The sequence below is a fragment of the Leucoraja erinacea genome, chromosome 35 (assembly GCF_028641065.1).
Source record: "Leucoraja erinacea ecotype New England chromosome 35, Leri_hhj_1, whole genome shotgun sequence".
NCBI classification, from domain to species: domain Eukaryota; kingdom Metazoa; phylum Chordata; class Chondrichthyes; order Rajiformes; family Rajidae; genus Leucoraja; species Leucoraja erinaceus.
The window spans coordinates 9,261,747-9,333,835 of NC_073411.1; the positions used below are offsets into that span (position 1 = coordinate 9,261,747).

Here is a 72,089-nt window from a genome sequence, read left to right on the forward strand (position 1 = left end):
TCGAATGGCGGTGCTGGCTCGAAGGGCCGAATGGCCTACTCCTGCACCTATTTTTCTATGTTCTATGTTTCTACTCCTTACACACTAGCGGCATTTTACAGCGGTCCAATTAACCTGCAAACCTGCACGCCTTTGGGATATGGGAAAAAACCGGAGCTCCCCAAGGAAACCCAAGCGGTCACAGGGAGAACGTGCAAACTCCGCACAGAAAGCACCTGTAGTCAGGATCGAACCCTGGTCTCTGGTGCTGTAAGGCAGCAACTCTAACGCTGCACCACCCTAAAGTCCAAACCAGGCTTTGAAACACCAAATAAATTACAAACTATGTTGGTCGCAACTAAGGACTTCGATCTTCTTGCACTAATATTGACTTTTCTAAATTTATTGAACCTTTTTGTTTGTTTATTATTGTTATCTGTGAGTAAGTACTGAGTTTACAGACTAATTATACAGCTGCAAAATAAGTATCTCCTTGTTTCGTTTCCAGTCTGTGTAACAATTGAACCCTCGTGACAGTGAAGAGAAGGAGCTGGGCCACTGATAAGAGTTTGTTTGAATCAGTAGGAAGGAACTGCAGATGCTGGTTTAAACCGAAGATAGACACAAGATGCTGGAGTAACTCAGCGGGTCAAGCAGCAACTGCGGAGAGAAGGAATGGGTGATGTTTCCCTTGGTCACGACCCAAAACGTCACCCATTCCTTCTCTCCAGAGATGCTGCCTGTCCCGCTGAGTTACTCTAGCTTTTTGTGTCTATCTTTGGTTTAAACCAGGGTCTGCAGTTCCTTCCTACACACTTAATAACAAGACGGTCAGGAAAGGTAGAGAAACAGTGCAGTGATTTGAAGTGAAAGAACGGAAAAGTAAGTCAAAATAGAGTATGTCTGAATGGACACAGCATTCAAAACAAATAACTTAATATCACATCACAAATATAAATGAATGGGTATGATCCATATCTATAATAGTGGCTTGGTTGCAGCATGGTTACATTTGGGAATTATATGCTCTGATGTGTAAATTTAGAAGAGAAAGATGAAACATATATTGGTGTGGGGTAGCTCTAAGGGCAGTGAAGAGAAATAATCTTAGCTCAGAAAGTCAAGTGTTAGAATCAGTTTAGGTGCAACCAAGGTACTACGGAGGGAAGACAACTTTAACGGGAATTGATATACAGGTTTTCAAGCAGAACTGGTACCAAGGAATAGTGTGGAACAGAGGGATTTGATGCACATGAAATCAGGGTACTACACAGGGTAGCAGACACAGGAGATGTACAGATTGGGTAAACCAAGTTAGTTTACAGTAGTGTCAAAAACAAAGGCTCTCTAGATCAGTACATCGTCAAGGAACCAACAAGCAACAAGGCCATTTTAAAGTTATTATTTTGTACTGACCAAGGGTCAATTGGTGATTTTTCTCGTTTAAGGTCCTTTGGGGAACAGTGATCATAATATGAAAAAAAAGAGAAAACAATTTTGATGAATTTGAAAAGTACATTTGGACAGGTACACGCGGCTAAGAAAGGCTTAGAGGGATATGGGCCAAACGTGGGCAGGTGGGACTGGCATAGATGGGGCATCTTGGTCAGCATGGACAAGTGGGCCGAAGGGCCTGTTTCTACACAGTATGACCATGATACCACGAGTCTTAAATCTGAAAAGGCAAACCACTAAGGCATGATATAGACAAAATGTTTAAGAAGGAACTGCAGATGCTGGAAAATCAAAGGTAGACAAAAGTGCTGGAGAAACTCAGCGTCTATGGAGCGAACGAAATAGGCAACGTTTCGGGCTGAAATCCTTCTTAAACGGGCTATTGCATCTATTTAAAAGAATTAATACAGTGTTTACAAGTATAATATATTGCTTTGAAGCCCAAAACCCCAAAAGGAAGTGGTCCAGCTGTGGCTAGCAAAGAGATAAAGACAGTATTAAATCAAAGGGAAAAGCTACTGTTGCCAAAAAACAGCAATTACCCCGAGGAATGGAAACTGTTCCAAAAGAGGACAAGACATTGATAAGGAAATGGGAAAAAAAAGTGAGCAATCCAGCTAGAAAATAATTCAGTAGGTCAGGCAGCATCTCTGGACAAAAAGGAATAGGTGACGTTTCAGGTCGAGACCCTTCTTCAGACTGAGAGTCAGGGGATAGGGAAAGGAGAGATATTGATGGTGATGAAGAGAGATACTGTATAGAGTCATAGAGTGATACAGTGTGAGAGCAGGCCCTTCGGCCCAACTTGCCCACAACAGGCTACACTAGTCCCACCTGCTTGCACTTTGTCCATATCCCTCCAAACCTTTAGAACAAATTAATGAAAGATTTGCAAAAAAGTCTCTCATCATCACGGTCTACATCTCGTTTGCCACTCACCTGACTCTCAGTCTGAAGAAGGGTCTCGACCCGAAACGTCACCTGTTCCTTTTGTCCAGAGATGCTCTGCCTGACCTGCTGAGTTACTCCAGCATTCTGTGCCTATCTTGAGCATGGAAACTAGCTGTTTGGCCCACCAGGTCCACACTGACAATCAAACAACTTAACACGAGTTCTGTTACCCCATTTTCTCACCCACTTCCTACACACTAAGGGGAATTTGCAGTAGCCAAGTAACCCACAAAGTCATCTGTGTTGTCCTTCATGATAGAGGACACAATATCATTGGCAGTCACTCAAAACTAGTATGACTGTCCTCTCTCTCTCATGGATGTGCGTGGTAGACACACAAGGCTTAAGTCATCTCCAACTATCTCCAGCTTTGTGTCTATCTTCGGTTTAATCCAGCATCTGCACTTGATCCAGCGTCTGCAGTTCCTACGCACTGCAGTGCATGGTATTGGGGGTAATGTACTGGCTTGGTGAGTGGACAGAAAAGGGAAGAGCAATAAGATGGCTGGGAGGCAATGGTTAGTGGGGTGCGATCGGGTTTGGTGCTGGTGCCCCAAGTGGTTTACAATCTGTCGATGAATAGGAAGAGGCCACCTAGATGGGAAGCAGCAGGCTGAAGAGGCAGCGGGGTTTAGTTGCATTGTCAGATTGAGTGGGTGAGGGCATCATGGAAAGGAAGTACAATTTGGAAATATACGAGTCAAACCGCATAGTAAAAGAAAAGGTCAGACATGTCTTAAATGATGAAAGATTCAAGGCAGTGCAGAGGGACCTGGCATACAAATCATTGAACCATAACGTCCTGGTATAGCAAGCAATTCTACAAAAAATCTATCAAAACTGAAATCTAGAATTAATTATAGGATATATGTAGAATAAATTCTGACAGCCTCTACAGCCCACTTTTATAGAAACATAGAAAATAGGTGCAGGAGGAGGCCATTCGGCCCTTCGAGCCAGCACGGCCATTCATTGCGATCATGGCTGATTGTCCCCAATCAATAACCCGTGCCTGCCTTCTCCCCATATCCCTCGACTCCACTAGCCCCTAGAGCTCTATCTAACTCTCTCTTAAATGTAGAAAGTTCCAAAGACTCACAACCTTCTAGATTAAGACATTTCTTCTCATCTCTTCCTAAAAAGTCAATCAATGTGATTATTTGTGTTCAAGAGTAGAGATACCTGGCTGCCATTATACAAGGTCCGAGGAGTTAGATCACATCTGCAATAATGTTGCCGGGTCTAGTTCACCAGCCCAAGGAGAGGGAGTGCAGCTGTTAACCAGATCGATTTACATGATAAACACAATCCGTTGGCGTAACTCAGCGGGTCAGGCTGCATTTGTGGAGGGAAAAGGAGAGGTGTTTTGGGTCAGGACCCTTTTTCAGACCCCTCTACCCTGCCACCATCCCACATTCCGACACCGCCCCGCACATCCCTCCCCCAACGGTTTCTCCCCATGATCAGCCTCCCCTCCTCCAATTCTGCGTCTAACTCCAGCCCATCCTCTGTTGTGACTCCCCCCCCAATCTCCCACTCTCAGATGCTGAATGGTCTGTCCGAGCAAACCAAACCAATCCTTACCTTTGTAATCCAGTGCTGGCAGCTCAATGCATTCCAAAGTCACCACAAAGCAGTCCTGCTGGCCACTCTGTGCCCGTTACCTTATTAGAGCAGGAGTTGGTGAGGTTAAAGATCAGCCACTATCTTATGGAATGTCAGGACACGCCCGACAGGTCAAACGTCCTACCCCTGCTTCCACATCTTATGTTCTTATCAATATTGCTTGTTTGATGTCTGTATTCACAACCACCCTGATCACTGATGATGAACTACCCAGATAAATCCACTAGTGCTGTAGACAGTGTGTATCAATCTCTCAGTCAAAGTTACCAAATGAATCTGGTGATGCAGCAATCTTCACATTTTGTCTGAATGACACATTCTTCAGACTGAAGATGGGACTCGACCCTAAAACGCCACCCATTCCTTCTCTCCAGAGATGCTGCCTGTCCCGCTGAGTTACTCCAGCTTTTTGTGTCCCTTGTTCACATTTTGCTCTCATTGAACAAGTAAGGATTCTTCCAAGGTAGACAAAAATGCTGGAGAAACTCAGCGGGTGCAGCAGCATTGATGGAGCGAAGGAAATAGGCAACGTTTTGGGCCGAAACCCTTCCCCGGACTGAAGAAGGGTTTTGGCTCGAAACGTTGCCCATTTCCTTCGCTCCATAGATGCTGCTGCACCCGCTGAGCTTCTCCACCATTTTTGTGTACCTTCGATTTTCCAGCGTCTGCAGTTCCTTCTTGAACATGAAGGTTTCTTCTAACTGGAAACCTCAATGGGCAGTGAGAACAGTTACCAAGTTCCATGTTTAATAAGCCTATGTTTTCTGGTTGGTACAATTAGAGCATTTAGGCATCCTGTCGCCACTTATGCTCTCACATAACCTGTCCCTTATCGGGCAGAATGCACATGTTCTAAGTCTGCCGGTTTATTATTGACCTGTATTAGAGGCTTTGGCCTAGAGAAATTCCCATGTATCTTGGAGTTAAAAGCCAGCTCGAACAAAAATAAAGGAACAAGCTTAGAAAATACAAATGACCTAATTTACTTAATCCTCTCTCCAGCCGATTCAAATTAAATGATATTGTGCACAATAAGTCTTGGGCCTCATCCAGAACCTCAGTAGCAGTTGCACAGGGTAAAAGATGCTAATGCAGGGCCACGGGGCAGAGACTTGAGAAAGATTGGGGGATGAGGTGAGGGAGGAAGGGTTGGTATGAAGTCACAGACCTAATTAAAAATGTTGATAGTCACAGGTCGCTCTCTCTTCACCCAAGACAGCATCGTCTACATGGCCACAAAAAGCTGGAGTACCTCAGCCAGAACAGGCAGCGTCTCTGGAGAGAAGGAATGGGTGACGTTTCGCGTCAAGACCGTTCTTCAGACTGGTTAAGGATAAGGGAAACGAGAGATATAGACGATGAAGTAGAGAGATCGCAGGCAAGCACCGAGAAAAGGCATGTGGCTGTGGCAGCGAGTCTGGCAAGGACCGAGAAAACCCATTCTGCTCAGCAAAGCCTTTAATACCCATATTGTGCAAGGACTCAACCGAATGATACAAAGAGCATCAGACTCAATTATTAAACCCAGTGCATGACAAGAAACAGACAGTAAATTAAGACAAAGCCTACATTGCGATCTGTCAGGTTGTCAAGTGATGTTACGTGATTTACGAGGTTACGGTTTCGCTTTTAGACGGTTTTACATCACCAAGCAGCGAACATTCTTCATGGGTAATTCAGATCCATTGCAAAGTAAGGCGGAGTTCTGTGCAGTAAATACTTTTCCAAATTCCAACTACCAACTTCTCATCCTCAGTTATGTATTGTTAACACGTAATCTACTCTGACTCATCAACCATTACGCCAATATCTCAAAGTTAGCACCTACTGTAGCACCAACCCAAGACTATATCACTTTCGGTAATGGATCATTGACTCCACTAGCTTTTGATTCACAGTAATTATGGTAAAAAGGCTCCAAAGTTAGCACAAGCTCTCCTGTCCCTGTGATTTTTCTCTTGGAGCACACGGCTACACAATGCAAGCAGAATGATAGATATGCTATCTTGACAGAAAACTCAATACTAGCATTTATTTCAAGAAGGCTTGCATACAAATACAGGGTTGTAATGCTGAGGTTCTATAAAATAAGTAAGGCCGCATTTGGAATATTGTGAGCAATTTTGGACACCACATCTGAGGAACGATGCGTGCTGGTTCTGGAGAGGGTCCAGAAGAGATCTACCTGTACAAGAAATGATCCCAGGAATGAGTAGGTTAACCTATGATGAATGTTTGTTGGAACTGGGCCTGTACTCGCTGGAGTTTAGAAGATTGAGGGGGGGGGAACCTCTGAAACATACAGAATAGCGAAGGGCTTGGATAGAATGTCAAGAGTCCAGGATGGGATCATGAAATTCTTACTTGCTGCAGCTCAACAGAATAGTAGGATGACCAAACCAAACCAATACACCAAGTGGATGTGGAGAGGATGTTTCCACTACTGGGAGAGTCTATGATTAGAGGTCATAGCCTCAGAATTAAAGGATGTTCTTTTTAGGAAGGAGATGAGGAGGAATTTCTTTAGTCAGACGGTAGTGAATCTGTGGAATTCTTTGCCACAAAAAGCTGTGGAGGCCAAGTCAGTGGATATTTTTTAACGCAGAAATAGATAAGATTCTTGATTGGCACAGTTGTCTGAGGTTATGGGGAGAAGGCAGGAGAATGGGGATAGGAGGGAGAGATAGATCAGCCATGATCGAATGGCAGAGTAGACTTGATGGGACAAATAACCTAATTCTACTCCTATCACTTATAACATCCTCGGTCACCAGCCAAGTGGTCCATGTCCCTACTTCAGTAACCAGTTTCTACTACAATAGTTCGATAGAGCTTTATTTTATATTCAACTTTCTCAGTTTCAAACTTCTGGGTGTCACTTGCAAGTCCAGCATCCACTGTCCAACCCTAATGAGCCTTGAGTGGTTTGCAAGGTGATTTCAAAGAGTCACAATCATTCAGCACAGAATTAGGCCCTTTGACCCAACTTGTCCATGGCGACCAAGGTGCCCTTCCACACTAGTTCCATTTGCCCCTATTTGACCGGTATCCTGCAAAACCTATCCCCTCCTTGGGTCTTTAAATGTTGCTATAGTGATCTCAACCACTTTGGCTGGCAGCTCACTCCATATCCCACCACAACATGTTGTCCCTTGGGTTCCTATTAAATCTTTCCACTCTCACCTTGAACGCATGTCCTCTGGGTTCCCCTACCCCGGGTGAAAGACTCTGCATTCAAGTTATTACCCTCATGATGTCACACACCTCTGTAAGACCACTCCTCAGTCTACTCTGCTCCAAGGAATAAAGTCATAGCGTGTCCACCCTCTCCCTAGCGCTCGGGCCTAAAGAGTCCTGGCAACATCCACATTAATCTCATCTGCACTGTTTCCGGCTTAATGCCATCCTTCCTGTAGGGTGACCAAACCAAAACAATACTCCAAGTGTGAAGGGAACATCAGTGTCAACTGCATGAATAAATCTGGAGTCAAACCATTATCATCAGTCGAGACTCAGCTCCTCAGACTCAGTCTATGACCATCAGTTGTAGACCAGACTAAATACGATACGATAGACCTTTATTTATCCTAGGAGGGGAATTGATCTGCCAACGGTCATAAAACACAAAATACATGAACTTAAGGATTGGGAATGTGCAAAGATTTGGGGGGTGGGGGGGTTCGGGGGAATCAGTCTACCCCATGATCGAAGGGGAGGAGTTGTACAGTTTGGTAGCCTCAGGGAAGAAGGATCTCCTGTGGCGTTCTGTGCCACATCTTGGTGGGACCAGTCTGTTGCTGAAGGTGCTCCTCAGGTTAACCAGTGTGTCATGGAGGGGGTGAACAGCAAGGACCAAGATGCTCCGCAGTTTGAGAATCATCCTCCCTTCCAAGACCACCTCCCGTGAATCCAACTCTGACCCCAGGACGGAGCCAGACTTCCTGATGAGCTTGTAATAAGGGTAAAGATCACAAATTTTCGCCCCAAATGACATCAACAAACCAGGTGGATTTCTCTAACAATCCACCAGCTCAGTGATCAGCATTTCTCATTAATAGCTTTCATTTTAATTCCAGAGCATTAACAGCTACCATGTGAGATTTGTACATGGGTCTTTGGATTGGAACCAAAGGGTTTCGGGTTACTAGTCTGCAAATTTAATGTGCCACCAGTTTTTGATAGCTTCCGAATGGAGTGTACAAAACGCAAGTAGGAATCTGTAAGGGGGAGGAGAACGACAATGGAAAACAATGAAGCTCAGCACGCAACTATTCACCACTTTTGTCTGAGGGTTTAGTTAACGAGTCCATGTACAAGTACATGTAAAACAACTTTACAAGAACATCGAACAGTACAGAATAGGAACAAGCCCTTTGGCCCACGACATCTGTGCCAGACCCGCTGCAAAGTACCATATTACAAAATATAATTGTTTATAAGCAGGCAACACGGTGGCGTTGCGGTATGGATATACTGGCTTACAGCGCCAGAGACCCGGGTTCGATCCTGACTATGGGCGCAGTTTGTACATTCTCCCTGTGATCTGCATAGGTGTTTTCCGAGATCGGTTTCGTCCCACACTCCAAAGATCTTCAGGTTTGTATGGCTTGGTATAAATGTAATTGTCCCTAGTGTGTGGAGGATAGTGTTAGTGTGTGGGGATCGCTGGTCGGTACGGACTTGATGGGCTGAAGAGCCTGCACCTCCTAAACCAAAGAAGGATAAACTAATCTCAATCTGCCTGCATTTGATCCACATCCCTCCCTTCCCCACATATCCAAGATACCTATCCAAAACTGCCACTATCGTCTCTGCCTCCAGCACGACCCCTGGCTGCACCTTCCAGGCACCCCATAAAAATTGCCCCGGCACATCCCCTTTAAAATTTGTCCCACTCACCTTTTCACAGCTCAATCCAGACCGTTAGCTGAAACTACCTGGAAAGACAAAGACTGCAGGGACACGGGAATGCCACTGCTTGCAATTTGTCCTGCAAGTCACACACCACTGCAGTCTGAAAAGATATTAGCATTGCTTCATATCGATTCAGGAACTCCCCACCCAACAGCCCGGTCTGAGCAGCTTCACCGCGTTGTCCGCAGTGATACTTGCAAGGTGTCGGCTGACCACTGCCGTCTCAAAGTTATTTAAGGATGAGCAACACATGCGGGCCAAGCCCACATCCTGTGAATGTGGAAAAAAAATCTCTTGACTTCAGACTTGACTTTAGAGTTACAGCGTGGAAACAGGCCCTTTGACCAACAATCACCCCGTTACACAAGCACTATCCCACATGGTAGGGACAAATTTTACAATTTGCAGAAGCCAATTAATCTACAAAACCTGCATGTCTTTGGAGTGGGGGGGGGTGGGGGGGGGCGAGAGCCGGAGCACCCGGAGGAAAGCCCTCGCGGGTCACAAGGTGAAAGTACAAACTCCGTACAGACAGCACCCGAGGTTAGGATCTAACCCGGGTCCCTGGCGCTGTGAGGCAGCAACTCTACCGATGGGCCATTGAACTGCTCTCTAAAGAGTCGTCAAAAACACAGTTTATTCGACACGACAAGCGCTCAAGCGACTCGACCCAGACAGCCAGAGAACACTGACCTTGCACCAAAGTGGCAGTTCTATCCGAACCCAGGATTCTGCCTTCAGTTCCTCATGAACATACGTACTGTGGCTGCACCTGTTACCTGCGACCAATGTCTGATCTGTTCTGGGGAAGGGACGAGAGGATTAACCGATCAACACGGAATCAGAACTTCTCAGAAAAGACTGAACGAGTTAAGTTCTTTAGAAAAGAAGAGCAAGCGGAGAGATCTTGTCAGAGTAAAAGGAGGCATGATAATGTAGTGGGGGGGGGAAAGAGGGGTTGCAGATACAATAATAACTAATAAGCAACAGAATCTTCTGCAATGTAGACATGTTCATGTCACTGGCAATGGGAGCATTTGAGATGGAGTGTAGCGTTGATGGATTTAAGTGAGAGCTATCTTCAACGTAAAGGGTGGTCTTGGATAAATGAGGCACATGAGGTGGGCCGGATATGACTGTCACCCAACAACCACTAGCACAGGGAACACAGAGGCACAAGGAACTGATGCTGCTTTACAAAACAATGACACTAAATGCTTGAGCAACTCACCGGGTGTCAAGGGTTATGGGGAGAAGGCAGGAAAATTAGATTAGGAGGCAGAGATCAGCCATGATTGAATGGTGGAGTAGACTCGATGGGCCGAATGACCCATTTCTACTCCTATAACTTGAAATCTTGGGTCAGGCAGCATCTCTGGAGAACATGGAAGCATCCCGAACCGAAATCACCTATCCGTGTTCTCCAATGCTGCTGCCTGACTGATCGAGTTACTCCAGCACATTGTGCCGTTTAAAAAAAATATGTGAACACCTCCTGCTTCGCCTCAGCAGTGATCATGTGAGTGTGAGCGGATAAAGTCAATGATCTATTCTTGGAGCTTGCTGCAGCATTGCAGAAACGTGCCCACGATACATGCCAGGAATACTTTTTAAAGCACCTTTGAATAAGGGAGGATGTGAGCTGCCCACATCAGGACTGTGGTCTGCTCTCGAGAGCATTGCAACTCAGGATTCTGCACCTCTTTAGTTTAGTTAACTTCAGAGATATAGCGTGGAAGAAGGCCCTTGAGTTTGCGCCGATCAGCAATCCCCGTAGACTTATAGCCCCTGTCCCACGGTACGAGTTCATTCCAAGAGCTCTCCCCGAGTTTGCCCCGATTCGAAATGGGAGATTTACGGTAATGGCCACTCGTCGGTACTCTGGGCTCTCGTGGACATTTTTCAACATGTTTAAAAATCTTCACAAGTCTTCCCGAGTACCTGCCGTTAGTGTTACGAGCCGCTAAGAGACGTCCCCGAGCTCCGACGTACCCACTATGTTCATTCTCCGCGCTTACCATGAGCTTGATTTTTTTTTAAACTCGGGAGAGCTCCTGGAATGAACTCGTACCGTGGGACAGGGCTATAATGCTATTCCACACACACTTGGGACAATTTACAATTTTTCCAAGCCAATTAGCCTGCAAACCTGTACATCTCTGGAGTGTGGGAGGAAACCGGAGATCCCCGCGAAAACCCACGCAGGTCACGGGGAGAACGTAAAAACTCTGTATAGACAAGAACCGTAGTCAGGATCGAACCTGGGTCTCTGGTGCTGTAAGGCAGCAACTCTACCACTGTGTCACCACTAAAGGTAGTTCAGAACTAAAGGCATCATTACTTTTGGAACAGTTTTAAAATACGGGTGAAAAACGCACATTGCATGACCACACGCAAGCAGCTAACACATTTCTATAGTAGATATTAAAAAAAGGCTTTAATTAGAACATTTGCATTCCCCAGACGTCAGCGAGGCTGCGATTCATTATGATAGGCTATGCTGCCTGCAATACACACACTGGAGAATAGAAAGGATTCATTGTTTGTCTGTGGCGTGCCATCACTTCATTTTGAACTCTGTTTGTGGGAGAAGGTTACTAAGCACAGTGGAACAGATTCGAGGATGTGCTAAAAGCTTCTTTGAGGGGGCACATCGCCACTGCCTCTTGGGAACCTCTGGCTCATGCCAGTTCAAAGAGGGGGGGGGCAGCATTTGGGGAGGCATTGAGAATCTGTAGACTATGCATCGGTGGCACAGTGGTAGGGTTGCTGCCTTACAACGCTTGCAGCCCCATCTGGGTTTGATCCCACAGAGAGCTGTGGAGGCCAAGTCAGTGGATGTTTTTAAGGCAGAGATAGACAAATTCTTGATTAGAATGGGCGTCACGGGTTATGGGGAGAAGACGAGAAAATGGGATTAGGAGGCAGAGATTAGCCATGATTGAATGGCAGAGTAGACTTGATGGGCTGTCTGTACGTTCTCACCGCAAAACCTCATGGGTTTTCTCCGAGATCTTCGGTTTCCTTCCACACTCCAAAGACGTACAGGTTTCTGGGTTAATGGTACAAGTGTAAATTGTCCCTGGTGTGTGTGTGTGGGATCATGTTAATGTGCGGGTATAACTGGTCGGTGGGCCGAAGGGCCAGTTTCATCGCTGCATCTCTGAACTAAGCATCGGTAGCACACAGAAGCTGTGCTTAAGCAGTGGAAGGGGACTGACACCGCTGCACTATCGAGACCATCCTTACCAACTGCATCACAGTATGGTATGGCTACTGCTCTGTCTCCGACCGGAAGGCATTGCAGAGGGTGGTGAAAATTGCCCAACGCATCACCGGGTCCTCGCTCCCCTCCATTGAGTCTGTCCAAAGCAAGCGCTGTCTGCGGAGGGCGCTCAGCATCGCCAAGGACTGCTCTCACCCCAACCATGGACTGTTTACCCTCCTACCATCCGGGAGGCGCTACAGGTCTCTCCATTGCCGAACCAGCAGGTCGAGGAACAGCTTCTTTCCGGCGGCTGTCACTCTACTCAACAACGTACCTCGGTGACTGCCAATCACCAGCCCCCCCCCCCCCCCCCGGACACTTATTATTATTTATTCAAATCGTTTGCTATGTCGCTCTTCAATGGAGATGCTAAATGCATTTCGTTGTCTCTGTACTGTACACCGACAACGACAATTAAAATTGAATCTGAATCTGAATCTGACAGACAACACACACACATATATTCCCATCAGCTATCTCCTGCCCTAGAACCATGCTGCATAGAAACAGCAGCTCTGGCCCAAATCACCTATGCCCACCAAGTTGCCTAACTGAGCTAGCCCCACTTACCAGCAGCTGGCCATATCCATCCAAACCTTTCCTATCCATGTACCTGTCCAAAGTGACTTTTGAAGGTCCTAATTATATAACCACCTCCGTCACTACTTCTGGCAGCCTGTTCCACATACCCACCTGTGTGTGCAATAGTTGTCCCTCAGATCCATTTTAAATCTTTACCCTCTCAGCCAAAAACAATGCCTTCTTGTTTTACACTTCCCTTCCTCAGGAAAAAAAGACAAGTGACCACCACCACTGATCGATAGATGATTCTGTGGCCAGTGGTCACCACTGTTGATCTGCCACCACAGACCCGCAAAACTGGACTGGACGCAAGTCATCCTTAAATCTGAAAGACTGCCCAAGCGTTGGGTGATATTGGGTAAAGGATTTCTGGTTTTGAAAACAAGAAAATGTGGAGCGAACACAAAATTTAAAACTTCCCTTAACTCCCTGCATCTGGCAGCCTACTCGCATTTTAACGATTCCTCACTTGGCCATTTTGACTTTGAGGGCAACGGCATTGAGGGGATAGAGAGTGGTGGATACACGTGGTCTGATGGTCGTGCAGTTGGACAATTCCCTGTATCGTGTATCGGTACACTGTGGATTGCGCGATTGTAATCATGTATTGTCTTTCCGTCGACTGGTTGGCAGGCTACAAAACGCTTTCCACTCTACCTTGGTACACGTGACAAGAAACTAAACAAACATCAGGCGAGGAGCAGCGCTTTGAAACAGTGGTGCTATTCATGGGCAAGGAGCCACGGATGACCAGCTCTTCATGGAATGTCTTTTAAATACAAGGCATGATATCGGTGATTGTATGGAACAGCAGTGATCCACACTCGAGGGCATGGATACAGAGGCGATTGCAGAAATGGACAGACTAGAAAGGATTGGTGTTAGCCATTAAACGAGTCACGGGTCTCTGTAACGGAGCAGATAATCGGGAGAGGTTGGAGTGGGAGAATGGAACGGAGAGATAGCTCAGTCAATCCCTTTAGCAGGAAACAGCCCCCATTTCCAGGTTGTGCTATTTAATAACCTGCATCTTGAGATTGCTTTGTTTCCCGTAATCTGAAGCAGACCTACGAGAACACATGGGACATGCTGAGACTCCATTTGGCTACATTTTCAACCACCCACTCATCTGGGGAACATGATTGTGATGACTTGCACCTCTTCATTGCCCCACAGTCAATCATTCCCGCACAGAAACAGGCCCTCATAACTTGCCTATTCTGGCCAAGGTGCCTCATCTCCACTAGTCCCATCTGCCTACATTTGGCTCGTATCTTTCCAAACCTTTCGTAGCCATGTACCTGTCCAAATTATTTCAAACATTACAGTACCAAATAAACAACCTCCTCTGGCAGCTCATTCCATACACCCACCACCCTTTGTGTATCAGCTGAAGATTTCGGTAATATCCTTGTGAGTATTTGACAAGAAGAAGCTAGTGGCTTGACAGAAAATATGTTGTATGACCACTACATTGCACTAATAACGGCTCCTTTCACCTATTACTGTTTGAAAGAACAAATTTGCAGCTTGGACGCAAAGTAGTGGAATAACTCAGTGGGTCAAGCAGTATCTTTGGAGAACTAGGATAGATCAGGACAGTTCTTCAGACTGATTGTAGACTGCATCTAAAGTTCTTCGTTTTTGACAAATTTGCAGCTTGGGTCATTCACGGCCGTACATTTCATGGATAACAAGTATTTACAGTTAGATAAGACACTCTCCAGAGATGCTGTCTGTCCCGCTGTGTTATTCCAGCTTTGTGTCTATCTCCAGACACTCTCCAGCATCTGCCGTCCCTTCCTACACAAAGTGTTTAAAGTGCAGCCTCTGGAGCAATGTTGTCATGACGGGCAATGTTTGCATGCAGCACGTCCCTACAAATGGGAACTAACATTAAATTCATTTTAACCATTGCAGCAGTCAATGAATTAGTTAATTCATGATCCAGAACTCTTTCTCTTCAAAGCAACAGCTTGATCCAAGGCGGTAAGCTGGCTGGCGCAGTGGTAGAGTCTCTGCCCTACAGTGCCAGAGACCCGGGTACGATCCCGACTATGGGTGCTGTCTGTACGGAGTTTGCACCTTCTCCCTGTGACCGCGTGGGTTTTCCCCGGGTGCTCCGGTTTTCTCCCACACTCCAAAGACGTGTAGGTTTGTAGGTTAATTGGCTTCGCTAAAGATTGGAAATTGTCCATCATGTGTAAGGTAGTGCTGGTCTACAGGATGGCGCAGATTCGGTGGGCCGAATGGCCTGTTTCCTTGCTGTATCTCTAAAACTAAAACAGTACACAAAGCTTTGTTTAACACCTCTTCAGAGACCTCAATCAGCATGCAGGCACAGCAGACGGTGAAGAAAGCGAATGGCATGTTGGCCTTCATAGCAAGAAGATTTGAGTATAGGAGCAAGGAGGTCCTACTGTAGTTGTACAGGGGCCTGATGAGACCACACCTGGAGTATTGTGTGCAGTTTTGGTTTCCTAATTGGAGGAAGGACATTCTCGCTATTGAGGGAGTTCAGTGTAGGTTCATCAGGGTAATTCCCGGGATGGTGGGACTGACATATGATGAAAGAATGAATCGACTGGGCTTATATTCACTGGAATTTAGAATGATGAGAGGGGATCGTACAGAAAAATAAAATTTAAGGGGTTGGACATGCTAGATGCAAGAAAAATGTTCCCCATGTTGGGAGAGTCCAGAACCAGGGGTTACAGTTTAAGAATAAGGGGTAGACAAAAATGCTGGAGAAACTCAACAGGTGAGGAACGAAGGAATAGGTGACTTTAGGTAGAGACCCTTCTTTAGACTGATATGGGGTAGGGAGTAGGCAGTTAGGACTGAGATGAGGAAAAACTTTTCCACCCAGAGTTGTGAATCTGTGGATTTCTCTGGATGTATTCAAGAGCGAGTTAGATACAGCTCCTAGGGCTAACAGAATCAAGCAATATGGGGAGAAAAGCAGGAACGGGGTACTGATTTTGGATGATCATATTGAATGGCGGTGCTGGTGCGAAGGGCCGAATGGCCTACTCCTGCACCTATTTTCAGTGTTTCTAAAACTGTCTGTGAAGCAGCGATCAGGACGAGGGAGGCTGCACAGAATGCCAGCACAGCAAGATCCTTCAGCCAGCCAACACGCAACATTTACATTGCAGAGTTTTCCATCGCAAAATGCTCCAAGGTCCTTCAGATCATAGGCAGATGCTCAGATACACGCGCAACATATCTGCCGCCTGCCAATGCTTGGGGTGAATCATGCTCACCAAGCTTCCACTAAAAACGTTCCAAATGGTTTTCTTTATGCCAATTTAACAACTTCCATGGCTTTAATAAAATATATATATTTTAAAAACACTGCAACGTGCAAGGATTCAGAATTCCCCCATCACGAGTTGCCTTGTGGCTCCAATGTATGTGAAACCTGAACTGGCGTATCAACAGTGCTGCTTCACACGATCCTCCACTGCTCGGCTTTCCAACTCAAACTTGGTTTTGGATTGTTGGAGACTTCTGGTGCAAGTTTAATCAATTAATTTAATAACGTGATTAATCATTATGAAATCAGAGAATGTGACGTTTAATTGGAAGCCTGGTTAGTCAGCCACCATTTTACTTTTGGCTATCTATCGCACACTAAAGATTATCTATATGGAATGATGCCAGAGTGCATCTTTCACTTACCCAAGTATCTTGGTAAAATCACTGGTGCCAGTCAAAGAATGTTCTCGGAGACCCCAGGCTTTGTTACTTTTCTAGTCATCAAGCCCCTTATTTAGCCCCACCAATAAATACTACTGTCGTCTTCGGACGTACATTATCATTGGACTGATTTAGGATTCCTACTTTAATTCCAAACAAATATAATCATGGTTAGAGAATGGAGTGGTAGTGACAAAGTATAATAGTGAAAGATAGGCCACAAATAAAACCAAGTCCCAAGTGTTAAGGGAACCTAGGATACTCACCGTCCCGAAGCCAGGATTACTTTTCGTGCGCTAGGGGATCTTTGATGTGCACCAGAGAACAGACAGGGCTTTGGTTCAGAGTCTCATCCACTCTGCCAAAACGACAGCACTGCCTCAGAGCTGTGCTGGAAAGCCCAGCTTAGTTATTAGTGCTCACATATTTGGAGCGTGACTTGAATCCAAAACGTTTCTCAACTTGGAGGCAAGAATGTTGCCACTGGGCAAGGCTGGTACACAAATACTTTCAGTCTGGTGGGCCAGTGCATTTAAATCATGCTAATGTAGTCATTTAAACAAATATCTGAAATAGATCAGCGGCTTTGTTCTTCTCTGGCATCTGTTCAATTTAACCAGTTATCAAATTATACACAGCAGTAATCTGATAAAAGAATGTTTAAGAAGGAACTGCAGATGCTGGAAAATAGAAGGTAGACAAAACTGCTGGAGAAACTCAGTGGGTGAGGCAGCATCTATGGAGCGAAGGAAATAGGCAACGTTTCGGGCCTGAAGAAGGGTTTCGGCCCGAAACTTTGCCCTATTTCCTTCGCTCCATAAATGCTGCCTCACCCGCAGAGTTTCTCCAGCATTTGTCTACCATCTGATAACAGAAGTCCGGTTTCAACTTTGCATAGCTCAGAATTAAAGCAACTTAGATTAAATGCAGCAGAAAACAGTTTTGGATTTGATGGCTATGCCAGATCAGGCTCTAGAACAGTCAGTCCCATCCTCAACACTTCTCCACGACATTATTATTTCTCTTCCTTTCTCAATAGTAAAAAAATTCTGCCATCATTATAAAAAAAAAGTTCCTGTATTTAAGGCATCGAAAGCCAAAGGGCATAGGCTTCTGGTGAAATGTATAAGATTAGAAGGGAAACAAAGGTTAAAGACAGTGCAGCTTAAAATTATTGTACGTTTTTTGCAGTTCAATATCGAGAAATAAAATCATAGCACAGGCATGTTAAAATGTTAGAAATTTTCGAGTTGCACGAGTTATTCGGGGGGAGGGGGTTTAAAAGGTAGAACACAAATATGGCACTCCCAGAAAGCTGTTCCAAGTTATCAGATTTTGAAAGGAACAATTTGTACTCAAGAAACAAAGACATATCTCTTGATCATCTGCTGGGTAGACATTTGCACGGGAAATGTTGGCAGCACAGAAGATTGGGCAGCAATGATGTTGCCACGCCAGGTAGCTGCCACACCATGCCCTCGAGTGTCGTTCAATGCAGCAGCAACAATAAAAAAGACACCTTATATGGAGACTCCCATGGGCAGCTGTAAACATCAAACTGCAAGCAAGTCCCGTCAGGCAAAGGGAGTGTGGGGCGAGCCAAAAGTGACAAGACTGATTTGCAAAGTCCCTGAATATGAAAGTCACTTTCACACGTCGCACGTGGCCTCGGGTTCCTCCGAGGAAGCCAGCTGTCGTTCACCACCCAAACGGAAAACGGAGGGCCTGCCGAGACTCGATCTCTCCCTGTCGTGCAAGAAAGAACAGTCGAGTTTCCTGCCAGCAGTCCCATTCTCCTGGCATTCGCAGTAAGATTGTTCCCGGCAAAGAAAAACTGCACAAACACCAAGCCTTCGCAGCCTCTCCCCACCCAGATATCTATCGGGATGAAACATCTCCCGCAGGCTCTAGGGGCTCTGTGGCAGCAGCGGGCCAGGGCTTGCATGTGTGTGGAACTAAACACAACACATTGGCAAGTATTTCCTTAACCCAAAGTTACAAGTCAAACGTCATGCACAAATTATCGGACAACATTTAAAAGATAAGGTAAATGACAATGATAAGTTCATAGGTTTTAGGAGCAAAATTAGGCCATTTGACCCATTAGGTGCACCCCACCATTCAATCACGGCTGATCTATGTAACCCCAGTCTCCTGCCTCTGTCCAACAATCCCCGACACCCGTGCTGATCAAGAATCTAGATATCAGAATGGCGGTTAAGATGCTTTTAATTATTTCTAGCTTTCAAAAATATCTCGAAGAGAGAACATTGGGTGGACCTTAGATGGCATATCTCTTTATGCAAAGCTTTCTTCCAGAAGGAAGGCGGCAAGTCCTCATTCTCCAGGCTGGTCTTTGGGAACATCAAACCAAATCTGATTGTACGAAGAACATTGCATTACTGCCCTTCAGGGCAACCTCCCAGTTCTGCTTCTTGTCCCTTCTACGCAGCCACAGTGATGCCATCTGGTGGCCGAGCAAGGACGCAGCACAGCCAGTTGAGACGAGTGAATGTGACAAATCGCTCCCTAGAATACCAGATCGTGGCCAGAACACAGGAAACGTACCAAGATGAGTAAATCAGCCTCGAGAATCAAAGCATCTTCGACTGGACAGAATGCATTAAGACGGGACACAAATCAAAAAGACATTGCAACAGAAACATTACCAATTAGCCAACAACTTTATTGTGAAAACAATACGACTTAAAAGAACCATTTAAGAAACAAGGATTATCATACAACAGTAGAAAAGAGACATGTCCAACAGCAAGAATGAATAGTAGGATTCTGAGTGAGTCACTCGACTCCCCATGTAATCTGATCACAGGGAGCATCACGTTGAACTTGCCCTCTGCTTGGTGACGTTCCATAAAAACCTACACTTTAAATTAATCCTGCTTCTCTCTGGAGTTTCAACAGCAGTCAAATCAACTGATTGAGAGTGCGCGTGTCAAAGACAGCCACCCAATAGGTTTCATGCCAAAAAGTCATACCATGTGATCCATTGCGCCATTCACCTCTGCAGCTTCACGCACGATTAAAGCACACAAACTTGTAACGAGAGCACACACAACGGTAAACAGGCAACCCGCCGGGCTGTTCTCAGTGCACACAGCAACATTTCAGCAGCGCTGTCTACATAATCAAATACCCAAAAGGGACCTCCTGATTTATCCGTAGGTTGGTGTCCATTAATCGAGCATCAAGACTACACAATCCATTTATAATTTACGGACTAGATTGCAATGTAGGACGGCTCTAGAAATGAAATAAAGTGCAACGCCTAGCAGTAAAGTTACTGGAGACTTGTGGTGGCGGAAAGGGGATTTCTAGTTTAGGATAGCCACCGTTCAGTTTTAGCTGTGGCAAATCATTCTGTTGCTAAGGATCCAAAATAAATCCATTCATCTAGAAGAGAAAATACACCAGCTTCAGACGCCAAAGCTTCTGGGTTCAGGTCACCTGGCTAGGAATCAAACTTCAAATACATATTGTTCATGGCCTTGTTATAGATCGGATTTAAGGGATCTCTATACCAAATCACAGATTTTATCCCCAGTGTCTGACAATATCAATCTGCCAGCAAGGTGTTAGAGAGTCATTTGGAGACTCAGGCATCTGAAAGAAAGATCATGCAATACTTATAGCAGCATTTAGACTGCAGCATGTGTATCTCTTTGAGCTTCCAATGCGACATTTCTATTTAGTTTCATGGGCATTTCTTTGATTGTAAGTAACAAGAGTGCAAAAACAAAGACTTGTCAAGCTGAACGACTCAAAGTATCAACATTCAAACGGACACCAACAGTTACCGAAATAAACTGTAATGGATCACAAGGGTTTCCTTTTGGCAGATGTCCAAACAGCTCCCGTGGCCTTGGTGAACTACTTGCATGAAGGATAGTGCATGTTCAGCCCTTTTCACAGATCACTGCACCAGTAATCCCCCCCTGCACTCAATTTCTTTCCACTCCAGACTCCAGTTTGCGAGCAGTCCAGACGCACCTCTACTGACATCATTACACATTTTAACTCAAGCACACATTACGTCCTCTTGTACAAACATGGAAACTGAAAAGCAGACCGTCCGCTCCGACACCACAGTATTTACATTTCCAACGCACGCATGCCACAAAGAGTTTTTTTTTTTTTACTTTAAGTAGCAGGTTTACCCCCCCCCCCCCCCCCCCCCCATCCAAACCGAGAGTAGTCAAGAGCAGGTCTGTGAGAAAATGTAGTGTTTAGTTGTGCTATAACACCAATTCGAGGATTGTCAGCTGTGGTTACATTAAAAACACAAGTAAAAATGCAGAGTTCAACAATTTTGTCAATGGCAAACAGTACATACATTCTAGTATCTCGTTGTCCTGCCAAATTAAAAGCTACAAGCAAATCAGATTTATATTACAAAGCTAACCAAATGAGAGTATCACCCTCCCCCTTCATAACCAGTCTTAGTAAACATTCTCTTATTTCGAAGGAGGCGCAAGAATCTCTTTTGATATTCACACAAACGCAATGCCTAATCATTCACGTTTATCAATTCAATGACAAACTTTAAGTTCCCTGGTTAATGACAGCGTCGCATCTTTATTTGAGGACCAGCCTTCGCCACCGTCTTCAAAGCAGTTGACCCTAACAAGAGGCAACTTTGACAATAAACAAAACACAAGATAAGAGCTGGCAATTTCAAAAAGGTGCCAGTGATTAAAAACAGCAGCGGTGATTTTTACCCATGAAGTTTGTGCAGCTCAAGAACTCATGGCGAATGTCAAATTGTTCTTTCTGGTGCTCATAAAGTGTCAAAATTAGACTGCACCGCCTTCTTCTTGGATCCTGGTTTCACTGGTTTTATCACTGCCTAGAAACAGAGAAATTTATATTTTAGACACAAAAGCCAGAGTTCTACATTGAAACATTTGCTGCCCCCCCGCTTTGGTAATTAGGTTTGCAGGGAAACAATCCTCAGCAAAATGCATAACGAGGGAAGAATCTGAACAGGTAAATGGGCGTTTTCAACAAGAATAGCTGGACATTTGCCAGAGGGAACATATTACAAGTTACGTGCAGGAAGGAACAGCAGATGCTGGTTTAAACCGAAGATACAAAAAGATGGGAGTACTGTAACTCAGCAGGTCAGGCAGCATCTGGAGAAAAGTAATAGGTGATGTTTCAGGTCGAGACCCTTTTTCTTCACCTATTCCTTTTCTCCGGAGACCCACTGAGTTACTCCAGCTTTTTGTGTATCTTATATTAAAAGTTATTATTGAAGATAATATAACGGGATGCTAAAAAAACAGGTAGTTGCATAAAGTCAGTATAGTTCTAGAGAGAAATCAGGTTTGATCAATATAGTGGAATTTCTTAACATGAGCCGTGGATTCCAGGAAACTGGAGGATGGGTTGAATTTAGATTTCCAGAGGCATTTGATAAGATACCATGTCGACAGTTACTGTGGAAAATAACAACTCCTGGTGGGGAAAGTAGCACATAGCGGCAAATTGAAAATTGGCTGACTGACAGCAAATAAAGTAGTCACAAACGGGTCTCTTCTGAATGGCAAGAAGTAATGAGCGTTGTGCGACTGGGATTTGTGCTGATGCCTCAATGTTCGCCCAGTTACATAAATTAATTGGATGAAGGAATGGATGCTAAATTTGCTGATGAAATGCAGATGGGTTGCAGGACACCAAATCGGTACCTGGTACAGTGTACAAGAACTTACAAATGGACATGGGGGGGTGGCCAAGAACGAAGGGGGGCCTGCAGCGGGCGGCAAGCAGAAGATAGGACAGATCGGTGAACTTTGGTAACTTTGTCAGTGCCAGAAACATGGCAACACTTGTGCGAGGTGTGATGTATGATTTTACCAGGTCGTACGCAAAACAAAGCATCTCCCTTTACCTAGGTACATGCAACAATAAAGGATCATTCAATCAGTGAATCATTGACAAAGATTGAGTAAATGAGGGCCAAAGAGCTGGCAAATGATGCGTAACGTGGGGAAATGCGAAATTGACTGTTTCAGCAGGAAAAAAAATATACAGGACAGTTTAATTTATTGTCAGGTGTATAGAGGTACAGTGAAAAGCTTTGGTTGCATGTTTACCAGTCAATGGAAAGGCAATACATGATTACAATCGAGTCATTTACAGTGTATAGATGCATGGTAAGGGAATAACGTTTAGTGCAAGGTAAGGCCAGCAAATTTCGATCAAAGATAGTCCGAGAGTCCCCAATGAGGTGGATCCTCCTCAGGATTCACAAGTTGGAAATGGGGCCCTAATCAGATTCATCACACAGCATAAACTGGGTCCCTCCCCTGCAGCCAGCAAATCCACGCTGCCGCTCTGCCAAAAGCTATGTATGCCAGTTAGGCATCATAAACTAAAGGGGGGACCAGTAGTATCTAAATGAGGAGAGATTAGGGAGAATGAAGATGCAGGCAATTTGGGCGTTCAAGTAATCATTTTTAAAAGGATAGCATCCAAGTGCTGCCAGTAATTAAATAAGTTAAGTGTTACTATTGCAGGGGGAACTGAATATACAAGTAGAGGTCATGACTCAGATGTATAAGACACCGATGAGATCAATACAGGAGAATTGAATTGGTCACTTTGTAAAAAGGCATGAATACATCGGAAGCAGCTCAGGAGATTTACCGGACCAATACCCATGTTATCTTACAAGGAACAGTTGCATCTGCTGGAGTTTAGGTGAGTTAGAGTGAATTATTCAAATGCTGGGTGGCATGATAGCGCAGCGGGAGAGTTGCTGCCTTACAGCACCAGAGACCCAGGTTCGATCTTGACTACAGGTGTTGTCTGTACGGAGTTTGTTCATTCTCCCCATGGCCTATGTGGATTTTCTCTGGGTGCTCCGGTTTCCTCTCACACTCCAAAAGGTTTGTAGAATAATTGAATTGGCAACGTTGTCAATTGCCCCAGGTGTGCAGGATAATGTTCGTGTGCAGGGATCGCTGGTCGGCATGGACCCGGTGGGCCTAAAGCCCCGTTTCCGTGCTGTATCTCTAAACTAAACTTGACCCCGAATGGCTCGACTGGATGGACGTACAGAGAAGAGGCTGTTTCTTCTTGCGGGCAAATCCAGAATGACAAAAAAAAGTAAAAATAAGCTACTTCCTAAAAGGGAGCATAATAGGAAGTGGATTGCATATCTGGAACTCTTCCTCATAGGGCAGGGAAATAGAGTACAGAAAGGCACAAGAATGAAAGGCTGCCATGGATAGATACAAATACAAATGAAAACTTCAGTAGGGTTAGCTATGATCTTAAGTGGCACCCTCAGCTTCTGATAAGTATCTTTCCGTGGCAGGTACAGATTAGAATTGACTTACAACTCATGATTCAGAGCAGAGACCTTTCACCTGACGTTTATCACACAAAGTTTTTAATGCAGAACAGAGACAATTCTTGCTTCTAACCTTGTTAGCGATTTCGTTTGTAAAACTAAGTGTGTTAACTGCAGTCTAAATCACATTTGGAGATTGGTAAGATTATACCAGCGAATCTTCAAGTCAATCTCATCTAGTCTCTATAAAGGGACTGCAAACTGGGCAACGTACAGGGTCCATTTGAGGAAGATAGGATAAATCAGGGCAATAGGTAAATGGGGGAACAATTCTCTGTTGAACACGTGCTCCTTCAAAGCAAGTCCATCTTTTTGGCAATACTTTGATAGTCAAAATGGTGCACAGTGCCATTGTCACCCACTAGAGGCCCTCAAAGCATCATATATGGGAACCTGCTTGAACGGTGACATTGCAATTTTGTCAGGTTTATTGATATCTGCAAACGAACACTTCAATGAAATCCAGCCGGGCACCGCTGCTCAATACTTAAAAACGACGGAAAAAAATTACACGGGATGACAACTAAACTGACTCATCTAGGGATGCAGTTACAATACCAAGTGAATACGAGTACAGGTTTGCCAAATTTGGAATGTAAGAAATATCAATGAAACTTTATATCTAAATTAAATAAAATTAAGACAGGTATAACAGAACAGTTGACATATTGCAGCTGCAGTTTAAGGATCTTCAGCAACTATGGTTCAGAAAGTCCCAACAGCTCGAGGAACTTTGGCTCTGGGTTAGACACAAAATGCTGCAGTAACTCAGCGGGACATGCAGCATCTCTGGAGAGCAGGAATGGGTGACGTTTCGGGTCAAGACCCTTCTTCAGTCTGGGAGTCAGGGGAGGGGGAGATACAGAGATAAGGAAATGCAAGGTGCGAAAACGTGACATCAAAGGGGGAGTGGAGATCAAGGAAGAAGTAGAATAGACCATTGCTAGCTAGGAGAAGGTAACAACAAAGCAGAGATAAAATGTGAACAAGGACAGTCAGACTGGTCGGAGAACTGGGAAGGGGGAGGGATGGGGAGAGAGGGTTACTTAAGGTTAGAGAAGTTAATTTACATACCGCTGGGTTGTAAGCAACCCAAGCAAAATACGAGGTGCTGTTCCACCAATTTGCCCTGGGCCTCACTGATAATGGAGGCCCAGGACAGAAAGGTCAGTGTGGGCATGGGAGGGGGAGTTAAAGTGTTTAGTAACCAGAATGGGAGGGGGAGTTAAAGTGTTTAGCAATCGCTTTTGGCTCCGGGTTAATTAGCTGGAGACTGAAATTTGGGCACTGTGTTGAATCAGGGATTGTGAAGGGTCTTTGATCCAAGATTGTCACACCACTTAGACCAACCTGGTCAATGAGAGGTACTAGAGGGGTATAAACATGCACGAGGATGGTGCAGTCATACAGAAGGTTGGGTAGTGTGTAACAGATGACTTCCTTGATTTGCCGTGCCTTGGTTTACATTTTAAACTTTGGCAAAAGTTGAGTATTAAGACATTGATACTGAAAGGGAAAATAGGTGAGTAACCATACAAGGAACATAAAGACACAAATGATTTCACAGAGGAAGAAATATCAGAAAAACTTAGTCCCTTACAGGTTGACAAGGGAGAGATATTAGAGATATGGAAATAAAAACTATAAACAAATATTGTGTGTCTGTCATCATAAGAGACAGAAAAAACTCAAGAGTTGAAAGATACAGCATGGAGAGGCAGTTCGGCCCACCGATACTGTGCTGCTCATACGAGTCCTTGTATAGCTTGGAAATCCGTGATTCTTCCCAAATTCAGACTAATCTTCCTTTATAACTGACATTTCATTGCTTAAGACAGGCAATGGATCCAACAAGGATCGATTGCCGCACTATAACATAGCCACAGAAATCCGAGATGCTTCTGCTGTTTGAATGGCAATAGACAATAGGTGCAGGAGTAGGTCATTCGGCCCTTTGAGCCAGCACCGCCATTCAACGTGATCATGGCTGATCATCCCCAATCAGTACCCCGTTCCTGCCTTCTCCCCATACCCCCTGACTCCGCTATCTTTAAGAGCCCCGTCTAGCTCTCTCTTGAAAGTATCCAAAACTGGCCTCCACTGCCCACTGAGGCCAAGAATTCCACAGACTCACCATTCTCTGTGAGAAAAAGTGTTTCCTCGTCTCCGTTCTAAATGGCTTACTCCTTATTCTTAAACTGTGGCCCCTGGTTCTGGACTCCCCCAACATCAGGATCATGTTTCCTGCCTCTAGCATGTCCAAACCCTTAACAATCGTATATGTTTCAATAAGATCACCTCTCGTAGAAACATAGAAATTAGGTGCAGGAGTAGGCCATTTGGCCCTTCGAGCCTGCACCGCCATTTAATATGATCATGGCTGATCATCCAACTCAGTATCCCGTACCTGCCTTCTCTCCAAACCCTCTGATCCCCTTAGCCACAAGGGCCACATCCAACTCCCTCTTAAATATAGCCAATGAACTGGCCTTGACTACCCTCTGTAGCCGAGAGTTCCAGAGATTCACCACTCTGTGTGAAAAAAAGTTCTTCTCATCTCGGTTTTAAAGGATTTCCCCCTTATCCTTAAGCTGTGACCCCTTGTCCTGGACTTCCCCAACATCGGGAGCAATCTTCCTGCATCTAGCCTGTCCAACCCCTTAAGAATTTTGTAAGTTTCTATAAGATCCCCTCTCAATCTCCTAAATTCTAGAGAGTATAAACCAAGTCTATCCAGTCTTTCTTCATAAGACAGTCCTGACATCCCAGGAATCAGTCTGGTGAACCTTCTCTGCACTCCCTCATAGCAATAATGGCAATAATGTCCTTCCTCAGATTTGGAGACCAAAACTGTACGCAATACTCCAGGTGTGCTCTCATCCTTCTAAACTCCAGAGTGTACAAGCCCAGCCGCTCCATTCTCTCAGCATATGAGAGTCCCGCCAGCCCGGTAATTAACCCCTCGGCCCACCAATGCTTGTGTCCTTCAGCGGCACTCACCCCTTTGTTTTGTCCTCGCTTTCTCGAGACTTGTGCCCTTCGGATTGGTTTTGAACCCTGCGCTTCATGGCGTAATGAACTCCTTCGCCTCTCTGCCTCCCCGTCAGACTTGCACTCGTCTTGAGAGTCACTCTCTGCATACTGATGGTTCAGCGCAGTGTCTGGAGGTCTTTGGGCTGCGGGTGAAGAGATTAAATAAAAAGTTAACTCTGAACAGCAGCAATGATTTCAATTCGAAAGGAACACTTCAATACCAACAAGAAGGCATCATTGCCGTTGTTCTTCTCATGCAGCCCTTGGTGAGTGCTGGGAAATACACACACATGCATATACACAGTGAAGGAAGGGACTGCAGATGCTGGTTTACACAGAAGACGGATCCAAAATGCTGGAGTAATTCAACGGGACAGGCACCATTTCTGGAGAAAAGGAATAGGTGATGTTTCAGGGTCTGAAGCAGGGTTTTGACCTGAAATGGCACCTATTCCTTTTCTTTGGAGATGTGCTGCCTGACCCGCTGAGTTACTCCAGCATTTTGTATCTATACACACACACATACTGAATGTCCTTCAGTATCTCAGTTAAGAGGCCATTCTCCCAAACGAGGTTACTGCAACAAAGAAAGCTAATGGACTCCTCAGTTAGTACAAACATTTAGTTTCAGGTGGAGGTCACTGCATTAGACATCAAGTTTATGCATCTCTGCTTATCTCTCTTGTTAACTAAACACCAGTCAACGCAAGACTGTCGCAGCCTTGTTGCAGATAAAATCAAACTGTTTAAATACACATCAGTCAGCAACTTAGAACCTGTTTAAGAAGGAACTGCATATGCTGGAAAATCAAAGGTAGACAAAAATGCTGGAGAAACTCAGCAGGTGCAGCAGCATCTATGGAGCGAAGGAAATAGGCAATGTTTCGGGCCGAAACATTGCCTATTTCCTTCGCTCCATAGATGCTGCTGCACCCGCTGAGTTTCTCCAGCATTTTTGTCTACCAGCAGCTTAGAACCTTATGCTTTCCCCAAAAACTGTATAGTGTCTCAAGATCCTCAACTCTCAAAAGTGCCTCAATGATAGCTCTCAAACTTCAAGTTCAAGTTCAAATTTATTGTCACATGCACCAATTATGGTACAGTGATATTTGAGTTACCATACAGCCATGCTAAGTGAAAGGCAACAAGATACACAACCACATAATAAAATTTACCATAAAAACCCACCGCAGCGAAATCCACATTCCTCACTGTGATGGAAGGTAATATAGTTCAAGTCATCTTCCTCCTTGTTCACCCGTGGTTGGGGCCGTTGAACCCTCCGCAGTCGCTGCCGCTGACGGTCCGATGTTCGAAGCCCTGACCTCTAACCCCATTTGGATCCCATGCATCAACAGACAAGTTTGGCAAACGCCATCCCGTACACACTTTACAATGCCTTGCCTTCAAGTATTATGCCACTGTCAGATTTGACACAGGCTGCAGAAATACTGTGCACCAAGAACCCTGGCAACTCCATGCAAAGTTCCACAATAGTTTGCAAAATAGCACATTGACACAGATGGGTATATGTTTGAGACCTGGACAGGATCAGCATTAGTCACCCATCCTGAAATGGATTAGGTTTAAAGATAGTGTGGAAACAGGCCCTTCGGCCCACCATTGGTCACCCATGCACTAGTTCTGCCATCCCACCTCCTCATCTTACACAGTAGGGGCAACTTCCTAATCTTACACATTAGGACCCAGTTAACATACAAACCTACACCTCTTTGGAATGTCCCGAGAAGGTGGCAGGGAACAGAAGTTTAGATCCACATTTCTAAATGTATATCATTAGTACCTAAAATGTATATGCTGAAGTTTTGTCCATTTAATATTCTAGATTGTTCTGTACTCGTCTAATAACCAGAGGAGTTAATTTTAAATTAGACTGAATGCCAGTAATGTTCTGCCACCATTCAAACATGCTGGTGCTTGCACTCACTATATCAGATGAGCAGAGTATATTGGAGCACAAGAACAATGGGTTTTGGGACTGGGGAGAATCAAATCAAGGAGGTCAAGAGTCAGTCACGATCTTACTGGTGTGAAATGGGCATGGACGCTGCAGCCTTGAATCCCACGTTTATAATTTTTGTGAGTTTGTGAAATTGTGGTTGAACTTGTTCTGCATTCAACTTCATTCAAGCCTTTGGCAATGGGTTGGACAACAAAGTGGTTGACCATAATTATAGTGCAGTAGCTGTGCTTTGTTCAGCCATTACGCTTGTGAGAACCGGGTTCCGTCGATGCCCTGCTTAGTGGGAGGTCTCGGCAATAGACCAAACCCCAGAAATGGTCAACGAAGAGATTCAGAGTAGTCATCGGGTCACTAATGCTTAAAAAGAGCTTTTTCTATCAACAAAATGTCAGCCCCTCCGTGCTTCAATTCCTCAGCAAGCAGCAAGATTGAATACATAGGGATATTGAAACAATCACCTAGATGGTAGCTGTGCCTAAAATAGCAGTTGCCAGTTTGAAAAATTGTTTAAATTGTTTTTATTTCACACAAAAATTGCCTTCAGCGAATTGCCGCATCTCTCAACACTGGAATTATAGAGTACCGTATAGCAGGCTCTTTCATTATCCGATCATAAGATTCAAATCTTGTTTAACATTTAGACTGTGAATAAAGCTAACTTTGTCTTCAAAATGATCGTGCTATATTGCCAACTTCACAACATAAAAAGACTCACATTGCTCTCCTCTTGCCACAGTGATGGGATCCCTTGCCATTGGCTCGTCCTCAGGATAAAGGGGATCTGTGTAATGTGTTGGCTCGTCAACCTGAATGGTTCGTAAGTCCTGCATGCTGAAACTGATCAAGCGTCCTGCAAGAGCTCCCTGACTCTGCAATACAGGGGAAAGCAAGAGAGACATTTCATGCCCAAAGTGAAATGTAGAGACTGATGTAAGAGAAACATTAAAACGGATGCTGATGAGAATGAACAACAGGCCAACATTTTAAAATGACACCAACATCTTATGAGTGACTCACCACAATAGTGTTTGGTAACCTGGTAAGTCAACACGGTGACAAGTTGTCAGACCTGTTATGCATCTGGAGTGATGTTTACCTTTTTTATTCCATTACCATGTTTAACAATGCACTTTGTACCTTGCAGTAAAGTAACGCAAGATGCCCTAAACACTCATAACATAGATCTTATTTTAGAAAACGCACACCACCAGATTCGGGGACATTTTTTTCTTCCCAACAGCTATCAGGCAATTGAACCATCCTACCTATACACTGTAAATGGATCGATTAGAATCACGTATTGTCTTTCTGCTGACTGCTTAGCACGCAACAAAAGCTTTTCACTATACCTTAGTAAACTAAACGCGTGTCAAAAGAAATTTTGATGCATGTCTGCAGAGTTTGTGATTGACCTTCAAATGTACATTGCATAAAATAAGAGAAACGGGGGGGGGGGGGGGGGGGAAGAAGATTTAATAGGAACGTGAGGGGTAACTTTGTCACATAAAGGGTGGTGGGTGAATGGAACAAGCTGCCTGATGAGGTAGTTGAGGCAGGGACTATAATGACATTCTAAATACAATTTAACAGGCACAGGTTTAAAGGGATAGGGGCCCAGACGTGGGCAGTTGGGATTAAAGTTGGGATTTTTACTTTTTTGTATGGCTTTGTAAATATTTGATTAGTGTGTAAATGTAAATAATTTGGTGTATATAAAGCTGCTGGTGTACATAGAGCTGCTAAATTTGTATATGATAATTATAAGCAGTTGAATAAGGGGTGGGAATTAATAAGCTTTGATATTAATATTTCTTCCTGTTCCTTTTCAGACACATACGATTTCATTTATTTATAGATATTGTTTATGACACGTTATAAACATTCTTGTTTTGTTTTTTTTGTATGTTGTTTCTCACTTGCTTTTTATTCTTTTATTCTGTCCGAAATAAATAATAAAATTAAAATTAAAATAAATAAATAAAAAGTAGATGGGGCATCTTGGCAAGATTGGCCGCAGGGCCTGTTTCCTGCTGTGTGACTATGATAGAGTGGCCTAGGGTACTTAATGAATACTTTTTGCAAACAAGTTTGGTTCTCAGAATACGGATGGCGAGGCCATCTCCTAAGATTGATAATAAGTTCACACACACCTGCTGGCCCAATTGAACCAAGCGACTTCCATTAAACTTCATTTTAACTTCATTGACCCTGATGCGATTTAAAGCAGAGGAGCAGTTTGAATTCCTACCTTGGTGGCAGCATTGACTGCCACATTTGCTGCCATGTTCAGCCCCTTTTTGCCAAAATTGACCACGGTTTCATAACTACGCTCTTTGGCTTGAATGATGTAGCCATCTATTTCCTAAAGGGAGGGAAACAAGCAATGAAAAGCATGTACCTTCAACTGAAAACCAACCACATCTTTCCATCTTCTCCATGACAACAGACCCATTGTGCATCTCAGCATTGTGGATTTACTGCAGCATAGTTAACATAAAGCACTTATCCTGCATGGTGATTACACAGGTTGCACACAATGAAACCGTTTAAGCTGCTCGAGTGGCAGAAAAAGTGAAGGCCAACACTTAAAGGACGATAAATTAATTTGCTCATTGTAATGACTGCACGAGTTGATAAATTAAAAAGGGCACCAGTCACAGGCCACAATGACACGGTTAGATGCATTGAAAGAAATGACAGGAATACAAAGAACAGGCTTCATCACCCTCTAAAGTGGTTTTCAACTCATTTGTAAAGGTCAAATTTCTGAATGACAACTCGCTTCTTCGGTTCCCTTAAAAAAAAATCTTCCCTACTTCGCTGCAGTGGAAATGAATCAGGTTCAAGCAAAGCAATTGCAAGCAAAATCACGCAAAGCAATTTTGCTAGCATCTCCAAGTTCAGCTGGTAAACTTATCGGAGAGTCTGGATTGCGATTTAAAGCAGCAATGCAGGATAGCACTGAAGGAGGATTGCAGAATTATTGATTGGATGATACAGCATGGAAACAGGCCCTTTGGCCACTGAGTCCACGCTGACCACTGAACACTAATTCTAGGTAATCCCACTTTCTCATCCACTCCTTGCACACTGGGGTGAATTTACAGAGGGCCACTAGCATACAAAACCATAGGTTTTTGGGATGTTGAAGGAAACCGGAGCACCTGGAGGAAACCCTCATGGTCCCATGGAGGCAGTGTAAATGCCACACAGAGAGCCAGAGATCAGGATCGGACCTGGGACCCAGTGTATTGAAGCAGCAGCTCTACCAGCTATGCCACTGTGCTACCCGCAGAAAGTCGACTACTGCCCCACGACTTCAATAAAAATCTAGATTATCTTCCATGGTGGTCCAAATGTGGAAAACATCAAGATTCAAATCACAGAATTACCTGTAGAGATCCAAGGCTCAGGAACACACACACACTTGATTTCCCACTTTACTATTGTAAATTGTAAAACAAGGCTACAAACCATTTACTATAGTCCTTCAATCACACCAAGTTTGTGGGACTACATGCCTGCTGGTAAACATATTGCACAAACAGCAGGCAAGGTTAGGATTGTGCTGCGTTTCGGTTGAAGAGATAGGTACACTAAGGATTTTAAGTGAAGTGGATCACCCGCAGATGGAAGAATACACTAGCAAGGAAACAAAGAATACAAAACCCAACCAATAAAGAAATTGTCCAAGCTTGACGTCCAACTAAGATGGAACATTTTAATCACAGTAAGATGGATTGCATGATGAGGTAAAGAACCACTAATGGTTTTTTAAAGGGAAGTCGTATTTCAACACATCTTGTTAGTTCAAGTTTCCACCTCATCATGAAACAGGCCAATCTTAAAACTAGCTAGTTTGTTTTGTGACTGTTCATAAAAAGTCACATTTAAATGTAAATTTAAAATGTATTAAAATAGCTACTAGAATTCATCAATATCGACGTGGTCATATCAGCTTTCATAAAACAGGAAAATGTTTTATATGTTCATACATGGACAATTTCAGCAACAAAATACTCTTATTTCCTAATGCAAAATAACGTGTAAGATATTCACTTTGGCACTGTAAAATTCAGCATTATTTAATAGTCAAAAGGAAACAACAGATTCATAAGGCACCAAAATCACAAGTCTGTGCTGATCAAAGCACATTTGGTTTAATTGCTGTGATTTTGCTCGGCTAAACAAAGGAATGATACTACTTCAGTTTTTTGTTTTATTTTAGTTTTAGAGATCCAGTGCAAACTCGGTGGGCTGAAGGGCCTGTATCTTTTAGAGATACAATGCAGAAACAGGCCCTTCGGCCCATTGAGTCCGCGCCGACCCGCACATTAACACTATCCTACATACAGGAGGGACAATTTACATGCACACTAAGCCAATTAACCTACAAACCTGTATGTCTTTGGAGTGCGGGAGGAAACCAAAGATCTCGAAGAAAACCCACAAGGTCACGGGAAGAACGTGCAAACTCCGTACAGACAGCACCCGCAGTCGGGATTGAACCCGGGTCTCCGGCGCTGCAAGGCAGCAACTCTACCACTTTGCAACTGTGCCGCCCCCTATCCTATAAGATTTTAAAGTGATTAGCATCTATTCTTTAGAAGTTAGAATAGATGCTCAAAGGCCACAGCTGTCACAGTTAATCTAAATAAGATTATAAATCTGTTCTGTTGAAAAGAACCACGGAACATGTGTATCAGGGTACATTTTAAACAGCTCCAGGTCAAATGCAAGCAAAAGCTCCAAGTCCACCAAGTGAAACAAATGCACACAAAAAACAGAAGAACCTAGTTAGTGTTGGAAGGGACTGGAATGCTGGATTATACCGAAGATGGAGAGTAACCTGGAGTAACCTCGCGTGCCAGGCAGCATTTCTGGAGCAAAGGAACAGGCAATGTTTCGGGCCAGAACCCTTGTTCAGACTTCAACTAGTTTTAAAACCTTTAAAACGTTTGAGTTTAAAACTTTGTTAGAAACTAGTTAGTATGGTCTCATAACTAAAATAGCAGATACTACACAAACTACATTTTATTTCATGTTTTCAGGAACGACTGTGGTTTGTTGAATACCTTGGCCTAATACAAATCAAGAGCTTCAACTGTTTATTTACCTTTTCTCTCGAAGTGAGTGTGGGATGAACAAACTTCTTGTAAATCATGCTGGCACCTTTTGTGTATGGGGACAACAGCCAGACCACGAATGCAATCTTTATTTCATAATAGAAGGGAAACCTGCAGGTAGAAGAGGATTTATCTGTCAGCAAATAAACACCAGGTACAAGAGACATTTCGCATCTGATCAGTGATCACCTAGAAGTTTGAAAAATGATCTCTAATTTAAATTCCAACACACAGAGTCAATAACCAACTTGGCTTAGCATGTACAATGTTGAATTCGGGCCCGACCCCATTTACTGATAGCTGCATGGCAAGCCACTGTCGACAGCAAGGGTTCCCTACCCGCAGTAAATTTACCCCCGGGGTAAATTTTGCCTACCCAGGGGGTAGATTTGTAGATTCTGGATTTGTACATATTTTTTTCTCATTGACCGACTGCGTTTGGTTCTGGTATACGGGTATCTGTTCATCATTAGTTGTTCATAAATAAGTGAAATAACATTGGGTATTAAATGTGGCATTAAAGTTGCCAGGGGTTAACAGGACAAGAAAGGTTAGGAACCCCTGATCTGCAGCAATGCTCCAATAATCCATTTAGCATCTGCCTCAACTGGTAGTTTCCATGCGCTCACTTTAATCTCACTGGGGTCTTGTTCCCACACTTTGTTAAATCCATCAGAGCCCCTTGGCCCACACTCTCTTCAATCTCAATGGGGTCAAATTCCACACTCCCTTCAATTCCCCATGAGCCTGGTCTCTGCACTCCCATTAAACACAACTAGTTTACTGGGAAAAAAAATCTATTGATGTACCATCTTTTAAGAAAAGTGAATTAGTGTTGGGATATCACAAGGAGTTATATCCAATAGCCCAGAAATCTGCCAGCTCAGCACCAAAGACAGGATAATGGAAGAATACTGACAGAGAAGGCAACAAAGAAAATTAACAAAAGAGTCTGTATAGGTCAGGGAATCGGCATTGTGCAGGCCATCCATCAGTGGTATGGCAATGACCATTATAGAAGCAACAGAGCCAGAGGCCTAGAAGGGAGGAATCAATGCTGCTTGAAGCAGACTATGTTACTTTGCATGGAACCCGTCCCCTTGCTCTGGAATGAATCCAGTTTCTGAATTACTGCAACTCCTACACTACCCATTGTCACAAGCTTTATCAGTTACCCACAACAACAAAATGTGTTGATTTGAGTATAGGAGCAGGGAGGTTCTACTGCAGTTGTACAGGGTCTTGGTGAGACCACACCTGGTATATTTCGTACAGTTTTGGTCTCCAAATCTGAGGAAGGACATTATTGCCATAGAGGGAGTGCAGAGACGGTTCACCAGACTGATTCCTGGGATGTCAGGACTGTCTTATGAAGAAAGACTGGATAGACTTGGTTTATACTCTCTAGAATTTAGAAGATTGAGAGGGGATCTTATAGAAACTTACAAAGTTCTTAAGGGTTGGACAGGCTAGATGCAGGGAGATTGTTCCCGATGTTAGGGAAGTCCAGGACAAGGGGTCACAGCTTAAGGATAAAGGGGAAATCCTTTAAAACCGAGATGAGAAGAACTTTTTTCACGCAGAGAGTGGTGAATCTCTGGAACTCTCTGCCACAGAGGGTAGTTGAGGCCAGTTCATTGGCTATTTTTAAGAGGGAGTTAGATGTGGCCCTTGTGGCTAAGGGGATCAGGGGGTATGGAGAGAAGGCAGGTACGGGATACTGAGTTGGATGATCAGCCGTGATCATATTGAATGGTGGTGCAGGCTCGAAGGGCCGAATGGCCTACTCCTGCACCTAATTTCTATGTTTCTATGTAAAGATAGAATCAAGATTGAGTTTCTCTCACCTACAAACTCCAGGGAGCTTGGAACGCACTCTCACAATATACTCATCCTGCGAGTATATACTCACTATATACATATTTACCTTTGCTCACCGTTCTCCATCAACTTTCACCAAATAAAAACCCTGCTCTCGATGCTCATGGATCATTTTGCTCTCAACAAACGACCGTTAAAAAAAAAGTACATTCCTTCTGTTAAATCATCTCTTTCAATATGCCGAAAATGCTCTGAAACTCACCAAGAAATAAATATGTCCGTGAAGGTTTCTATTGTTGTGAAGATTGCAAACACGATCCAGTACATCATCCATCGGACCTAGGGAGAAATCAAATGGATATTGATTTACTAGACAATACAGAAAATGAGACAAAGTGCATGTCTAATGTGCCCAATTTACTGAAACTTGCTGCTACTTTGAGGAAAAAAACACAACCTTGAGATGGAGAGGAAAAGGAAGGAAAATAATGTCATTAATAATCCATCTCCAAGTGAAGTACAAGTTATAATTTGCTGCAAGGAAGTCCAGGCATCATCCCCAAGTGCAGATTAAATCTCTCAGAACCATTAGCTGAAACAAAAAAAAGGACTAGTCCAAATATTACATAGCAATTATTAAAATTGAACCCAGTGACACCTTTCTCATTGTGTGGGAAAGAACTGCAGATGCTGGTTTAAATCAAAGGTAGACACAAAATGCTGGAGTAACTTAGCAGGACAGGCAGCATCTCTGGAGACAAGGAATGGGTGCCGTTTCAGGGTCTCTACCCGAAACGTACCCATTCCTTCTCTCCAGAGATGCTGCCTGTCCCGAACAAGTTTCTAATTTTCAGAAACTGGCAAGTGGGCCAAGATTGTGGGGACATAGAAGTGATGGTTAAATTAGATGAACTTTAAAATTTGCTTACTGTAGGATGCCATGAATACATTTCCATTTTTCTCCCCCACCCCCTCTTTTAAAAAAAAACAATCCTGTATTCTTCCAGCATCAAGAAGCACAAATAGATTTACTGTTAAACCATTGATTTGTACCAAAGATATTTGTGCCAATTAGAGTCAGGGTCATACAGTGGAAACTGACCCTTCAGCCCAACATGTCCATGCCAACCAACATGCCCCATCTACACCAGTCCCACTGGCCTGTGTTTGGCCACATCCTTCTAAACCTATCCTATCCATGCACTTGTCCAATGTATTTTCAACGTCGCAATAGTACCTGCCTCAACTACCTCCTCTGGCAGCTCATTCCATACACCCAGATACTGTGTCAAAAAAGTTACCACCCACGTTCCTATTAAATCTCGCCCCCCCCCCCCCCCCCCCCCCCCCCCCCCCCCCCCCCCCCCCCCCCCCCCCCCCATATCTTAAACCCCTGTCCTTTGGTTCTTGATTCCCCTGCTCTGGATAAAAGACACTGTGCATGTACCCCATCTCATCCCCTCCTGATCGTATACACCTCATCCTCTCTGCTCCAAGGAATAAACCTCTCCCTGTAACTCAGACCATCGAATACTGGCAACATCCTCAAATGTTTTCTGTACTCTTTCCAGCTGAACATCTTTCCTATAACAACACTCCAAAAGCCTTATTTCAGCACTCTATTTAACTTTGACACCAGTTTCATGCACATTAACACTATCCTATACCCACTAGGGACATTTTTTACATTTACCAAGCCAATTAACCTACATACCTGCAAGTCTTTGGAGTGTGGGAGGAAAGCGAAGATCTCGGAGAAAACCCACACGGGTCACGGGGAGAACGTACAAACTCCGTACAGACACCACCCGTAATCAGGATCGAACCCGGGTCTCCGGTGCTGTAAGGCAGCAACTCGACCGATCCGCCACTGTGGCTCCAATCTCCGCCATACAAAATCATGCTGACTCTCCCTAATCAGTCTCTGTGTATCCAAATATCTTATCCATCAGAATATCATTATCATTAAAATAATAATAATAATATCTTTTATTGTCAATGCACGTCAGTGCAACGAGATTTAGTATGCAGCTTCCAACCGATGTAAGAGAAAAGTAAAATAAATCAATGCCTTGTGACGTGACTATCCGAGGGAGACAGACCAGGGGGGGTGGGGGGCACTCAGCAGGGCCGGTTCAGAGCCACTATAGCTCTGGGAATAAAGCTGTTTCTGAGTCTGGAGGTTCAGGCGTAGAAGGCCTTGTAGAAGGCCCAGAGGGAAGTAGTTCAAACAGTCCGTTACAAGGGTGTGATGAGTCTTTATGGATGCCGACAGCCTTCCTGAGGCACCGTGTGTGGTAGATGCCCTCCAAGGCTGGTAGCTGTGTCCCAATGATCCTCTGCGCTCTCCTTTTATTGTCATCTTGCAAAGCAACAGTTGTACAGTGCAAAATGAGAAGACGTTTCACAGGGAATACCGGAGCATCGTACATAAAAACTTAAACATTTCACGCATAAATAAAAACAATAAAAAACAATCCAGTTCCTGATAAAAACAGTACGAATAGTTAAAATAAAGTGCAGGTAAAAAAAAAAAAAACAACATTAAAATACAAGGATAAAACATGCATAAAATGCCCTGGGCAGCTGATTTAAGTGGCCTGAGCCAGTGCCAGAGTTATTACTCAGTGCCAGTTACTCTCCTGTAACAGGCGTTATGCTCACTGGTCTGCAGTTCCCAGGCTTTTCCATGCAACCCTTCTCGAACAGAGGTACAACATTAGTCACCAGCCATCCAGTGCCTCATCTGTACATGGTAGATACCTTATACCATGTGTAATGGAAAGGGATTAGGTTAAAGTAAATATTTATTTCAGAAGCAAGGAAGCGTTTCTTCACCTCCAGGGGGGTTGGAATCTGCAACATTGCCTGCGGAGTGGTGGCGGCAGAGATTCTTCGAACATTCAAGTCCTTAATGAGCTTGAATCACCAAAGCATGAAGGGCCAAGGGCTGGAAGAAGTGATTGGTGTAGATGGGTACACAACAGTCTCAAGAAAATAGTGGCTGTGCAACTCCAAACTCTTCATAAAAGAGAAGTGTAAGAGGACATTACAGCTATTCAGTAACAATTGCATGGCAGCCTCTTATGATAGACGTTGTTGAGATGCCTTTAAATACCAACCGCTGGGAAAAAATGATCAGGGCAGGGCACACACGATTAAACTCACTGAGCTTAGTGAAGACTGCAAACATAACCAGCACAAATATTTGTCAAATTATTCTACAGGGCAGCAACACAAACATTGTGTGAGATGAGGTAAGCTATTTTGCTTTTTCACCCTATACATAGTGCTAGGCGTTCCTCCTTCACTGCTCAGAAGCTGGCCAAAGATGGTAATCACCAACACCCTCCTAAAACTTGCGGCTGCCAGGAAAAATGCTCCTGGAAGCAGCTTGGTCATCTCAGTTACAATACAGTGAAGCTACTTCATTCTAGGTACGCATGCAGCAAGGACGCTGGCTCCAAAACAGAGTTTGTTAATGACTGAGAAACACAGTGTTGTGAAGCCTACAAATTGATTGAAAAAATGATTCTATTTGACAAAGCTTTTGTTTCCCTGCGTTGTCAGCAAGGTTTGCCAAGTGAACAAAACAGCAACACATTGGCATTAGAGTCCTTGGCATTTCCAATTCAGTCGGCTTGGGTGTTTAAGCTCACGTCGCCCACATTTGGCCTAATGAAATGCTCAATTATGATTAAATGTTTACAACACAAGGCTATAAGGTGCATTCAACATGGAGGAGGTGAAGAAGAAATGTGAAAGGCTGTACATTGAGTCATCGGAGGAGTATGATTCCATTGACTTATAGGCCTGGTGATGACACCAGGTGCCTCTGTCTGAAGTGATGCATATACCTTGCATGCAACTTATCCACACACTATATTTTGGGGGAAATGTCTAGGCATTGGCTGAAGATTTAATGCAGAGAGTTTGTGTATCATTTATTGTCACATGTGCAGAAGTACAGTGAAAAGCTTTTGTTGCATGCTAGCCAGTCAGCAGAAAGACAATGCGTGGTTACTATCGAGTGGTTACATTCACAGTGTACAGATACATAAGGGAATAATGTTTCGTGGGCGGTGGGTATATGGAACAAGCTGCCAGAGGAGGTAGTTGAGGCAGGTACTGTAGTAGCATTAAAAAGGCATTTGGACAGGTACAGAGATAGGAAAGATTTAGAGGGCTATAGGTCAAATGGAGGCAGGCAGGACTAGTATAGATGGGGCATCTTAGTCGGCATGGGAAAGTAAGGCTGAAGGATTTGTTTACATGCTGCATGACTCCATAACTATGACAACCTGCGTAGATCCTGCTGCCCAGATGCTTCTGACCCTCCATTATTCTACAAACTGCACTGCGATCCGACAAACAAGACGATAGAAAACGTAATCACGCAGCTTACAGCGCCAAGGACCCGGGTTGGATCCCGATTGTGGGTGCTGTAGAGTTTGTACATTCTCCCTGTGACCTGCGTGGGTTCTCTCCTAGACAGAGGAATACAATAACTAAAAATGGAGTTGGAATCAGGTGTACATTTTTTGGGAAGGCAACACATGTCGGACATGACAATAAACCAAACTAAAAGTAAACATGCCAACTTGCCTTGTTCAGTTAAATACTATGCCCCTAGCCTCTTTCCCCACTAGATCAGTAAACTTATTCATATCTTCCTATTAACAAAAATCAGAGCCGTGGCTGGTCTTGGTCCCCACTGAAGAGAGGGGATGACAAGTGCACCTAATCTGTAATCATTTTGCCGTATAATTTATAGAAAGATTTCAGCACATCACTATTGAGACTTATTTATGATAGAATATTTTAAGCTGCCTCAGTAAAGTTACAACAGAAACATTGCCCAGCTATTTAGTTTAGTTCATTTTATTGTTATGTGTACAGAGGTACAGTGAAAAGCTTTTGTTGCATGCTAACCAGTCAGTGGGAAGACAATACGCGATTCCAATCAAGACATTCACATAAGGGAATAACGCTTAGTGCAAGATGAAGTCCAATCAAAGATAGTCAGAGGGTCTCCAATGAGGTAGACAGTAGTTCAGGACTACTCTCTGGATGTGGTGGGATGGTTCAGTTGCCTGATAACAGCTGGGAAGAAACTGCCTCTGGCTGCTGACAACAGAGTTGCATAGCAACAGGATTCCTGCTGCATCTCACGCTGTGTATCATTGCAAATGGGGCAAAGACCACACTAAACATAAACGGCAATTGTTTGTTCCACAGTACTATTCCCTAGAGACAATGTGACAGGTGAAGTACACAGTAAATAACTGGATGAAGTAGCAACAATTCGGTTTGCAATGCAGACAACCAATTTCAATTGCACTCTAATTCATCGTATTAAGTATCCAAGGCGGTACAATTCAGAATTCAATTATGTGTTTAGACCTTCAAATATGGACCTTCACATACAACTGCAACCAAAAGGTACAACTACTAGACATAAATAGCGGCACCCATTAATATGACATTACGTTGTGTTTATAGTCACAAATGTGATTTTTAAAAAATGGAATTAAGTTACACGGTAAAGGAGTTGTAGTATTGAAAGAAAATACAGTGCGGGAGTAACTCAGTGGATTAGGCAGCATCCCTCAAGAACATGGATAGGTGACGTTTCGGGTTGGGACCCTTCTTCAGAGTCGGAGGAGGAGAACGTCTTCAATGGAACCATACCTTGATGAGAATTTGCAGTAGAGCAGTCAAAATGTAGAAACAAGGAACTGCAGATGCTGGTTTATAGAAAAAACATACCATGTGCAGGAGTAACCCAACAGGTCAGGCATTTGTGAAGGGGAATGCAAAGGGACAATCTCAGCCATGGGCTTATTGTCAGACAAGATTCATGCACATAATAAACAGAATCACAAGGGGATCAGACAATTTGGGACATGCAGTAAAAAGCAGGCTAGGAGTTGATGGCATTACAGAAAAAGATTAATTAGGCTGAAGAGCCTCAAGCCCTTTTTAAATATTCTTCCAATAAAAGCTATTCAGGCCTTGGCTCAGCCCCATCCAATTAATTAATAACATACCGTGCGTTCTATCAATAATTCCGTACAATGGCTTGAAACAAGCCGTGTTTGTGAGCCATTTTAAGTAGTGCATTTTAACCCAACTGGCAATAGCATCAACTCCCTCTCCTGGAGTTGTGATGTGACATCTTGGCAGCAGTCAAAAGTTGAACCATCAGGAGTTCATGGCAAGCATGAAGACCCACATGGAGTCTGGTTCTATTCAAGCTACAGGCTTTGAAGCAAGTCTTAGTGTATCAAGGAACACCTGCTAAATCAGGCAAGATTATTGCACAATTTCAGCCAAGGGATGCTTAAGCAAAGGTTTGAATGATAGGGTGGTTTTTAGCAATTGGCAATACTGCAGTTGTGGCCATCTGCAACCATAAAGTGCTTAAACAGCAAAGTTAAAAAGCAATGACAAATGCACTGTACTTACATATTCCTTCACATTTTTCGTCTTGACAGCTTTATAAGATGAGTACGCAGGATACAAAGTACCAAAGGCGAGCCTGTTTCCAACAGAAAGTAAACTTTAAAAAGTGCCTTTTAAGAAGCGAGTGAGAATTAAATAGGAAATTACTAACGTTATATTAATATCAGGGAATATGATGGAATCTACATCTAGCACATCCAGACAATAGAACCGAGCACAGTTAATGTGAATATTTGAAGGGGACTTTGTGTCAGAGTATGGACACAAAATGCTGGAGTAACTCCGTGGATCAGGTAGCATCTCTGGAGAAAATGATGTACATGTGACATTTCGTGTTGGGACGAAGGGTCATCTGTCTATTTTTTCCATATATGTTGCCTGACCCACTGAGTTACTCCAGCATTGTGTATAAAACCATTTGGCATAAACCAAAATCATTTTTATTAATTCATGTCTGACTAACGAGTTCTTTGGCAATGTAACTATTCAAATAGATGAAATGGGAACCAGCGAATAAAAGTGCATTTGGAGTTTCAAAAGAGTTCGACAAGGTACCGCATGGGAGGTGGATTCATGAGGTTGTGCATATGGAGCTGGGGAGGGGGATGTACTGCGTGTGCGTGACAAAGAATGGAAATAAGTTAGATCCTGCTCAGTCTGGAATAGCAAGGCCATTCACCATCTATAACAATGATCTGGCTGAGGGAATCATGGCATATGTCCAAATTTGCAGACAAAATTAAATTAGATGGGATTGTGAGCATAGGGGATAAGAAGTCGTTTCACGTCAATATGAACAAGCTGAGTGAGTGGGTGGTAACATGGAAACAGTCCCTTTGGCCCAATTAATCCATGTCGACTAAGGTGCCCTGTACAACCTGCCCCATTTGCCTGCATTTAAGCTATTTCCCTCCAAGCCTTTCCTGTCCAAGTGTCTTATAAATGCAACTTGTTTTATATAACTACCACCATCTGAAGGAAAAAAAAGTTACCCCTCAAGCTTTGTATTAAATCTTACCCCTCTCACTTTATCTTTGATTCTCCTACTCTGGGTAAAAACACTCTGCATTCACCCCATCTATTCCCCTCATTATTTCATAGCCCATTATAAGATCACCCTCCTGTGCTGCAGGAAAGGAAGCCCTAACCTGCTCAACCTGTCCCTGTGACTCAGGCCCTGATGTCCATGGTAGAGCATAATAGAGGAAAATGCAGAGTCATCCACAGGTGCATAATGAGAAAGTAGGTCATTTGTGAAAGGAGAGTGGATAATTTCAAATAAAGACTATGTGCTTGTAAACAACTCACTGTGTGCAAACCACAAGCAATTAGGTCAAATGATAATGCACCCTTCGTTAGGAGGGTGCCTGACTCCAGAAGAAAGTCTTATTATAATTGTACAGGGCCTTGGTGAGACCACATCTTGAGCCGAGTATACAGTTACAGAGTTACAGTCTCCTCATGTAAGATTGGGTGTAATTACAGGATTAGATTGCAGCAAAGATTCACTCGGCTGGTTCTTGGGGTGGCAGGTTTGCCGAGGGATTGAGGAGATTGGCGGTGCATCCTTTAAAATTAGAAGGGACCTTATCCAGACTTAAAATTCTCAATGGCTTGACAAGCAAGGTGCCGGGAGGACTTCTCCTGACTGACCATGGACATATGTAGTTAGAGAACAATGCTTAGGCCATTTACGACCGAGATGAACAGAGGGTGGCGAATCTTTGGGTTTTGTGAGCAAAATTATTGCGGAAGTTCTTGATGTTCAACCAAAACACAAATTAAGATGTTCTTGGCCATAAAGGAAATCAATGCATATATATTGTTGTGCAAGCATGAACGGCAGATGCTGGTTGACACCAAAGATAGACACAAACTGCAGCAGTAACGCAGCGGGTCAGGCAGCATCTACGGAGGAAAGGAATAGGTGACGTTTCAGGTAAAGACCCTTCATCTTACGCAGACGCAATCAAATGCATATAGTTATTGTGATAGAAATGGTACTGCACTAGAAAATCAGCCACGATTCTGATGAATAACAAAGGGTTAGATGGATACATTTGGTTCCTTGATGTCCACAAATTAAGAGCAGAGCACTACCATTATAGATGGCTGCTATCAAAATAGAGTGAAGCTAAGCAAGTTCCAATAACTTAAGACTCATTGACAATATATAGAAGATAGAAACAAACTACTTAGTTAATGTACTTGACAAATCCATACAAGGTGTATTCTGTCCCAGTAAAGGTACAGATTCATATAAGTTAGAAGAGTACAACAATGTATTAACTACAGAGCTGGTCTTTAAAAAAAAATTCACTTGAACAGAACTGTGATCACACATGTTACAGCTTATCAGCAACGTTCAATAACTTTATTTACTAATATATAAATTGGTTATAAATGAACTCGTCAAAATGCTCTTAGGCAATAAAGGCCTTAACAGATGAACAAGTTTGGCCCAAGGTAAATATTTAAGTTTTTGTTATTGAAAAGGCTCAAGAATGTTTTTGTAAAGGATAATGTTTGAAGCTTCAGCAGTCAGCACCAGTGAAATAATCCTACACAAGCACAAAGTTTGTAGGAAAGAACTGCAGATGCTGCTTTAAATCGAAGATAGACACAAAATGGAGTAACTCAGTGTGATATGCAGCATCTCTGGAGAGAAGGAATGGGTGACGTTTCAGGATCGAGACCCTTCTTCAGACACAGTTTATTACCTCAGTGCATGGCTGCAAAATATAGTGCATTAAAAACTGCCTGCATTTGGACAAGGGCCTTTGCTGAACAACTGTCTGACATGTTTTACGTATTGGTTCACTTTTTGGTGAAGAAAGTGCCAGAGATGTCTCTTTCCCTATTTTGAGAAGATTTCATCAATCAAATGGAAAGAAACTCTTCCCCAAACAAGACCATGTGAAGACCTTTCCAAGGCTAGGAAGCTTCTTTTGGATCCAGCTTGCATCTTTTAAAATAACATATAACCTCCACTTTAGCTCAAACAGCAGCACTATAATTCCAACAAGGGTCAGACGATCATTTGAAAATAACAACAGTTGCAATTCCTCATTTTCAGAACCTCTCGGGTTTCTGTAGACAGATAAAAAAAACCCACAAGCATGAACAGCCGGCAAGATATGCTAAAGCCACAGAATCAGCACCCTCCATTTTACTCAACAGCTGCCTGAAGGAGGCCAAGGGAACTAATTATGGATCAGTTCATTGTGCCAGGAGGAGACCTCAAAGACTCAATTGAGGAAAAAAGGCATTGAAGCAGACCCGATATCAGTTTATGCCCCATTTTTTAATTCACTATTTCAATCAAAGCTATTTCAATCAAAGGGGAACACAAGTAGACCTCCTACTGCCTCAAGAAGCTCCTGTTTTCATCTCAAAGTGAACTGGCTAGGAATGTAGGACAAATATTTTGCTACAGGCCAAAAATATTGAAACATGTGCAACACAAAACACAACAAACTGCTGGGGGATCTCAGCAGATTATGTGACATCTATGGAGTGAAATGGACAAAGGGTATTGTGCATCGGGACCTTTCTGCAGACTGATGGAGGTAGAGGGTAGAAAGAGGGGGGACAAGAGCAAGCAATAGGTGCATCCAGGTAAGGAGGGACAGAGGAGGCAGGTGGAGATAGTCACACTGTAGGGGAGAGGTGACGTTGAGAGTGCCAAATGCAACAGAGGTTGGAAATGCATGCAAGGGAGGGCTGTTTGGGTCCGTGAATGAAGGAGAGGGAGATGGTGTGTGGACAGGTGTTGCACTCCCTGCAGTTGCAAGGGAAGGTCCGTGGAGAGGACTGGTGGGATGAGCAAACCAGGAGGTAGCGGGGAGAGGGGTCTCCGAGGGAAGCAGGAAGGGATGGAGATGGGAAGCTGCGACTGGTGATGGGAATCACGTTTACATGTTGCTTCTAACATTGAGTCACCGCTGTAACTAGTGATAAAGGGCCTGCACCACTTACCCGAGTTACTCACAAATTCTCCCGAGTTTTCCCCTTGATTCAAACTCGGAGAATGTCCGTAACGAGTCCATGGATATATCGTAGCGGCTCGTTATGCCATCGTAGGTACTCGGGGCTAATTTTTTTTAAACTTGTGGACATTTTACATTAGGCCGAAAAAACGTCCCGACTTACCTAATGCCCCGAGTATCCACGGCTGGCATAACGAGCCGCTACGATATATCCACGGACTCCTACGGACTCCTTGCGGACATTCTCCGAGTTTGAATCAAGGGGAAAACTCGGGAGAATTCGTGAGTAACTCGGGAACAGGCCTTTAAGACATTGGAAGCGATTTTGTGCATTACACATTCAGTTTTTGTATAAAATGGCTCTGGTAAGAAATTTCCAAGCAGAAAATGGTCAGCTTTACTGCAGAGGGGACTGCTTGAATTAGTTTATTTGTTAGTTAAAGCATCTTAAAATTAAATGATCGACAACATATCAAACGCACGACAACCTTACGATAAACTAGGTATACAATAATCAGAGATAACCACAGATCTGTAATGTTGAGCAGAAAACCACGCCTCGTACTAATCATCTCCCACCCCACCCAACATCCATAATGAATAAAAGAGGTGTCATCTTGTACCATCAAAAAATCTATAATTATATTTTCCCCTCTTCTGTCAGAGCTCAAACTTAATGGTTCCATAACTGCTCCCCAATCCCTCACCCAGTCGTTGAATCCTGTTCAGTTCATCCACAGGATCAGAGCCATCAGAGCCACGTTTGATATTGTTCTTAACAAATATTCACACGTCAGCGAGCAAATTATTGAAGCCTGCCAACATATTTTGATTCACTTGGCACAGGCAAATACTTGTCAGGCACAGTTCAAATGAAGATTCCTATAAAGTGAGAGGTTTTAATTGTCTTGGATCAAAACTATTTGAAAGTCCTAATTCCAGTTACTGTGACGGCATCGAGCATTTGACAGCTCTGGGCCTGTACTCGCTGGAGTTTAGAAGGATGAGTGGGAACCTCATTAAAGCTTATCGAATAGTGAAAGGCCTGGATAGAGTGGATGTGGAGAAGATGCTTCCACTAGTGGGAGAATCCAGGACTAGAGTTCATAGCCTTGGAATTAAAGGACATCCTATAGGAAGGAGATGAGTAGGAATTTCTAGAGGATGGTGAATCTGTGGAATTCTTTGCCTGAAGGCTGAAGGGGACATCAATGGATGTTATTAAGGCAGAGATAGATGAATTTTTGTTTGGTACAGGTGTCAGGGGTTATGAGGAGAAGGCAGGAGAATGTTAAGAGGGAAAGATAGATCAGCCATGATTGAATGGCAGAATAGATGAGCCAAACCGCCTAATTCTGCTCCCATCACTTATGAACATTACAGAATATGCTGGAAATACTCAACAAGTCTGCAAGCAGCTGTGGAATGAGAAGCCACGTTAATGTTTTGAGTCCAAATCCTTTGTCGCTCCACTAGATCTTGTTTGTTAAGTTTTCAAACCAGAGCGACATTTTCTCCTGTAGCAGATACGAAGCTTGAATACTAAACCAAGTAGAGTATTGGTCAGGCTAGAAATTACCAATGATCATGCAAAACATCGCATGGTATTGAGGGAATCGAATTAATCGGCAAACCAGACTTTTCTTCCTTTAATTAAATCCTCCATGAACTGACCTAAATAAAAATGGAAGTGTGCCAATTTAAGACATAGATCAGAATGAACTTAATGTGCCTCTCCCATACCTGAAGGAAAATATGTTGGCTGGACACCAAACCAATGGAACTCACAGCTGGGCTTTTTTAATATGGAGATACAGTGTGGAAACAGGCCCGACGGCCTACAACATCTGCAGCGAGCTATGATCACACGCACGGAAGTAACATCAAACACGCAAGGAACAATTGAAAGAAGCCAAATTAACCTACAAACCTGCACGTCTTTGGAATGTAGGTGGAAGCCAGGGCACCCAGAGAAAACCAACGTGGTCACAGGGAGAACGTACAAACTCCGCACAGACAGCACCCATAGTCAGGGTCGAACCTGGTCTCTGGTGCTATAAGGCTGCAACTACTGCACCACTGTTACACATTGATCCTTTGGCGCCACAAGCCCAGTTGAATACAAGCAATTAGAACAAATGAAGCAGCCAAACTCAAACCCAACACCAGCTATTAGGGTTCCGCGCACCCATTGATAAATTGTACCCCAACACAGATATCACAAGCAGGGTTTCTGGGAACAAGCAAGAAGGGTAGAAAAGCAGAAATAGAAACTATCGTATGCTGATGTTCAAGAAGATCTGGGTGTCCACACAAGAGACAAATTTAGCATGCAATTAAAATGTAAATAGAACTCTGGTCATTATTGCTAGAGGCTTGGATTACAAGACAAGACCACGAAAGACTTGGGTCTCCGTGCAGGGCCTCAAGATCATTTTAGCGTCTTGATCTCATTACCGTGGTTTAGTTAATTACCAATTATACTTGGGCAATTAGCACTTTCCCAGTACAACTATGTACAGTACAGTACTTGGAAAAGGGACTAAGATGCAGATTTAATTTCTTGCTTGCTTTATTGTGCCAACAATATGCAACATTTCCTTAAATAGGCAGCCTGTAACCTGGAACATATGCCACCCATCACTCCATTGCAAGACCAGGCGTCTACAACCCAAAGATATGAACATTAAATTATCAAATTTTAGTTTAGAGATATAGCGTGGATACAGGCCCTTCGGCCCACCGCATCCGCACTGAACAGTGATCCCCGCACATTAACCCTGTCCTACCCATGCTAGGGACAATTTTACATTTATACCATGCCAATTAACCTACAAACCTGCAGGACTTTGGGAGCGTGGGAGGAAACAGGAAACCCATGTGATCACGGGGAGATGGTACAAACTCTGTACAGACATCATCCATAATCAGGACCAAACCTGGGTCTCTGGCGCTGTAAGGGCAGCAACATTACTGCTGCGCCACCGTGCTGCCCTGTTACATTAGTACCTAATGCGAATACATCCCACCCTCCCGTCTTCCACCCACCCCGTCTCCTGGGCCTGTACCAATTTCCCTCCTCACACCGGCATTCCTCCCGCTGGCTTCACAATTTTCACTTTTATCTTCATCTCGCGCCTGTCGTTTTTTCAACTCTGCCTTTGCCCAACCATCTGTCTCATCAAAAAAACATCACTTGTGTAGTGCTATCACTGTTTAAGTAATACCCTGCTTTTCTATTGCTATTCAGCAAGTTAAGACTGCCAACAGAAGAGTCTGTGGAGGGGTCCCAACCCGAATCCATATTCTCTGGAGATGGTGCCTGACCCACTGAGTTACTCCAGCACAATGTGTCTTTTAATACATTGGGAGGTTTGCTCACTTTAGGGCAATCAAAGATCTTGGTGAAGCCTAATCAATTGCAAGTTACAGGTTTGTGGCTAGCTTGCTGCAGTGAGATAAGGAACAGAGGGTTCACACTGAAGATACCTCTGTTGCATGTGGGACCATAAAGAAAAGTTGACTGCTACTTTTTGTTGGAGGTACAGCATGGTAACAGGCCCTTTAGCCCACAGCGTCCGGCGATCCCCATACACTAGTTATATCCTACACACTTGGGACAATTTACAATAGCCAATTAACCTCCAAATCAGCACGTCCTTGGGCAGGTAACCCATGGGGTCACAGGGAGAACGTGTAAACTTTGTACAGACAGCTCCCACAGTCAGGATCAAACCCGGGCTTCTGGTGCTATAAGGCAGTAACTCTAATGCTGCACCACTGTGCACAACTGGTAAGGAATTGTATGGGTTAAAATGGACAAATACCAAAGTGACAAGGACTGGTCACTATACCTTTGCAGAAAGTGAGGTCCTTGTATAAACCGTCAATAGCAATTAATTCCTTGCACCGCCATATCCCAGGGGCTCAGTGCCAATAACCAGGAAGCTACACAAAAGCACAAACCAGATTATTACCCTACTCTGGGGTTTGAAAAACCGAGTCCACGCAATCACACGCGCTCTGTGTTATTACACTTTCACATCCCTGTACACTAGGGGCAAGTTACAGAGGCTAATTAACCCAGAAACTCACACCTTTGGAACTAGTTCCTACTTTAGGTTGAATAGTTGAATATAAAGGAACTTCAGTTTAGGAACTGAAGATCCATACTATTCAACTTTTCTTTTAATTTTCTTTCCTATCAACAATCTCCCCACAAAAACCATTCCTCAATTTTCTTCAGAATTGGAGAGCCTCGACCTGTCCTGCACTGGTCAGTAATGATGAGAGAAGCGAACTGCGCACAGAGCCCCAATCTTTACACAAATGCAATGATGTCGGTCAATGCCACATGATCCATCAGCAGTGTCACGGCTTGTTATTGATTTAAACAGATAAACCCTTTTATCTGTTTTTTTGTGAAGCAATGGGGTTGGTCACAAATCCAACACTTAAATATGCAACTTTCCATGTCAGAAATTGAGAAAATGGGACTGCAGCTCAAAATGCAACAGGAGAAATGAAGTTCCACTACCACTCGCAATTAAGGCAATAATTATCCCCTATAAAAGAAAAGCAACTTCCAGTGAAAGCAGATCACACATATAGCACACTGTGGACGATTGGACTGCAAGCATGTGGGGTCTGATCGCTGAATAGATAGCATGCAACAAAAAGATTTTCACTGTACATGTGACAAGAAACTAAACTAATGGTGCATCACAAATGCCAGCTTCTGCTTATTTGCCAGCAGGGCGACAAAGTGCAGGCCTTAGTCCCAAGATGGCAAACCAAAGACAAATTGGTGGGTGGAGGGAGGCACAGAGTGGCCAGGTTCGATCGTGACTACAGGTGCTGTCTGTACGGAGTTTGCACGTTCTCCCTGTCTGTGTGGGTTTGCTCCGATTTCCTCCCACATTCCAAAGAAGTGCAGATTTGTAGGTTAACTGGCTTCTGCAAATTGCCCCGAGTGTTTACGGTGGGAAACCGGGATCAAATAGAAATAGTGCAGGGGTGATCGTGGTCAGCAGGGACTCGGTGGGCCGAAGGGCCAGTTTCCACATTGTATCTCAAAACTAAAATCCCAAGCAGATATTTAAGGGACTGCTGTGCTGTGGGAGGGGTTCTCCTTTATATGAGATGAATAATCTTATCTCAGAATAGAAAGACATGAACCGTTTCAGTGAGCAGTTGAATTAACCTTGGTGTATTGGCCGATATTTGTCCTTCAAGCTACAAAACTGAATACGTTTTTAACCTCTTCTGGTAAGTATATCATTGATAAAGTCACCAAGGATGGAAACAGGCCCTTTGGCCCATGCCAACTAAGATGCCCTATCTCCATTAGTCCCACCTGCCTGCATTTGACCCATATCCCCAAACCTTTCCTGCCCATGTACCCGTCCAAATGTCTTTGAAATGTTGTTGTATCATCTGCCTCAACAACTTCCTCTGGCAGCTCATATACCCACCACCCTCCTGGGTGAATGAGTTGCCCTTCATGCTCCTATTAAATCTTTCCCCTCTCACATTAAACCTACGTCGACGTCTGGTTCTCAATTCCCCTACCCTAGGGAAAAGACTGTGCATCCCCCCTATCTATTCCCTTCATGATCGAGTATATCTCTATAAGATCACCCCTTATCCTCCTGCACTGCAGGTAATAAAGTCCGAGCAACATCCTCAAAGGTTTTCTCTGAACTTCTTCCAGCTTAACAACTTTTCTACAGCAAGGCGACCGAATTGATTGTGAAAAAAAGTTGTGGTAATAACAGCCTCCGAAATAGGTTGCCATTATTAAATTGCTTAGGGATAATCCGATATCATAAGGGAAATATAATCACATCTTCTCCACTCCCCCAGGCTCCTCACTGCAGAATGATCAGCATTTGACACAATTTCACTTTCAAGATACCAAGCTTGAAGAAGTTAAATAGAAATAGAGGGAATTGCATCGCTTAAAGACTAGTCATCTAATCGCAAAGCCACAAGTGGTGAGGGTAGAATGGTGAAGTGTAATAGAAAGAAGGCTCGATGGCTCATCAGGAATTTTGGGGAGTGTTGGAGGTTATAGAGATGGGAAGATCAAACACTTTGGAAGACCAGAAAGGAAGAATGGATTGTTAAATCCAGGAGGCAATTGACATTAGTCTGAAGAAGGGTTTCGGTCTGAAACGTTGCCTATTTCCTTCGCTCCATTGATGCTGCTGCACCCGCTGAGTTCCTCCAGCACTTTTGTCTACCTTACATCAGTAGACACAAGGAGGAAAGCAGAATACATACACCTGATCCGCTGACTTCCTCCAGGCACTGCGTGCCCACCAGAGTGATAGATGAGCTCACATTTGGAGAGTAGTTAGTATCCAGCATGAAAGTAATGGATTAAAGGAAACCAAATGTGCCAACGTGCGGGGTTTTCAGTAGCAGATTAAAGGCATTGATATGGATGCACTGTACTAGCTTGGGCCTGAACTATGCAGTGGTCCAGAGTGCAGTGCAAGCACAATACAATCAACACTAACACTGCCAGGCATTTTCACAGATCAGTGGTTCCCAATTATAAATCAACCAGGAGACAAACGCTGAGTCAGCCAACAGGACATCCTGGTAACAAACTTGGCTTCTAAAATGAATTATTTACATGTATTCAAATTGCCCCCAGGCAGGTTAAATACTGTGGTAAACTTAATATAAAATTATATCAATTTCAGCATCAAATATCATCTATACCTCAGCATTTGCAAAATGCAGATATTCAATGATGTTATTAGATGTTTAGGGATCTTGGCAGGGCAGGTGGTGAGCTTGAGATGGAGGTGTGCGTTCATTCCTAGAGCTGGGGATCTCTGGTGTTCTCCTTCAAAGTCACAACCAACTTCATGATAAGTCACTAGATTTTTCAGGGAACACACAGACTCGAGGTCGATAATTGTCCTCATCTTAACAAAACGTATGGCTGGCTTGATGGATCAGATGGTCTGTTCATGAACACAAGGAGCTTCCTTTCCTGTCCCTCTTGTTTCAAATGTTGACATCGCTGTCATTGTCCATCCTGAAAAGGACGCAAGCTTCCGGCGACAATCAGTGGAAGCCATCGCTTGTTGCAATAAATGACGGTGGTAACAGAATTAGCTCGGGATACTTCCAGTCTCCAACCCCACGACGTGGATGCTTCTGCTATGGGGCCAGGGGCAAGGCTGATCTGATATCAGGTTATCAGACAAATCAATGCTTTTATTTCCTTAGGTAGCAAGTGATGTGGCTACAGGCAAGGAGGGCTTTAGTTTTAGTTTGCTTAGTGATACAGTGTGGAAAGACCGAGTCTGCGCCGACCAGCGATCCCCAAACTCTTACACCATCCTGCACACTCTTGGGACAATTTACAAATTTTACCTGATTACGAGCCTGTCTGTACGGAGTTTGTACCTTCTCCCTGTGACCATGTGGGTTTTCTCCGGGTGCTTCAGTTTCCTCCGACACTCCAAAGATGGATAGTGTAAGAAAGGCAGACGGACCCTGTAGCTCGCAGTCACACCATTCGAAAGAGGAAACTTATCTGACATAAACTCGACGCACAGACCAGCCACAATTGCATTATCCAGTGGCGCAAGCTCAAGGGGTTTAATGTTCAAGTTCTGCATCTACCCCTGACACAAGTGAACATGGTTATTCATTAAAAAAAAAACCCAAATGCAGGCAATGTTAATTTTGTTTAATACAAAATGAAAAATGCAAAGATACTTTGTGGGCAAGGCAGATCTTGCACTGTATCTTTTGTTAAGGAAAATTATCAACCTCAAGTTTGCTATCTGGTCTTATCACCAAAGTCTGTCCAAAAATACATTGACTCATTTTTAGATTCAGTTGTACCCATTTGCCCTTGCAGTAGAGAATTTTAAAGATCCTTTGCCTCTGGAGCTTGCACTTTAAAAAAAAAAACTTGTCAGTGCACTGGAAACAGGCCCTTCAGCCCACAAAGTCCATACTGACTATCAATCACCTGTTCACACTAGTTCTATGTTATACCATTTCATCATGCACATTTTACCATAAGGGACATTTTTCTTCCACTCCTTACACACTGGGGACAATTTACAGAGGCCAATTAACCTACAAGCCCGCACATCCTTGGGGCTTGGGAGGAAACCGGATCACCCGGAGAAAACCCATGCATTCACAGGGAGAACATACAAACTCCACACAGACAACAGCTGAGGTCAGGGGCGAACCCATGTCATTGGCACTGTGATGCAGCAGCTCCACCATTGTGATTTAATATTTGAGTCAAGTATTCAATAAAGCCAAGCAAGTGAAATCATGTTTTGCATTGTTGGATATTAGGCACAAGTGCTGTTAGTACTTTTCAAAAAACTTGCACATAGAGATGCAACTTGCATTTATAACCCCATTAACCCATGTCCTTAATCACCCACTGTGATTGAGCAGAACACCAGTGGCTCAAATGACAGAAGATTGTGTGCCAGGCTCTGGCGCTGCCAATTAAAGAGTTGGCTGGAACATGTCTAGGCAACAAAACACCAATTGGCCACAATTATAAATTAAACTCCACTCTCAAGTTTCATACACTAAAGAACATGCATTTAAATCCAAAATACAGAATGCAAAAAAAAAGACAACTTTACAATAATTAAACCTGAAGGGAAAACCTATGAGGTGACAATCCACCGACTGTGAATTCTTCAAATAAAAGCATTAAATGATGAAAACACTCAGCAGGTCAGGCAGCTGTTTCTCATTCCACAGATGCTACCAAACCTGGTGAGTGTTTCCAGCATTTTACTGTTTTTACTTCAGTTCCAGCATTTGCAATTTATTGTGATCATCTGTAACCAATCTCTTCCCTTAAGTGGCTCGTTAATGTCCCACCTTAATATCAGTCATTCAAGGGGAGTGGGCTTTGCACCCGAGCCATTTAATTGCCATCTCTAATTGCACTTGAGAAAATGGCAGTAAGATGCCTTCTAGAACCACTGCAGTCCACTCGAAAATCAATCACTTGTTGTACAGCTGGGATGTACAAAAAGGGTTTGCAGAAAGTTCCCCACCCTATGAAGATGTTGTTTTCAAATTTGATTCCACAGCTTGCATCTATTTGGGTCAATCATTAAAATACAAAGTTAAGATGATAAGAAAAGAGAGTGGCTCAAGCAGCCTCTTGAATAGATAGACACAAAATGCTGGAGTAACTCAGCGGGTCAGGCAGCATATCTCTCGAGTAGGTTCTGCCTTTAAATAGTTCCAGACCGATCCTCCACCTCACTTTCCATACCACTAACACCCAAAAATGCATACTTACAAAAATCATAGTAGATTCCAGTTGAAACTCATCAACCTGAGTTTTGAGGAAAATAAATGGCATGGCATCTGTGATGCAGTGCCAAAGCTTCAACCTCTTAAGAACAGGGATGGGTTTGCAAAACACTCTGTTCAGTCTGCAGGGATGATCCTACACTCCTGGCAGTTTATCGCTTCAATTCTCTGCCCCACTACCATTTTCACCCCAGTCTACATTCGGCCTCCTTTCTGCACTACCCTAACAATGCCCAACGCAAGCTAAACAGACACACATCATTTCCCGTCAGGGCACATGGACACTATTGGCCCTTCTTATAGAATCCAAGAAAATTTAGGGTAGACGCAAGGAACTGCAGATGCTGGTTTACAGAAAATACCCTGGAGCAACTCAGCATGTCAGGCAGCATCTATGGTAAACAAAAATATGTAACATTTCTGGTTGGGACTCTTCTTGTTCCTTGGGGCAGAGAGATTCCCCATCCTTAATGAAAGTTTGAAGAAGGGTTTCGGCCCGAAACGTTGCCTATTTCCTTCATTCCATAGATATGCCGCACCCGCTGAGTTTCTCCAGCATTTTTGTCTACCTTAATGAAAGTTAGATTTTTACCTCAAATCTCTTTGTCCCAAACAGATTTGAACCAATTATTATTTACTGACTTACATCTTGATCTCCATCTTGTCACAGACATAGAAATGTCATGAGCAGGGTAGACATACATGGTAGAGGCATTACAAAGTTACCCCCTCGGATTCCTATACAGTTATTATATACACAGATCACTGAGGGGGGGTAACTTTTCTCACACACAAAGGGTGGTGGGTGTATGGAACAAGCTGCCAGTAGAGGCAGGGACTACTATCCCAACTTTTAAGAAACATTAGGACGGGCTTGGAGGGGATATTGGGTCTCTGTACTGTACACTGACAATGACAATAAATTGAATCATTTCATTTCATTTCAACGCAGCCAGGTGGGACTAGTGTGGATGGGGCCAGTATGGGCAAGTCGGGCCGAAGGGTCTGTTTCCACGCTGTCAGCAAAGAAAGAGACGAAGAATGACAAGGCAAACTCAACGAACGGCACCTAATTTTGACACAATTTTATGTTTTAAAAAAAAAATGGAAAATGAAAATTTAGGGCAGTGTTGGAATAGAAGTGCGAACGTTTTAATTCCCGGAAGCAGGGCTTTTGTTTACAAAAACTGGTGCTTAAAGGGGGGGGGGGGGGGTTATTGCAAATATATATATATATATATAACTAAATATATGATATAATACTCACACCACCAGCCTGGAGATGAGCCACGACACCATGGCGGCCGTTGCGATTTAAACCGTCGCCGCTCCTCCTACTCGGTCCGCACTCACTGGGCGAGAGCTGCTCCCTGCGAGGTCCGGGCGGGGCTGCAGGCTGAAACCCGCCCCTGTAATGTGTGGGATCCTCGCTCGCTCTTCCTACACGGTCCGCACTCACAAGGGCTCCCACCGGGGTCCGGGCGGGATGGACTATTGGCACTACACGGTCCGCACTCGCAGGGCTCCCACCGGGGTCCGGGCGGTTGGCACTACCCGGTCCGCACGAATGGGTGTTCCTGCGCGGTCCGGGCGCGGCTGCCAGCAGAAACCCGCCCCTACACAGAGTGGTATCCGCCCTCGCTCGCTCTTCCTGCACGGTCCGCACTCACACCGGGGTCAGGGCGGTTGGCACTACCCGGTCCGCACTGTGGGCCGAATGGGTGTTCCTCCGCGGTCCGGGCGGGCCTGCACTCTCTTGTCTCTGCAAAACACTTCCTCGAGTGGTGAATCAGGTCAATCAGGTATTCAGTCACACCAAGCCCCGGGTCCAATGCACTCTGGTGAATGGGGCAGCCGGCTGCACTCACTGGGCGAGCGGGTGCTCCCTGCGCGGTCTGGCCGGGTCCGGAGTCTGACCACGTTGACCCTCTTGTGTGCGAGCGAACGCCCTCCGGTCCCCCGCCCCTACTCGGTCCGCACTCACTAAGCGAGCGGGCGGTCCCCTCCGCGGTCCGGGCGGCAACGGAGTCAGACCACGCCCCTGTCCGATGCCCTGCTGCGGTGAACGTTCCGTTGGCACTACTCGGTCCGCGCCCTTGGCAGCGGCTTGGCCGGCTTTGGAAACGTTGCCTCTCGCCGGTCCGCCTTCCAGCTGGTACTGGGGTTATACTGGCACTACTCGGTCCGCATCTTGCTTTGGTCACTTCCAAAAAGTTCCAAAGAGCCTGTTGTCCTGGGTGTGGGTTCGCTTTGTGATTACATCTCTAATCTCTCCTTTTCTATCTATCCTTCAACTTTATTGTCTATTTGGGGGGTGGGTGGGTGGAAGAAAGAAGCACATGTTGGCTCGTACGCCGACTTTAAAAAAAAACCACCCGCTCTCCCCTTTAATTGGTTTCACTTGGGCCGCTACCTGCGGCTGGGAGGACCAGGAGTCCTCCAAGCCATCCCTCGCCGGTCCGCGTTGCCAGGCCAACGGAGGGGAAGCCGAAGCTGCGGGAGTGCGCATGCGCGCTCTGTGTGCAAGGGGGGAGGGGTGCCTTGTTGCTGCTTTCCCCCAGGTCCGCGGGGCCATTGACTTTTTTTGGAGAAAATGTTCACAGTGCGCGTGCGCGTCAATGACCCAGTGACCCGCCCAGTCTGTGACGTATGGTGAAACTTTACCATTGTGATATTGGCTATCTTCAATGGCCAATAAATTTGAATTAAAAGTTCCTTTTTAATTACTCCTCCCATTTCTTGCTTCCTTTTAATATGATCTCTAATCATCTGATCTTTATGAATCAGTTTCTCCTGCCTGCCACCCTTTTTCTCTCTACTCACGCCTCCACCCTCAACCTTTTTCTGGTACATTGGTTTGTACTTCAGATTCAGATTCAGATTCAATTTTAATTGTCATTGTCAGTGTACAGTACAGAGACAACGAAATGCATTTAGCATCTCCCTTGAAGAGCGACATAGCATACTTGTTCTGCAACTTTCGCTGCCTGTGTGGCCAGCAGCATAATCAAGGACGAGTCGCACCCTGGCACTCCCTCTTCTCCCCCCTCTCATCAGGCAAAAGGTTTTAGATTCAGGGATAGTTTCTTCCAGCTGTTATCAGGCAACTGAACCATTTTACCAACAACTAGAGAGCAGTCCTGAACAACTATCTACCTCATTGGAGACCCTTGGACTTGCTGATTCCCAGCCTAGGAATCAGCGTTTCAGCATCTGCAAATGTTTTGCTCCAAATCTTCTGGCAACTGGGATCATCTCTCTGATCTTCTGGCAGAAACTGCTGCTAGCAGTTGACAAGTCAGGCTTCGGAGAAAGAAAGAGAACCAATCTTTTTTACCGATGGTCTTCCACTAGTTTAGTTTAGTTTACTTGAAAGATGCAGCATGGAAACAGGCCCTTTGGCCCACTGAGTCCATGCCGACCATTGGTCACCCATTCGCACTAGTTCTATGTTACCTCACTCCCTCATCCATATAACCATATAACAATTACAGCACGGAAACAGGCCATCTCGACCCTTCTAGTCCGTGCCGAACACGTATTCTCCCCTAGTCCCATATACCTGCGCTCAGACCATAACCCTCCATTCCTTTCCCGTCCATATAACTATCCAATTTATTTTTAAATGATAAAAACGAACCTGCCTCCACCACCTTCACTGGAAGCTCATTCCACACAGCCAGTCCTGTTTAACTTTGTAACTTAAGTTTGGCACAGATATTGTGGGAAGACAAGCCTGTTCCGGAGGTGTACTGATCTATGTTTCCAACTCCACATAGAGCTCACTGTTGCCATTGTCATGGTCTGGGATATTATTGAAAATATGTTTTTACTCCCTCTAGCTGTATGAAATATAATTTGGAAACTTTCACAGATTAATATAGATGGAAGCAGGTAATTAAACCTACCTGATTCTGGTGAGGTTAATATCCCATACAAACCTCCAGCCCTTCTCAACAAACCCAATCTGTATGTCCTCTTGCTCCAGTATATTTACCAACCATCCTTAAATAAATGTATGGACGTCTAGCTCATTGATATCCCTATGTAGTAAATTCCAAATTCTAATCACACTCTGAGCGAAGCTCAGTGACTGTTTTAGTGGGTGTTTTAGTGACTGTTCTACATGGGTGTGCTTCTCATATCAAAGGGTGGTGAAAATGCAGAGGGTGGTGAAAATTGCCCAACGCATCACCGGTTCCACACTCCCCTCCATTGAGTCTGTCCAAAGCAAGCGCTGTCTGCGGAGGGCGCTCAGCATCGCCAAGGACTGCTCTCACCCCAACCATGGACTGTTTACCCTCCTACCATCCGGGAGGCGCTACAGGTCTCTCCGTTGCCGAACCAGCAGGTCGAGGAACAGCTTCTTTCCGGTGGCTGTCACTCTACTCAACAACGTACCTCGGTGACTGCCAATCACCACCCCCCCCCCGGACACTTATTATTTTTTTATTCAAATCGTTTGCTATGTCGCTCTTCAAGGGAGATACTAAATGCATTTTGTTGTCTCTGTACTGTACACTGACAATGACAATTAAAATTGAATCTGAATCTGAATCTGAATCTGATCTCATCTAAACTAAACTAAAGTGTGTACAGGTCATTGATGGTTTGCAAGGACTATGTGGGCCGAAGGGATTGTTTCCATTTATGACCGTTTATGAATAACTTTATTGGCCATGTATTCACATACAAGGAATTTGCCTTGGTACGCAAGTGACAACATGACATACAGTGACAATTAGGAATGACATAAAACATTAAACATTAATAATAAAGCATTATTGATTAAACATTAAACATGTGAATTAAATGCTTTCTTTTCCCACGCTGTTATCTCTCAACTAATTTCCGTGAAACTCTATCATAACGTTACAGACCTCTCTCTTCACAATCTTCTCAAAGATAATCCCACCCTGAACGCATCAAACTCTCCAGAAGTCTAAAGAAACCAAACAAATCCAGAAAACAAACTAAAGAATCTCTTTAGTGATGTTGATTTATTTGCAGGCGTGTGTAGCCAGCGGGAGATTTAGGGGAATTATTATAAGGAAAGGCAATCTGGACAAACTTTTTTTATAAACATGAACATTCCTAGGCACCTTTCCAACACAAAATCCAATCCAATCCAATCCCGCCCTGACCCAATACCTCCCAAGAACATTCCTGACTCCATTCCCAATATTGCACTGTGGTCTCCTGCGCACTGTACCACCCAGCCGCACAAGCCTGACCCCTATCTCTGTTGGGCCGACGGCCTCGGTGGATCTGTGCAGCTGCGGAGGTGATCTGGGGAAAAATAAAGTCCTGATGCATTTTTGACGTCCCACCCAACCATCTGGTAGCTGCGGATGATCTCATCCCTTGGTGTGGAAATATCAGGTGGCGCAGTGGGAGTGCCACAGATGGTATACATTTGCAAGTTCTATATAAACCACACTATGAATATTATCTGCAATTTAGTGGCAATGGGAGATCTTGGACTCCAACGTTAATCCCTACGGGGAATGAAACTGGATCGGCCAGCTGTTCTTTCTTGAACCTCTCGCCTTTGGTGAGTGTCAGTGATGAGGCAGTCCAGGTCTACATGACCTGTGGGCCCTGGGCGTTAAACCAAGAGGGTAACTGTTGGCACATTCCTGGGATGCTTTGCTACAGTATGTTTAGCAGCGCTACATCAATTCGCATTGTTGTCATGAGCTAGCTGGCTGGGTCTTGATCCATGAATCTGGGTGGATTCCACAGTCATTTGTCACTGCCTGTCCACTACTGACCAGATTCATTGTATTTACAATCCCCTGCCACAGTGCACATCAAACTCACCAACGCAGGTATATTACTATCTTTATCTGGACGTGACACTATCTTTGATCGGACTTTACTGGACTTTATCTTGCACTGAACGTTATTCATGTTATACCCTTTATTATGTTTCTGTACACTGTGGATGGCTCGATTGTAAACATGTATTGTCTTTCTGCCTCAGTGCACGTGACAATTCACTAAAACTAAACTAACTAAAGGGCCTGTCCCACTTGGGCGTCATTTGCACGTAATTTACACAACATCATTTACGCTTCACGACGCATGCCGCGCATGTCGTGCACATGATGCGCGCATGGTGCGTATTACACGTGCATGGTGTGTGGTGACGTAGGCAGTGATGCGCGGTTGCACACGGCTCCCCAGGATTTTGGGATGTACAAAATTTTCGCGCACCATCTGCGTGACGCGCAAATGACGCAAAAGTTGAACAGGTCCATAACTAATCATGAGATGACGACCCTAGCTGTTTAGAAGGTCTATATTCTTGCTGCGCCGGGTTTGCTCCAGCCTTGGCAGCTATGTTTTACTGATGATAATGTTTCTTATCTTAAAATTCTCGTCAAACATGCTTGAATCCTCTCAGCCATCATTACTAAAGAACAGTCAACGTCATTTGTCAGATGCTGGTTTACACCAGAGATGCTGCCTGACCCGCTGAGTTACTCCAGCATTTTTTTCTGTCTGTCATTTGTCAGTTCTTTGGAGCTTGTTGTGCACAATGTACATTCTCTTTTGGTAACTACAACTTCAGTGGAGGTCATCCTCAATCTTGAGGGACTGCCTCACATGAAGTTGAACTAGAACGGCATTTTGATAACGGACACAATTCATTTAGTTTAGTTTATAGATACAGCACGGAAACAGGCCCTACAGCCCACCGAGTCCGCACCGACCAGTGGTCCCCGCACACTAACACTATCCCACACACACACACACACTAGGGACAATTTACACTTATCACAAGCCAATTAATCTACAAACCTGTACGTCTTTGGAGTGTGGGAGGAAACCGAAGATCTCGAAGAAAACCCGGTCATGGGAAGAACGTGCAAACTCGGTACAGACAGCCATAGCATGCCTCAATGACTATAGGCCGATTGCACTAACATCCTCCCCTCCAAGACCACCTCCCACAAATCCAACTCCACCCCCAGGCCGGAGCCAGTCTTCTTGAAGAGTTTGTTAACATGTGTAGGAATGAGTAAAACTGGACGGCAGCGCTGGAGGTCGGATCGATCCCGGGCTGTTGGAGTTGTGAGGCAGCTGTGCCACTCTGTCCACCCCGAATGGTGGAACAGGTCAGGGTGTTTGGTGACCTACCGTGGCCGAGATGGTAAAGCCAACGCCTCACAGCACCAGAGACCCTGGTTCGATCCTGACCTCGGGTGCCGTCTGTACGGAGTTTGCACGTTCTCCCTGTGACCGTGTGGGTTTTCTCTGGGTGCTCCGGTTTCCTCCCACATTTCAAAGACGTGTGGGTTTGTTGGTTAATTGACTCTCTGTAAATTTCCCCCAATGCGTTGGGAGTGGATGAGAAAGTAGAATAAGTTATAACTAGTGTGAGCAGGTGAGCAATGGACTTGGTGGGCCAAAGGACTTGTTTCCATGCTGTATCTCTGATCCAAACTAAATGACTGCTGCTCTAAATGTATATGTTTGTCGGACAAGTTGGGAGAAAAAGGATGGGTGACGTTTCGAGTCAAGACTGCTCGAGTTGAAGAAGGGTCCAGATTCGAAACGTCACCCGGAGATGCTTTTTCACCAGCGATGCTACTTGACCCGTGGAGTTACTCCAGTATTATGTGTCATACTTCATCCAGAGATATCGCACAGTGCACAAAAAAACAGCAGATGGTGCTATGGTGTAAAACATTCGGCAGGCTGCAGTCTTGCAGCCAAACCATATTGGATATTGAAGTGTTTTTCCAGACCCACCTGCTGGTAGTACAAGGAACGTCCCACTGGCCTGCACGGGAGCCAACGTCAACACTGCAGCCATGAAGCAAGGGCACTGCCCAACACATCCACGCTGGTACACACAAAAAGCTGGAGTAACTCAGCGGGTCAGACAGCATCTCTGGAGAAAGGGAATAGGAGTCAAGTCAAGATAGTTTATTATCATGTGTCCCAGATAGAACAATGAAATTCTTGCTTTGCTTCAGCACAACAGAATATAGTAGGCATGAATACAGAACAGATCAATGTGTCCATATACCATTATATAAATATATACACACATCAATAAATATGCAGATAAAGTGCAAATAAACAGATAATGGTCTATTAATGTTCAGAGATTTGTTTCAGTTGAGTTTAATAGCCTACTCTGGAGTTTAGAAGGATGAGAGGGAATCTCATTGAAACATATAAGATTGTTAAGGGCTTGGACACGCTAGACACAGGAAACATGTTCCCGATGTTGGGGGAGTCCAGAACCAGAGGCCACAGTTTTAAGGATAAGGAGTAAGCCATTTAGAACGGAGATGAGGAAACACTTTTTCTCACAGAGAGTGGTGAGTCTGTGGAATTCTCTGCCTCAGAGGGCGGTGGATGCAGGTTCTCTGGATACTTTCAAGAGAGAGCTAGATAGGGCTCTTAAAAATAGCGGGGATATGGGGAGAAGGCAGGAACGGGGTACTGATTGGGGATGATCAGCCATGATCACATTGAACGGCGGTGCTGGCTCGAAGGGCCGAATGGCCTACTCCTGCACCTATTGTCTATTGTCAATTGTCCATTGGCACATTGACGATGGGTGATCGGGACCTGGCGTGACGTCGGATGCAGGCAGCTGGATTCCACCAGAACGTTTGGCGGACGTCTACTCTCGGGAGTCGGTGCTTTCAAGCAACTTGTCCGCTGTCTGAGTAGCTGAGCAGAGTAATGGTAATCTTCACAAACTGGGAAGCGTCTACAACAGATTAATGGCCCCAAGAGGGGTGGGTGAATTAAACACAGGGCTCCAAGTAGACCACAATATTTATATTGCTTACTGCCCAATAAATATTTGCTCGGAATGAATACTCCACAGAGGAGAAACACAATGGGACGTGTTTCAGCTTAATAGGCTTACAAATGTAGTGCAATAAATCTTCATAGTTCTCTGTAAAGCACTGGGAAGGAAATCCCCAGTGCCTCAGTTGGTTAATGGATCACCCATAATGAGGCAAAGAAGCTTCAAATATAAATGCAGCAGAGGGAAAGGGAGATTTCAGCCCAGTGTTTACAGATGCCTCTGGTCTCTTTGTAACAAACGTTTCCTGATTGACACACTGACTCCATCTACACCTCACGCTGGTAGACAAAATTGCTGGAGAAACTCAGCGGGTGCGGCAGCATCTATGGAGCGAAGGAAATAGACAACGTTTCAGCCCGATACATTGCCTATTTCCTTCGCTCCATACATGCTGTCGCACCCGCTGAGTTTCTCCAGCAATTTTGTCTACCTTCGATTCTCCATGCAGTCTGCAGTCTCTCCTTCTTGAACATTACACCTGCACATAGTCTCGTGCAGAGAAGGTCACCAGCTGATTCCTGGGATGTCAGGACCTTATGGCCACTGGATAGACTTGGTTTCCCCTCTCCCTCGAGATTTAGGAGATTGAGTGGGAAAAACGCTCACTTACAAAATTCAGTGTTTTGGACAGGCTAGATGCAGGAAGCTGGAACAATGTTGGGGAAGTCCAGACAAGGGGTGCACAGCTTAAACTAAGCGGGGAAATCCTTTAAAACCTCCGATGAGGAGAACTTTGTTCTTCCCAGAGAGTGGTGAATCTCTGGAACTCTTACCACAAGCCAATGTACCTGCAGGCCTTCATTGCTATATTTAAGAGGGAGTTAGATGTGGCCCTTGTGGCCAAACTCAGAGGGTATGGACAGCAGGCAGGCAGGATACTGAGTTGGAACCCGGGTCTCTGGCATATTAAATGGCGGTGCAGGCTCGACCGCTGCGCCACCTACTCCTGCACCTAATTTCTAGGTGTTGGACATTTCTATCTGCAGTTCCCACGATGATTACACCTCACGGGTCAACGGCAAAGTCAGCAGCATAATCGAGGATGTCGCACCCTGGCCACTCCTTCTTCTCCCCTCTCCCATCGAGAGGAAGGTCCAGAAGTGTGAAAAACGCTCACCTCCAGATTCAGTGTTTTAGAAGGAAATGCAGATGCTGGAACAATTGAAGGTAGACAAAAAATGCTGGAGAAACTCAGCGGGTGAGGCAGCATTCCGCCTCCAGATTCAGGGGCAGTTTCTTCCCAACTGTTCTCAGGCAACTTACCAAAGCCAATGAACCTGCAAGCCTGCATTGTCTTTGGAGAGTGGGAGGAAACTGGGGCATTCAAACTCAGCACAGACAGCACCCAAAGGCAGGATTGAACCCGGGTCTCTGGCGCCGGAAGGCAGCAACTCTACCGCTGCGCCACCGTGTTTCCCCTACGCGAGGTGTTGGACATTTATACAGGAACCACGATGAGGAGATTCCAGGGACAACCCAGGCAGCATCCATGATTTTACTTTGATAGGCGAGACGAGGGGAAGGCGATGGAGGATTTAAATTATCAAAATGGCTGACATGTGACACAGGTTTCGGAGTTCAGGCGAATGAGAGGATTTGCATTTGAGTGGCGCCTACCACATTCTCGAGACTTCTTCGATCGCGGCATGTCAAGAAGGACATAGATCCTTCAACTGACCCTAACGGCTTGACATTGTGCAATGTACAAACACAGATTATGCATTGGAACATTGTCTTAAAAAATAGGACAGAGCTGAAAAGGACTTGACAAACATTCATGAAATTGGTTTGCCTTTAAGTATAATAACAATCAGAATATCTTATGCTTTGCTTTTAAATATTTGATGACTCAGCGATGATTTACACAAGGTAATACATTGAAACTGGAGTCATTTTAATATTTAAAGACTCTCTCAAAATTCTGTAAATTAATTTCTGCCTTTTATTACCCCTTGCTGAAATCTACACTAAATAGCATGTCAGTGGTTGCACGGGATAGAGTGAGATGCATGGACTTGCGTAATGATTGTTGGGAGCAGCACAAAGTGTGACTGAAAATGAGATGCCCATCTAATTAAGCTGCCAAGGACAGTTAATGAATGACCTAACCTGCTGCTAATGCTGGGCGAGGATGCGGCTATTGTCCGAGTTGCGTCCTCGCCCCCACCCCCCCGCCCCCTCGCGGCCTACCAACTGTATTGGCATGGCCTTTCCTGCCGCGACCAGACCAGAGCTTCAGCAGCTGTGGCGCTGCGCTCGATACATCGCGGAGTGGGCGAGGCCTTATCTGGGATCGCCGCTTGGAACTCCGGAGTGTTGGGCCGTTGCTCCGACATTGCCGAGCTGTGGGTGTGGAGCTCCCAACGCGGGCAGCACTGACTTTAACATCGCGGATTCCTGGGACCCTTTGCCGGGGGTCACCAGCGCGAATCTCCTCCCAGCGCGGCCTGTGGACATCGGGAGCCGCGGACTCCGGTGGAAGGTAGCCGATTCAGGCCGCTGAGGACGTTCTCCCGTTCGACGTCGGTTCCATCGTTCCAGGACTACTGTGTTCTGTTTTTTTAATTTTGTTTTTTGTATGACTGGAAGGGAAAGAGAATTTCTTGGAAAGAGAGCTCTTGGAATGAACTCGTACCGTGGGACAGGGCTCTAAGTCGTACAGGTTTGCAGGTTAATTGGCTTGATATAAATGTACAAATTGTCCCCAGTGTGTGTAGGATAGTGTTAATGTGCAGGGATTGATAGTCGGTGTGGACTCGATGGGCCAAAGGGCCTGTTTCCACGCTGTATCTCTCAAATAAACTATAATGCTTGAACACTGTAACACCATATTTTTCGCACTCTGGTATCTTTCTCTTTGCGCTACCTGTTGTCCTTGTGCGTGGCTTGCTTGTACTCATGTACAGTATGACTTGACTGGATAGCATGCACACAAATGTCACTTGCAACTCACTGCAAGTGACATTGATACCAATGCCCTTCAAGTACAATAGCAGAGATTGGACCTCCACTGGCTATGGGCATATCACGGTTCATATCTTCTGGAAGGTAGACACAAAATGCCAGAGTACCATAATTCAGCGAGACAGGCAGCATCTCTGGAGAGAAGGAATGGGTGACGTTTCGGGTCGAGACCTTTCTTCAGACTGAAGAAGAGTCTCAACCTAAAACGTCACCCATTCATTCTCTCCACAGATGCTGCCGCATCCGCTGAGTTACTCCAGCATTTTGCGTCTACCTTCGATTTTATCCAGCATTTGCAGTTCTTTGTTACACCACTCTCCCTTAGTAGTAATAGCTTACAATCAGACACCAAAACTCAATAAGAATTAGTGTGAAGGGCCTGTCCCACTTGGCGTTTTTTTCGGCGACTGCCGGCATCATATCAGTGTCGCCAAAAGATTTGAGAGTGATAAATTCTGGTGTCTCCACACACTGTGCCCTGGAGGTTGGGGGCGTTTGGAGGGCTACATTAGTATGTCCGGGTTCTTGGAGGCAGGGTAGAGCACCAAGCACCAATAACACCACTCCAGCTCTGCTTGTTTGCTTTCCATCGGGACCTCTAATACGGTGTGCTCAGCTGCATCAGTCGATGGTGCAATGAGGTAAAAATGTTGGTGACTCAAATGATTTATAAAGAAGCTTGGGACCGCACGACGCTGAAATTGGGTCAGCTCCAATGGGGCACAAAAGATTCACAAGCTCATTGTCCAAAGAGGATAGATGAGCAAGGATTCTTGACTCTGAATGGGCACCATGAAAATTGGTTTTGTAATGATGCATGCAGTCTCAAAACTCCAGGCATCATTCACATTACCCATTGATAAATGAAGACAACAGCTTCCCTCAATCTTCCGCCATGCTCTCTTGAACACAATCGCAATTCAATTCCACATGTCCCTTGCCCAAGAGGCTATTTTGTGTTGTACTTGCATAGATAACAACTCCCACCCCCTCTTTGACCAGACAAGCCCTCCAACTAGGATCCATCTTTGGCATTTACTCATATATATATATATATATTTTTTTAAATGTTTATTTTATTAGAAGCAATTGTACAAGAAGAAAGTAATTGGCATAACAGTTATACAATTTTCGTACAGCTTCATTTTTAACGTTTTATAAACTGATAAATGAATCGGGGAGGAAAAAAAATAAAAGAATGAAGAAAAAGAAGAAAGATACAAAAAAGAGTGAAGAAAAAACCCCTGAACTGCCAAAAAAGTGAGAGAAAAAAAAGAGAAAAGAAAAACGGAGATATGTCCCACAATCCTATTTATAGGCTATAAGACTGCTAAATGGACTTTGCCCCCTGCCAAGTATCGCGCACAAACCCCCAACCTGGACACACTGCAGCAGAGCCACTGTTGTGCCGCTGCCGGTCGGAACGCCTGTTGAATGTTTAGTAGAGTGTTAAATTTGTTCATGATACATGTATTTTTTATTTCTATTTATTTTTCATGCACACTGAATGGACACTGGTTGAGAAACGTTTTTTTGTTTCCTCTGGGTATGCGAATACTCAGGAAATGACAATAAAGATATACAATACAATACAATACAATATCCTTCCCTACCCCCGCTCATGCAACCCAAGTATCGGTTTTAAATTTGTGTTCAACCATTCTATTGTTGAAGAAATCCAATGAAAGGAGGCCATGTTTTGGAAAATTGGCCTGATTTATCAGCCAAAACAAGCCTTATTTTTTCTGAATGTAGTGTCTCGGTCATTTTTGTGATCCACATCTGCGCTACTTTTGTATTTTAGCCGGCAATTTTGTGTGACTGCAAATTGACAAAAGTCGAACCGAAAGGGCAATGCTTTCAGAGGAAAGGAATGAGAGAACAATTTTGAAGGGAATGTTAGGAAGTTCTTTAAAAGGAGGCAGTGTAAACACTCGGCAGGTTGGGCAGCATCTGTTGAAAAGTCAACAGAGTTTAAGTGTGTAGAAACAAACTGCAGATGTTTGTTTATACCGAAGATGGGGACTTAGTTGTGGAGTAACTCAGCGGGTCAGACTAAGAGATGCTCCAACTGAGTTACTTCAGCGCTTTGTGTCCATCGAACAGAACTTAAGCTTTAGGTCTGGAACCTTTTATCAAGACTGGGAAAGAGGGCTAGTCCCAGTTGCAGAGATGGTTTGATTGATTGTAAGATACATGGAAACAGGCCCTTCGGCCCATCGGGTCTATTCCGACCACTGATCACCCGTTCACACTTGCTCTATGTTATCCCATTTTTGCACACGAGGGGCAATTTGCAGGGGCCAATTGACCAACAAACCCAAGCCTCTTTGGGACGTGGGAAGAAATGTGGGTCAGATGGTGAAGGTGCAGACTCCACACAGACAGCACTTGCGGGGAAGCATCAAACCTGGGACTCTGCCGCTGTGAGGCAGCAGCTCTACCCGCTGCGCCACTGTACCGCCACTGTGCTGGTGGTGGAGAGATGAATTGCCTCACAGCGGCAGAGACCCGGGTTCAATCCCGACCACGGGTGCTGTCTGTACGGAGTTTGTACGCTCTCCCCGTGACCTGCATGGGTTTTTCTCCGAGATCTTCGGTTTCCTCCCACACTCCAAAGACGTACAGGTTTGTCGGTTAATTGGCTTGGTGTAAATGTAAAATTGTCCTTAGTGTGTGTAGGGTAGTGTTAATGTGCGTAGATCGAAGGCCAATCAGTAGGCCGAAGGGCCGAATGTTATGCTTCCTAGTCTTAAATGTTGCTATTACAGCCATAGTTAGAACTGAAATTCAACCATAACTCCAAGAGCATCAATGTCACATGCCAGCTATAACATTTCACATGTCAGCTATTCAATGGCCTTGCTATTGCAGCATATTTTTGACCTACCATTGAGGGGAGATGTGTGGGGCCTTGCTGGTAACTTGTCAAAGGAGAAAAGCAATCCACCATCATGAAATGCCATGTCCCACTCAATTAAGAAGTTCATGCTGCAAGATACTGGGCTACGCTTGAATCATTGCTCCGAGTATCCAGCAGTGAATGATATCTCCAACGTTTGCTATCAGCGCACTAAGCCAAGCTTCAAGTGCATGTGGTGCCTTTCATTCATCATCCCTGTATTCCCTGTCATCCACCATCACGCTGAAGAAATCTCACCTCTGCTCTCAAATGGAAATGGAGGAGGTTCGGGATTGGGCATGAAAGCAAACACCTGTTCTTCTGGCTCCCAATTTCCGCATACTTTGGCGTACCAACGTGACACAGTGGAGGAAGCAAAACAAAGCATCCTGCAGTCTAATAATAATGAGGAAAAGGAAGACTATAGGAAGAAAGGGGTGAACAGAGAGGAATTAGGAGCAGGAGTAGGTCACGAGGACTTCAAGCTCTGCTTTCCCCCCTATCCCGCCAATATCCTTTCACCCACTTTCTTATCAAGAACCTACCAAGGTATACCTTAAAATATTCAAAGACTCTAATTCCACTGCCTTCTGAGAAAGTTCCCAAATTCTGACAAATAATGTTTTAACTCATCTCTGTTTTAGCAAGGCTGTCCCTGACTTTTAAACAATGATTAGATTCTTCCCTAAAAGGAAATATTCTCTCTTCAAGACCACATCCTCTCCACATCATGTGGAATCAAGGGATATGGGGTGAAGGCAGGAACGGGGTACTGATTTAGGATGATCAGCCATGATCTTATTGAATGGCGGTGCTGGCTCAAAGGGCTGAATGGCCTACTCCTGCTATTAGTTCTATGTTTCTAAGACTCCTCAGGATCTGATATGTTTCAATCAAGTCCCCTTTCACCTTTCCAAACTCAGTAGATACAAGGTTAAGAAGTCTAAGGTAAGTCTACGTCTAAGTTAAGAAGTAGATGCAAGGTTAAGAATTCTAAGGTAGACAAAAAGCTGGAGAAACTCAGCGGGTGAGGCAGCATCTATGGAGCGAAGGAAATAGGTGATGTTTCAAGTCTCGACCCGAAATGCCACCCATTCCTTCGCTCCATAGATGCTGCCTCACCCGTTGAGTTTCTCCAGCTTTTTGTCTACCTTTGATTTTTCCAGCATCTGCAGTTCTTTCTTAAACTAAAGGTTAAGAAGTCTAATCTTACTTCATGTCAGCTTTGACCATTCTAGGTATCAAGCCCATTGCACTTTATCTGTTTATTTATGTGTGTATATATATGGTCTATGTTATATAGAAACACTGAACTGTTCTGTATTCATGCTTACCATACTCTGTTGTGCTGCAGCAAGCAAGAATGTCATTGTCCTATCTGGGACACATGACAATAACCTCTCTTGATTTGACTTGAACTAAACTAAATTAATCCAATCCTAACCAAACTAAACTAAACTAATTTAAACTAAACTATAGGAGCACATACAGCAGAAGGACTACAACTGTTCACCGTCTCCTTCTCAAGCACCTCAAGATATGGGCAATAAATTCTGCTCTTTCCATTAATGCTCTGCTTAAAAAAGCCGAATATTTAAAAAAACATGCAAATTATAACCTCTAATTCAAGGAACGACGTTACAGCAAGATTTAGTATCGTTAAAGAGGAGAGGGAGAATTAGAAGTCAAAAGGAAAGTCATTCGCACATGGTTTTGAACCTCATCTCACCCCGCTACCAACGGAGTGCAGATATAGTGTTGTTTTCATTGTAATACGT

At 44.3% G+C, this 72,089-nt stretch overlaps 1 protein-coding gene across 1 annotated transcript; it reads right to left on the bottom strand.

The window, feature by feature from the left end:
• Positions 1-19,142: 19,142 nt before the first annotated feature.
• LOC129713303 (receptor expression-enhancing protein 1-like) lies at positions 19,143-57,153 on the bottom strand. The gene is made up of 8 exons (XM_055662264.1): positions 56,871-57,153; positions 42,285-42,357; positions 36,079-36,155; positions 33,986-34,106; positions 31,118-31,231; positions 29,585-29,738; positions 26,853-27,028; positions 19,143-21,341 (listed from the first exon to the last, which is right to left on the bottom strand). Exons 1-8 carry the CDS (start codon positions 56,900-56,902, stop codon positions 21,273-21,275), a joined length of 816 nt encoding a protein of 271 aa, XP_055518239.1. The 5' UTR covers positions 56,903-57,153; the 3' UTR covers positions 19,143-21,272.
• Between the last annotated feature and the right edge of the window lie 14,936 nt (positions 57,154-72,089).

Bases quoted from the DNA above. Each gene is read 5' to 3' on its own strand.
- LOC129713303 (XM_055662264.1), bottom strand. From the start codon at position 56,902: ATGGTGTCGTGGCTCATCTCCAGGCTGGTGGT. The intron at 36,156-42,284 runs GTAAGTACAGTG...ATTTCTCCCTAG, and splicing joins CGAAAAATGTGAAGGAATAT to GTCCGATGGATGATGTACTG. The intron at 31,232-33,985 runs GTAAATAAACAG...CCCTCCCTTTAG, and splicing joins CACTCACTTCGAGAGAAAAG to GAAATAGATGGCTACATCAT.